At 45.4% G+C, this 72,089-nt stretch overlaps 1 protein-coding gene across 1 annotated transcript; it reads right to left on the bottom strand.

Annotated features, from left to right (window-relative positions):
- Positions 1-18,843: 18,843 nt before the first annotated feature.
- On the bottom strand, positions 18,844-50,857 carry LOC146812888 (gamma-aminobutyric acid receptor-associated protein-like 1). Its single transcript, XM_085619959.1, has 4 exons — positions 50,587-50,857; positions 31,274-31,352; positions 25,787-25,905; positions 18,844-23,546 (listed from the first exon to the last, which is right to left on the bottom strand). The coding sequence occupies exons 1-4, from the start codon at positions 50,674-50,676 to the stop codon at positions 23,481-23,483; spliced, it is 354 nt and encodes a 117-aa protein (XP_085476085.1). The 5' UTR covers positions 50,677-50,857; the 3' UTR covers positions 18,844-23,480.
- Positions 50,858-72,089: the final 21,232 nt, after the last annotated feature.

Below are 72,089 nucleotides of genomic sequence, written 5' to 3' on the forward strand. Positions count from 1 at the left end.
GAGGTGCGTGCACCCTGCGCGCCTGGTGCGCTTCAAGCACCGTGCGCGCTCTGTGGGCGCTCGGTACGCTTCGCGCACCGAGCACCCACGGTTCGCCATTCGTGCCGTGCACGCAGGGTGCGCGCACCTTGCGATTTTTGTATAAATAAAAATGTGTTTTTTTCTCCCTTGGGAGTCCTTCTGTGACCCCCTGACCAAGGCTAGGGGGTCAGGAACAGTCCACTCTGCCCCCTTTTCACGTTCTCTACCTTTGTTTTTCACCCCCTCAGACTGCGAGAGATAAAATGGCGGCCGACACTTCCTGGTTTCGACCGATTCGAATGTTTACCCACATCTAACAACCAATCAGAATTGCGCTCGCGCACGGCAGGGTGCGCGCACAGTGCGCGCACGGTGCGTGCGTATAGATATTGATATGCTTTTAAATGCTATTTTCTCAGGAAATACTGAACAGATTTACACCAGACCTGCAAAAGGCACTTCCTTGACCTTATGGCTACCTCTCTGCCAAATTTCAAGTAATTCTGTTCATCCGTTCGGGCTGTAGCTGTGTCTAAAGGTCCTATGGAAAAATGCATGGGGAAAACGCGTTTTGGGACCCCCCTTTTTTCTCGGCCCCTACTTGACGAATCACCCCGAGACTTTCAGGGTAGGAGCTGAACGATGCGCCCCATTAGTTTTGAAAATTTCGAGAGGATTCGTCAACCGGCGCCAAAGTTATTCAAAATAGAATTTTGAGGTTTCCTATGGAAACTAGGTTGTAACTATAACTATCTACATATATATATACATACATACATACATGTACACCATATCAATATTCTAGTGGCATGAGGGCCTAGGGCCCAAGCCACCACATTGAGGACCACTGTTTTTTCTATAATTAACTTTTTTAGACTTTTTCTTTTTCAATTTAACACTCCAAGATTGTCATCTGCCTCTTGCAGACAATAAAAGTATAAAATATGGCTGTCGCAGCATCAGTTGCGTATGTGAGCATGCATGCAACTCACGCATGCGTATGGATCATCACGTTGAAATTCGTTGCCGAGAATCAGAATCGCAATAAACATTTTTTTTCTTTTAGCTCATGCTGTCCACTGGATAAGGTAAAAGGTCGACTAACACTTTTCTGGTCGAAATCCATTGACAACAACGCTGGATTTCTGTGGATTGTATAAATGAGACCTATCTAAAGCTTACTCACCTTGTTTAATACAACATTGCCACCTTGCGGCCACACGCGGAACTGATAATACATATTTTACTTTTCTGAGCATGTTATGAATATGATCATATGGTATGGCGGAGGCAGAACAATATAAATGGTATTTAAAACAAGCATTTTCAATGCAATAGGTCTCGCATTTACTAGAGTTTGAGCTATTGGCATTGTAAATGACAATGCCTTTTATTTACTTGTTGATTTTTAACACATAAATAAAATGCATTGTTATTTACAATGCCAATAGCTCAAACTCTAGTAAATGCGAAACCTATTGCATTGAAAATGCTTGTTGTTGTAAGGCGGGGGAAAGGGGGCAAAAAAAGGACGTGAGTGGGGGTGGGAGGGACAACAACAATGAAGAAGGAGGAGGGAAGGATAGTGAAAACAACAAGGATGGGAGAGGGGGTGGGAGGGATTAACAGAAGTAGCTGGAGCCTGCAAACACATACACCCTTTCGGAGTGCCTGATTTAAAGAGAATAACAAGATGACGCAACATTACGCACAAAGCTGTCCACTTTGTAACTGGGGACCAGGTTCTAGTCTCGGCGAAGGCGCTATATCCTGTGAATCTGGGTACATCACCTCATCTTCCTGTGCGTAAAAAAATAGGGGGAAAATGTATGTGACCTTGTGTAATGTAACCAGCGCTCAAGTAAAGCATTCCAATACATTAGGGTCGAGCTTATGGTATTAAAAAAAATGCAAAAGAGGCAGGCGAAAAGACCCCTTGGGCGATGACAGCCATACCTACATTCAATCTAAAATGAAAGTTACATAATCACTGGTTATCCCGAAAATCTTGAATGGATTCAGAAACTAAGAACCGTTGTGATTATATTCAGTGGTGTTCCTTTCGTGCTCTCTGTGCACTGCGAGGTTGGTGCGCGAGCTGGAAATTGAAAAGGACTCCTCTGGCTCGCCCTCAGCCGAGTCTGAATAAACAGTGTGGGTGGTGACCATTCTGTGAGGCCCTGTTAAGGATGCAATCACTTTCTTACCCTGTGCAGAGCAGTAAATCATGTGATGCACGCCTGATTGCTGCGCGCGGAGCCCATCTGTAATGGCGGCTCGCGCTGCGCCGAAGAAATCACTTTCTGGGCTTTCTCAAGCAGAAAGCGCCGGAAAAAACACAAGCGGGATATTGACTACCAGATTGAATTACAAACCATGCGCATTTTGTAAGCTAACTGTTCATTTCTCATTGCTGCTGCCAGTAGAATGTAAACAGCCAAGCCAGCAGCACGCTTGGCAACATTATCCAGCCCAGCAGAAACAAAACGAAAGCATTTAGCCATTCCTCAAAAAGTAAAAAAACAAGCCCGGCGGAGCGTGGCGCGCGCGCGCTTGGGGGCGGGGGAGCGAACCCATTGAAGTGCTCCCAAAAAGCGGAGTGCATGGCGGCACCAAGCGCGTGATTGTGCGCGTGTTAACAATGCAATCCGCTTTTTGGGAGCACTTTGAAATGCCCTTTTACAATAGTCTCGCTTTGCGATCGCTTACCTTACGCGATAGCAAGGAGAGACCTAAAAAAAAACACACGACTTCATATCGACGTAGTACAGCATATTAACTGCCACTCTCAAAGACATAACTTTTGAGCCCAGGGACCTTCGCCCATGTGTGTCGGAGGAGCTCAGTGCGGCAAATTTGACTAAACATGAATATATTGTCCTCTCCAGGGTATCCTCCTCTTCCTTCCAAGACCAAAGGGAGATTGGAAGGGGGCGGGTCAGCGCCGCTCAGGAAGCAGGGCGGCCGAATCCTGCCGGGGTTGAGGCCAGACATGGGCCACGCTGTCCTACACCAGAAGCGCTAGAAGGAACACGTAAGCAAGCGTTCATAAAAATAGTAGAGATATGAAGGTAACGATAAATATTTTTTTTTAACCACCTTTTGGTATTAACGTGGGTCTTCTTTCCAGATTTTCGCTTCTATATTATCACATCTGTCGCGTCGCGTCACTGCAATGATCACCACACAGCAAGGTCAGGTTCTATGTTTTATTATATGTATAGTTGGCAGCCAGCATGCTGCTCGTCTTGTCTCGGTCCCTGCTTCCTGTGTTCTGCCCCTCACCCTCTCTGACCGGAACTGGTGTCCGGTGATCTCTCCTGCCCTCTGCCCTCGTCTGGGTCCTAGTGCCCCATCTCCCAGGACACTACATCTCCCCCCTTTGTCACAAAGACATTACGACAGTAGCATTAGTTAGTAATCAAAATGGGACAGTTTCTTTTTTACAGTCTGTTGCAAGATGTGAAAATGTCGATCGATGTGACCCGTGAGATGCTGCCTAGAGCGGCATCTCACATTTCTTCTATTAGTCTCTTTGGTCTCACAATGCCTCTTCTTGGTCTCTCCACATGTCCTTGGCCCTCCTTTGGCCTGGTCGCTTCTGCGGCACCTGCTCCGTTGCACTCCCTTGTTGTTGTTGTCCCTTCGATGCCTGTCACGTGCTCTTCGTCTTTTTCTTCTTTCAAGCCTTTGAAATGTGAGCTGTTCCTTGTTATTCGCCTGCTGTCTGATTCTGCTGTTATCATTGTTCCTTTCACTTGTGTTCTCGTCAATGGTTCTTGGGCGAATGCACTGTCCGACTTCCGTTGTTGTCTCTGTCGTACTATTACAGTATCTCCTTCATGGAGGTGTGATTTGATGGCATGTCGTCTTCCATCAGCATATTCTTTCATTTTCTTCTTGGCCGCCTCATCTTTTGCTGCCACGCTCTCGTGCCCTGGCGCGGCCAGTCCTTCTACCTGCGGCAGCCTTGTTCTCCTTGTCCTCCCTAGTACTAACTCCACCGGGCATTTCCCTGTAGACCCATGAGGCGTGTTTCTGTAGTCCCTCAGTATTTGGCATAGTGCTTGGCCTAGGGAAATCTGTGACAGCTTCGCCCTCTGAACTGCCTTCTTGATGGTTCCCATGAACCTTTCGACCATGCCGTTTGCTTGCGGCCATAGTGGTGTTACCTTTCTGTGCTGTATTCCGAGGTAGGCCATGAACCTTCGGAATTCCTCTCCTAAGAACGGAAGACCATTATCCGTTTTCAATGTCTCTGGCGAGCCCCAGGCTGCGAATATGTTGTCCAGAACAGGTAATGTTGCGGCTGCTGACGTTGAGGAGACTGATCTCACAATGGGGAATCTGGAGTATTCATCTATTATGACCAGTAGGTAAGTTCCCGCGTCTAGAGGTCCAAAAAAATCGGCAGCCATTGTTGTCCATACAGCTCTTGGCAGTTCCGACATTTGTAGTGGTTCTTGTCTTGCAGGCGAACCTGTTGTTTGACAGAGGTGACAGGCCGCAATCGTATCTTCGACTAGACGATCTAACCCCGGGAACCAAACCTTTTCTCTCAGCAGTTTTTTTGTTGCCACAATGCCCCTGTGTGACTCGTGTGCAATGCTGACCACTTGGCGTCGTAGTGAGCTTGGAATGACTATCCTGGTGCCCCTATTTGTCTCCGAGAGCTCCCCGCTTATTTTCTGTAGAGCCAGCATCTCCTCCTTTTTTACTCCTCCCTTCCATGTGCAGTTGTTGTTTATATGTCTCCATCTTTGCTGTCTCGTCGTTTCTCTGGCCGCTTGGAGCGTGTAATCTTTTTCCGTTTCTCTCTCTATCTCTGTTAGAGTTACTGGTGCAGGCGTGCTTTGCTTTAGCACGAAATTTAAGTATTCTTCTGCTATTGAGGCCTTTTTTTCTGCATGCGGTAGCGGATGCCGTGACATGTAGTCTGTTGGATTATGCTCTTTCCCAGGTTTGTGGACAATTTTGAAGTCGTAATCCATTAGTCTGATGCCCCAGCGCTCGATGCAGGGCGGCATCTTTGCTGCTGGGTTGCCGTAGATTGTTACTAGTGCGTGGTGATCTGTGATGATGGTGAACGGCGTCCCATACACAAACATGTGGTAATGCTCGCATGCCCATACCACCGCCAAGCTTTCTTTCTCCGGCTGGGAGTACGCCTTCTCAATGTCTGTCAAGCTTTTGCTGGCGTATGAGACAATCTTCCTTGGTGACTCCTTTCCCGGCAGGTGTTGTGCTAATATTACACCTAACCCCACTGGGCTGGCATCGACCGTCAGCTCAGTGCAGAGCAGAGGGTCGAAGTATGCGAGGTGCTCCACAGTCTTCACGGCCTTCCTGATCTCTTCGAACGATTCATTGCATTGTTGAGACCAGACAAAATTCTGGCCTTGTTTCGTTAATTCTCTCAGCGGCGTGCTCACCGTGGCAAAGTCTTGTATGTATCTGGCACAGTAGCTTGCCAGGCCTAGGAATGATCTTATTTCTGCCACATCTGACGGTGGCTTTGTATTCTTCAGCGTCTCCAGGCCTCATCCCTTTTTCCGAGAATATGTGCTCGAAGAAGATCAGTTCTGTTCTCCCTAGCTCGCACTTTTCTCCATTTAGTGTTAGTCCAGCCTGCTTTAGTTGTTTGCACACTTGACTTAAGGCGCTGTCATGTTCTCCGATAGATTTCCCAAACACTAGGATGTCGTCACTGTAGTTGAAGCTGTTGTGCACTGGTCGTATCACCTGTCTTATTGTCTCCTGAAATATTTCGGCCGCTGACGAGATACCAAAACTGAGCCGTTTGTATCTGAATAGTCCTAGGTGTGTGGAGAATGTCGTTATGTACCTCGACTGTGGGTCCAGCTCTAGTTGGTGATACCCTTTGCACAGATCTAGCTTTGAGAATCGGCACGCCCCTGTCAGCCGGCTGATCATGTCGTTCAGATGAGGTCATTGATGACGTTCCCTCGATATTGCAGTGGTCGGTATTCTCATGTCCACACAGATCCGTATTTTGGACGTATTTTTCTTCGGGACTGCCACAATCGGTGATACCCACGGTGTCGGCCCGTCTGCAGGCTTAATTATGTCTTGCTGCAGTAAGTTGTTTATTTCTTCTTCCACTTGCGGTTGTAGGTGAATCGGCACTCTCCTGTGATGCTGTGCCACTGGTCTCACCGCTTCATTTATGTGTAGGGTAACCTGTTTGTCTTTTAGCTTCCCCAGTCCCTGCAGTATTTCTTGATATTCTTGCAGTATGTTCTCTTTTTCTGTCATGTGATATGTCATCGCCAACAGCCCCATGACTTGTGCCGTGACGTTGCTCAGCAGGCAGGGTGCTGCCCCTTTCAGCACGTGTATCTCTTCTTGACATGTCATGTCCTGATATGTTAAAGTTTCAGTGAACTTGCCCATGTTTTCGACTGGTGTCTTTGATCCCCACGTGAACACATCTACTTTTGATGGCAATAACGTTGGCTTTATCCTCATCTTCATGTACTCTGACATGCACATTATGTGGCACCACTGTCTAACACAAATTTTGTTCTGTGGCGCCCGACATCGATGTCTACTGTGGCCGTCTTTTTTATTTGCTGTTTCTCCACCAGCTGGATGTGTTCCTGCTGTCTTCCTTCTTTTGGTGTGTCGGACATGAGGTATAGCCGTGCTTCTCTCCCAGCCGTCGTCTGTTCATCCGACTCTTCCGACGAGCCTCTCTCTGCTGTCTCCATGTGTCTGGCGTGTCTGGTGCCTGTTGTCCCTGGTCTTGCTGTTCGTCCCCTTTCGTTCCTGAATTGCCGGCTCATGCAGGTGCTTGCAAAGTGGTTGTCCCTGTTGCATTTTCTGCATTTCTGGCCCATTGCTGGGCAGGTGCCAACGTGTGGGAAATCAAAGCCGCATCTGTAGCATGTGACCGCTTGTTTCCTGGGATGTTGTTGCTCCCTGTTGTCGTTCCTTTTGAAATGTTCCGTCATCCGGTGTGCCATCGCTTCTCCCTTTGCTTTGCCGATTTGTATTTGTTTGGCATGTTCCGTGGCCCGTGCTTCTGTGCGGGCCATCGTCAGTATTTTCTCAAGTGTTGTTGGTTCTTTTAGGATGCGTGCTCTGAACTCTACTGACAAACACCCTACGATGAGGCGCGTTCGTATTGCTTCTTCATTGTCAAATTTATCGAATTCGCAGTATGTCACCAACTTCCGCAACCTTGTCGCGAAGTCATCCATGCTCTCTTCTGGTTGCTGGCATGCTGTTTGGAATGTGTATCTTTCAAAGTCGATGTTGCGTTGGGGGTTGAATTTCTCTGTGAGGCACGCTTTCGCGCCTTTGTAATCTGTCGTTTTTTCACTTGGTAGTGTCATCATTAAATCTTCTATTTCGTCTCCCGCAAGGTTGACCAGCAAATCTAATTGTTTGCTCTCTGTGACGTCCGTTGCGCGCATGTATCGTTCAAATTGTCGTAGCCATCTCTCCCATCTGATGCCTGCTTGCGGTTCCGATGTGTTAAATGGCAGTGGCCTGCGGAACACAGCTTGTGTGCTCCTTGTTTCTTCGTCACCCATATCCTTCCTTTCTTTTTGTTTATTTATTTATTTATTTCCTTCTTTCCTCTTCCTTCTTGTTCCTCTGGTGCTATTTTCTTCCTTTGGCACCTTTTTCTTGTCGTTTTCCTTTTATTTAGACCTTTTTTGGTCTATTTTCCTTTTTGCCTGACTTTAAAATGGCCTCCTGGCCTTCCTGTGCTGCTATTGGCCCAATTTGCCTGACTCCAAGATGGCCGCTGCACTCTCGCGTGATTTCGCGCTGTTCGGGACTTTGCCTGACCCTTCAAAATGGCCGCCGTATATCTTGAACGCTGATTGGCTCAATTCGCCTGACTTTAAAATGGCCGCCTCCTCTCGCGAGAGTTCGTTGAAACTCACGCGCGGGAGGGATCTTAATCTTTCCTTCGGTTGCCTCATCAGTTTCAGCATTGCGCTGCTCTTACTTCTGTTAGCAGCGCCGGGGTGGGCTCCCGCAACGATGTTTTTTCTGCTGGGCACTTCGGACCAGGGTGGGCTCCTGGCTCCGAATTTCTTTCTGTGACCGGGTGGGCTCTGACAGTCGCCGCGACGCGTGGATTTCTATCCCACCTCGTCGCCAGTTGTCGCGTCGCGTCGCTGCAATGATCACCACACAGCCAGGTCAGGTTCTATGTTTTATTATATATATAGTTGGCAGCCAGCATGCTGCACGTCTTGTCTCGGTCCCTGCTTCCTCACCCTCTCTGACCGGAACTGGTGTCCGGTGACCTCTCCTGCCCTCTGCCCTCGTCTGGGTCCTTGTGCCCCATCTCTCAGGACACTACAACATCTTTGGGGATTTACAAAGTGTGCATCGTTAATTCTCCCCTTCCCATAAATGCCGACCATATGTTGCCTGAGGGTGAAAGGGAAGGAGGGGGTCTCCTGCACTGTAAAGGGAGACAAGAGACAGACAAAAGAGACAAACAGCCTGAGGAAGCAGCACTGCTCCCCGAGGTGCTGCAACGTGAAAAAATGTAAATGTGTGCAATTGGTTAATGAACACATTCAAAGGCTACTTGTGAGCAAGCATCAGTTTTAAATGATTGAGCCGTCTGAAACTTCCTGGTGACAAAGAGTTATGATTATCAGGAGGTACTGTGGGTGTGGCCAGATCTGGAAGGCCTCCTCTTATAGGACACCTATTAAGAATGGTGGCACTAGGTACAGTCTGTGTATGGCTAAAAATATAAATGTTAAAGCTCTGTTAGAACTTCAACACTGGGGCCCAAATTTACTACGATTTTGCATTGGGTTTGTCTTATTTTTTTAATGCAGTTCCAAATCAAAATCTTCCAAAATCCTGTGCGTCCCTGAGGCTAGTATAACAAGGAGAAATATTTTTTATTTCTCCCTGTGTTTTACTCTTTGCCTTTGTGGTGAGTTGTGCAGCACACATACAAAGAGGAAACGGCCTTTCAGCAAAGTTGTGGTGCAAGAAGGAACACCATCGTGCATCCAAACTATGCTGACCACGGTGCAGCCACCCTTTCACTATGGCACAAGGATGCCTGCGTTGGTGCATGGCTGCTTGAGATGTTCCAGTGAAGGGAGAGATCAGAACTGTGACTCTTCTTTGTAGATATGATGCAGTCCTGGTCTCCCTTGTTGACTCAATGCAATGAAGCAACTTTTCTTGCTGCCGTGATTAGCCTTCAAGCTTATAAACCTGGCCTTGTGATTGGCAGCCTAACTGATACTGTGAGTGATATATTTAGAAAAAAAAATGTAGCTTACATATTCAGAGTACTTTCTGTCACAGGCTGTCACCTTATATCATTACAGATAGACATCTCTAATCCCCAGTGCACAGCTAGGATTCAAAACAGTGACACCCTGGTTACACAAACACAGACATCTGAAGTGATTGCTTTAACAATCTGTGCTTTCCTACCAGGTTACTACATTTCCCATAGATTAGTTTAACTTGCATTTATTTTTCAGCTAAAGTGTGGGCGTTATTTTAAGTGCAGTTACCTGTAGGTGAAGGGCCAATAAATACTTACTGAATATTTGGTACTTTTTAGCTACGCGTCTGCCCCTGCCCCACATTCACTGACTCTGCCCCCATTGCATGCAGTATCACAGATTCCATACATTTTTTGTGCAGCTCGACCTCTGATGTTAGTGGAAGTCCAAAGTACTTCAGCATTGGTCCGTGTGTCTTCTATGTAACTCCATAGAGTGTAACTCTAGAGTACCTCACGCTGGACGGTATCTCTGAACGGCACTCCAGAGTACTTCTGCACCGGACAGTGTGCTTCTAGCGTAGCTCTAGAGTACTTCAGTACTGGACAGTGTGCCTCTAGCGTAGCTCTGGAGTACTTCAGTACTGCACAGTGTGCCTCTAGCGTAGCTCTAGAGTACTTCACTACTGGACAGTGTGTCTCTACCGTAGCTCTAGAGTACTTCAGTACTGGACAGTGTGCCTCTAGCGTAGCTCTAGAGTACTTCAGCACTGGACAGTGTGCTTCTAGTGTAGCTCTAGAGTACTTCTGTACTGAACAGTGTGATTCTAGTGTAGTTCTAGAGTACTTCCGCACTATGCAGTATGCTCCTAGCATAGCTCTAGAGTACTTCAGTACTAGACAGTGTGCTTCTAGTGTAGCTCTACAGTACCTGTGTGCTGGACAGTATGTCTGAACGGCACTCCAGAGTACATCTGCACCGGACAGTGTGCCTCTAGCGTAGCTCTAGAGTACCTCTGTACTGGACAATGTGCCTCTAGTGTAGCTCTAGAGTACCTCTGCACTGGACAGTGTGCTTCTAGCGTAGCTCTAGAGTACTTCAGTACCGGACAGTGTGCCTCTAGCGTAGCTGGACAGTGTGCTTCTAGCGTAGCTCTAGAGTACTTCAGTACTGGACAGTTTGCTTCTAGCGTAGCTCTAGAGTACTTCAGTACTGGACAGTGTGCCTCTAGCGTAGCTCTAGAGTACTTCAGTACTGGACAGTGTGCTTCTAGCGTAGCTCTAGAGTACTTCAGTACTGGACAGTGTGCTTCTAGCGTAGCTCTAGAGTACTTCGGTACTGGACAGTGTGCCTCTAGCGTAGCTCTAGAGTACTTTGGCACTGGACAGTGTGCTTCTAGCATAGCTCTAGAGTACTTCAGTACTGGACAGTGTGCTTCTAGCGTAGCTCTAGAGTACTTCGGTACTGGACAGTGTGCCTCTAGCGTAGCTCTAGAGTACTTCCGCACTAGGCAGTATGCTTCTAATGTAGCTTTGGAGTACTTCGGTACTAGACAGTGTGCTTCTAGCATAGCTCTAGAGTACTTCAGTACTGGACAGTGTGCTTCTAGCGTAGCTCTAGAGTACTTCAGTACTGGACAGTGTGCTTCTAGTGTAGCTCTAGAGTACTTCAGAACTGCACAGTGTGCTTGTAGTGTAGCTCTAGAGTACCTGCGTGCTGGACAGTATGTCTGAACGGCACTCGAGAGTACGTCTGCGCTGGACAGTGCATCAGCAGGCTATGACCAGAGCTCTTCATAATTTTATAGGGTGCCTTTAGTTCAAATCTAGAGTACCTCAGCAGTATCTCAACATTAAAGAGAAGGTCACAGCACCCAACGCAGCTTTAATACGTACCAAAACGTTAATCTAGCACCGGTGCAATTAGATGCTCTGCTCCAATTCTCATGAGCTACTGTGGTCAGTGCTATCATCCTGGGAAGGGTTGTGAAAACCTCAATGGGCTTCAGATCTCCTTTGTTCCTTCTGCGTTACTGCGTTACGGGACCTCTACTCTAGGCTGCAAAGCTGAGGTGTCTGACGTGGGCTACAACGCATCGCTAAGGGCTGTGATCACCCTCCTTATGTCCATGTATGTCCAAAGTTTATGGTTCTCGTTATGTAACTCAGTGGACTTGAGATGATGCTGTCAGGCCAAAGTCAAGGCCAACAAAACCACCACCAAGTGTTTATAGTCAATGAGAGTCCAGTATGCGAGGCCCTGCAGGCTCGAAGAAAGAACCAGAGAGGTACCGAGCACAATTCTGGGCTCCTAGACACTGAGAAATGGACTCAAACACGTATAGGGCCCCTAGGGATAGTGGGAATAGGTTTACACCTAGAGGTTGGCACCCATTGGTGTTCAATAACATTAGGGCTTGGACCTTCAATCTGGATGGCTGTTGTCAGGATTGTCAGCACTGCCGGGCACCCTTGAGATAAGAGCCACAGTCTCACAAAGTGGCATCCGCTGGATGCATGGACAACCTATATTATGACTAAATGGGCAACAAAGGCTATAAATGTGGGAATAGGGGGAACTGCATGCCATAGGATGACGGTTTCAACAATTCTGTGGTCAGTATAAGCAGACCCACAGAATGAAAGTCGCCCCAGGGTCTTAAAGAGGCAAAAACCCTCCTCTTGTGTTTGACTCTCAACAAAGGAGACAACAATCAACAAAAAGTCAGGTTGTAGTGACTTCTTAAAGCCCCATTACCTGTCCACCACTGGGGCACGTGTCACACATTCATTACTAGGGGTGAGTGAAACTTTCTGACGAAAACCAGAAGAAGCAAAATGTGATTTTTTTGCCTGTGAAGCTAAATCAAAGTTGCTCCATGGGTGAAAAAAGTTACTCAAAGCCCAGCACAGTTGTTTTCACTGTCAGAGACTGCATCATGCAACAAACGTATTGGTAATTCCATCAAGGTAATGACGTTATACAATTGCCTTCAAGGTGATGACATTGTCCAACCCCGGACAGTGCTTCTGAAATGCATGTGTGTATGCTTGTGGTATGTATGTGGAGTGAACCTGGCCAACAGCACTGCCTACTGGACCTAAAACACTGCCTTTCGTTCTGCATAGGGTCCAAGGCAAAGACACAGTCAACGTGTGATAGGAGGGGTAGCTGGTTTGTCCACTGTTACTACGTCATCATGTAGTGTTCTTTAAAGAGGTGCATCTTCAGCTATTTCTTAAAACAGAGCAGAACTGGGGTGGTCGTGATGCATACGTGGGTGTAGTTCCAGATCATAGGTGCACAGATGGAGATGGTCTGTTGCCTTGTTTTTTCAGTTTTTAGGCTTTTTTCGCCTCCAGTTTGATGTTGTCCTGGTTCACAGTGAGCCAAGAGCCACTGGAGATGGAGGGCTTGTCAGCTAGATAGTTGGGGGTGTCATTCATGATGGCTTTGTAGATCATGCAGCTAGTTTTGAAGATGGAGTTCTTCAGCTCCTGGGAGAGGCATGCTGCCGCATGCATGAGGCCTTTAATGGGGCGAGGGGGCAGTGTGGAGTCTGGAAGGCCATGGAGCAGGGCATTGCCACCAACCAGATGTGAGAGCATGAGGGCTTGAACATCAGTTCTGAAGTCGCTTTCTGGGAGGAATGGTTTCACTTTCGTTGGTAGAGAGAGCTGCTAACAGACGTCTCAGTTTTTGTGACAATGTGTTACTTTAGCGTGAGATCGATGTTTAGAGTGAATGCAACTGCTCCGGCCTTCGCACCACTCACGCAGTTTTTTCAGTGAGAGCTGCACACACAGGGGCAGATTTACAAGCCTCTTGCACCATTTTTGCGTCACTTTTAACATGGGGAAAGTGACGCAAAATTGGCGCAAGGGGCTTGTAAATCTGCACACACAGTGCACACTCGGAGCACTGAAAACTACAGGGCACTGTCCCTACATCTCACTGTTTTTAAGCTTTGGCAAGAGAATGTGGATCCTGCGAAAAGAATTAAACTGTCACAGATTATGAATCCGCTTTACACAGATTAAACATGAACTTGCCCACCCACATTCATTCCTATGTTAATTGGCAGGTGTACAGTATAATCTTGCCAGCAGGAAGAGTGCTTCAACTTTAATTTGAGCCAGTGGTTTCCGGTGCTCAGCACTTAGTCACCAACACCGGCGCTTTTCATGAGCACTAGTTAAGGACACAGTCAGTTACGGGCGATAAGTGATTTGCCCAAAATCACAGGATGTTGAGCAGATACCGAGACTCGTACCTGGGTCCGCAGCTCCGAAGTCAACAGCTCTGGCCATTATGCTACATCCTCTCTCCAATTTCATTGTTAGTAGTTGGTTCTGTTTTTAGGCATCGCTAACAGGAAAAATGGGCTGGTAAAGCTGCCTCCTGACGAGAGTCCGGGCACTTATTATTATTATTTTTTTTTAATTAACAAATGCTTTCATTTTAAAGTCTAAAACGAGTACCAAGTACTGGCACCAGTGGGCTATCACAATTAGGAAACTGTGAGAAGTGGTGGGAATCAAGTGCAACGTCATAGGACATAAGCTAGATTTTAATTTAAGTCCCCGGCAAAATAGAACAGGGACGGTCACTGGCTGTTTCCCATTCTGGAGGACTGGTTAGAGGTGGCAGACCCGGAAGCAGAGGTCGGCCTGGGACCAGGGTTCGATTCCCGACGCGGCAGGGTCTTGGGCCAAGGTCAGCGGACTCGATAATTCTCGCCTCGGTGCCCACTCTAACCATGGATCCCACTCAGCAACTCTGGGCAATAGCTTGCTTAATCTCCACTTACATCCCCATCAGTGCCGGGGATGCTTGTCTTCACCTTGGAGATGCCCAGTAGGGACCATCTCACAGGGAAAGCCAGGATGGGTTCCCCAGCGGTATACAGCGCCGGGACGCCCCGTTGCTGGGGCAGCTGTGCGCTTTACAAGTATACAACACTCACTCACTGAATAGATTCCAAAAAACACATGTAAAGTGAAGAGCTAAAGCATAAAAGTCCCAAAAAGATCACGAATGAACAACAATCAAAACAGCTCTGCATTCACCTCTCACACTCTATCAGTACAGGAGCCTGGAGCATGCCCTGTGGCTTGAAGAACATCAATGGAACTTTTCTATGTCAAATGATCTTGATGCTGACTCGGGGGAAGTGATTTCCCATGAAATGTTTTAATTATATATTCATCTTCATCCAGGTTTTTAAGTCACAAGTACAGCCCAAGAGAACCCTGCTAGAAGGAACCATGGACTATGAAAGGAAGCAGCCCTGTATTTCTCAGAATCTGGGTTTTCGCATTCTCACAGAAACAATGGGGTTCCTAAGGATTTTGTAGATTTTTAACATGATCTATGGACACCGGTGGGTCACTAGTCAGCATCGTTTGAGTTCGGGACTACTACCGGCCTTTGCAGATAGATTTCTTGAAATGCTCGCAAGGTCAGATGAACGTTCTCATCTAGCAGTCTAATGCTGTAACTACTACTGCTCTCACCCAAGGAACCTCAGAGCTCTCCTACCATCGTGATGCAATGCTGCACAAAGACAATAAAGAAGGGGGAGTAAATGGTGAGAAGCAGGCCCATTCGTATGCGAAGAGCAAAAATAGACAGACTGAAAGCGAATAGCTGGTGGTGCTTGGGGCCCAAAGAAGCTGTAGCCGTATTGCTATGGGACAGCCTTCATAGATGCGAGTGAACCAGGGGCTTCAGCAAACTTTCTTCGAGAAGCAGTTAACTCTTTTGCAACAGTGGTGCAAGTTCTTGTTAGATCACTGCCCATCTTCCAAGAATGCCAATGCTGGTGGTCTGTCCAGAATGCTGATGGAGGAATTAGTAAGATAGGTCTTCTCGGCTCCCCCACATCTGGGGAATGCATAATGGTTGACCTGCATTGGCAATGTGCATTTCCTTTGCCACATTTGGACCGGCATTGCCCCTTTGGCGATGGGGAGGCACTGCTCTGGAACAGATGGGTTTATTATCCAAGCAACATTCTGACCTACTCACATTAAACATCTAGAACCAAAGCCTCCCAGTTCTCTGATGAGTCCAACAGATTTCTCTTTTGCAGTTCAATGTCAATTCTCTAACTTTTAGCTGTAGTGGAATTTGGGGCCATATGTACATAGCCCATATGCGGTCACAAACCCTGGGAATAAAAAAAATCACAGTGTCTATGACCGCAAAAGCGGTCCTGATTTGCAAAATGGTTTTGCAGTCCATTCTGAACCTCAGTTAGGAGGGGGCATCACAGGGACATTGCCTGGTAAATGTGAGTTTCAATGTATCGCAATGGTATGTCTGAATTGAATTAGCAACCCCAGGGAGGAAGAGGCAGTGGTCCAGGGGCCTGCTCCCACTCTTGTTTTCCCAGAAGGAAGCTTTTTAAAGAAAAGCAGCACTTGTTCCTTTAAAAAGCATTGGCAACTCTTAAAAAGTGTTTGCAATTTAGGAATGCAAAAACAGTGCTGGTGTTCTACTGTTCCTTGCAGGCCTCCATCCCTTTGTTTGCAGCTTTTCATAAGAAGTCACAAATAGCTACCTTCCTAATTAACATTCATTAGGCAGTTCATTCTGCAACTCCCTGTGACTGGACACTTTGCAATGTGACCTATAAGTGCATATGTCGCATCACAAATGAAAGACTAGTAGCAAACAGTCAGTGCTCAACTTGACACCACTTTTTGCAATCATTCTTTTGGTAACCTGGTCTCTAGTTGTCATCATAGGTTTTCAGCTAGGGAAGCCACCTTATGATGACCCTATATCATGGATTCTTTCTCAAATAACCATCATTGTTCTGTCGATGTCGTCACCCTTCCCTTCCTGCTTGTCTTCCTCTTCCAACACTTACCGATTGCTCTTTTCCATCAGTTTCTAATGCAAGATGCTTCCGCAGGCGGTCTCCTGTGCCGGGACTTATATAGGGAAAAAGTGTGCAGTGTGCAGACTTCGGTCTTTTATGATTCACAATATCACGCTATTTGTTGGGACTCCACAACAACAACAAACGTTCAGGGCCAGATTCATCGACGCTCTGCGCTGGTGCAAAGTCATCAAAAGTGCTGGTTTGCATTACTTTGCATCAAGGGGGTGTCCCATGGGTGGGACAGGGGCATTCCCATGCAACCACCCACGGGTTTTGAAGCAAACACTGGTCTAACATTTGCAGACAGAGCTTTGCACCCAAAAAATATGTCTCATCAAGACTGATGTAACATTTGAGAAACTTTTTCTTTCCTCAAAACTTTTCAAACTTTGTATGTGTGCTGTACGCTGCTGCACACATACAGAGTTAGAATAGTTTTTACTATGTCTGAGCACAGTATTTTATACATGACGGATATCTTTCCAGTCCAAAAGCTATGCTACACATCACTCACTATGGTGCAAGGGTGTGTGTGTGTGTGTGTGGTGCAAGGCGGCCTAAAGAGCTCCACCACTGGGGATTAACGCAGCAGCTCCAGCCTCTCTGTAGATCTTGCGCTGCCCTCCTGTCTCCCCTGCAGGCAACGCAGCCTTGTAGCCTCTGCGGCTGCTCTGTGTTCCACCATTTGTAAGTAAATCTGGCCCTCAGATGACCCAGAAGGGCGTTGCTACTCACGCACGCTTTAGTTAATCAGCTCCAGCAGAACCTGACCAGGAAGAACACATTTTCTAATTGATATTGCATTTGCGCCCTGATGACCCTTACTGAACTAAAACAGCTGCTTGTAGTAATATTTTTGTTATGCCTAGTCCCAGACAAGCGTGATTTGCCTTGTTTCATACTTAAATTCATGGGGGCAGATTTATGTTGCACTTGCGCCTCATTTACGCCGCCGTTGCGTCACTTTTGTGACGCAGCAGCGGCGCAAATCCTGCGCCATGGTGCGGGGTATTTACAAACGTGACGCATCTCCCAGATGCGTCACGTTGTAAAGCCCTGCGCCACATGTAGGCGTTCCAGGGCAGGTGGGGGCGTTCCGGCGCAGGAACGCCTCCTAAAAGTGGCTGAGTGAAATCTACAAGATTTCACTCAGTCACTTTTAGGCCCATGCTGCGTCAAAACCCTGCGCCTGCTTGAAGCAGGCGTAAGGATTGACGCAGCATTGTATAGATAGGGCCCCCCAGATCATTGCTGGAGCTGCGTCGCGCTTGCGACGCAACTCCAGCAATGCGCCACTTTTCGGCACAGATGCGTCACGCATCTGTGCCGTTTTTGCCCCATGGTGCGCCGCATTATGAATGCGGCGCATCCATGGTGGCGCAGCTGTGGGGCATAATAACTGGCGCATCCCTGCTGATATGCAGGGATGCGCCAGTCGTCATAAATCTGCCCCATGAAGTCTAAGTTCCATATTGGATCAAACTTGCTTGCAAATCAAACTTCATTTCCAAATGAGAGTTGCAATTTCCAAAATAAATTTGGATGATCAGTAATATGTAATATTACAAGTGGCGGCTAGTCGGGAATGGGGGTGAGGGCGAGGAAGACGACAACAGGTGGGCAGGGGGTTTGAAAATATATATTTTTTTAAACTGCACTTACCTTTTCTCCACAGGCTGCATCGCTTCTCTGCTCTTCCTGACTCCAGTCCGGAAAACGTTGCGATTGGTCTGAGCGCCGTGGATCGGCGCTCAGATCAGGACAGGACAGGGAGCCTTGAGAATTCCCATAGAATCCCATGTTCTGGTGTCAACATGGGCTTCTATTGGAATTCTCTGCGGCATATTATCAAGCCCATTATCGCCGCTTTAGCGGTAGGTTTCTGCCGCTAAAGCGGCGATAATTGTAACGCCGTGCTTGATAATATGTCCCCAAGTGTGTACAGTCCACTCCTCCTCCCACCCTGAGCCACCAGCCACGCCTCGCCCTAACCCAGCCCACAGAAACCAAAAATAAAACGATAATAACCTTGTTATTATTGTTTTATTTTACCCCTTTTCACTGCTCTAAAAGCAGTGGGGCAACGCTTCTCCCCCTTAGTGGAGGAGCTGCCACCGTTAGCAGGACAACTTGATGTTCCCGATACATTGATATAACACAGTTTTATTATGGAATATATTTAAAAGGAACAACTTACTATTATTAATGTTACATTAAAATACATTTATGTGCCATTGTTGAAGCTTCCTCAGTCATCACCTGAGAAAGACTGACAAGTAACCTGTCCCAGGTTACGCGCCTGCTGTAGACGCACACATTTTAGCTGCTAATGATCAAATTACTTGCTAGCTTCTACATGCCTCATTCTTGTCTTTTACACATTTATCCATTGATATTTATGCTATGCTATTCAGCTTTATTTTCTTAAAATAACACATACATTCATTTTGACCCGCACAATGATTTTGGAGTCTTTCTCCCATTTGTGCGCCATGAATACATAAGCATGGTGTTTGCCCATTCTAATAGGGCCTCCTCGCATTCTATCACCTTATACAGTTCACTTACACACATATGCAACATTGCTGTGAAACATATATGTTGAGTTGACATATCCAGCCAGGACCTGATCTCCATTGTAGCTCCAATGCAAATGAAATGAAGACGAGCAAGGCAAAGTAGTCAGATTTCAGGATCCGCGAGACCCTTCAATGTCTTTATTTATTTCACATGAAAAATTGTATTTACAACAAAATGCCTGCTCACACACTGGCATATTGACATATAGAAAGAAGCTGAAGAAAAACAAAATGGCTGCCGTGTGTATCTTGACACTTGACCTCCAGCTGGGCTTAGATACACAGGATTGTGGTCCTTGCTTCTGCCTTGCCTCTGCCAACTGGATCTTTATTTAGCAAGTAGGTGCAAAGCGTCAGGACACAGTCAGTATTTTGAATACACATTCTGAGTGGGAAGGACATTTTTTGAATTGTATGTGAAAACATTGCAAATTATAAATTATGTTTGAGAGATTTAAGAATTGTGAAAGTTGGTAAAAGTGGCACTACTGGGAACAATTTCTCACTATTTCGTGACAAGTCGGGGATGGTAGTGAGCATTCATGCACACTTGATATTGGGAGGAAAACCAAATAGGGGTGGGCAAAGGTACAACCTTCACCAGCGAAGTTGCACAAATTGGGAACCTTCACGCTCCATCAGTGAACAAAGTTAACCTACCTCGGGTTTCACAACAGGCGGGTATGATGCTCTCCAACTGGAGACAAGCTAGAGACATTAAAGTATGGGCGTGAGAGCGTGGCGCTGGATCTGGGCCAAAAACGTAACTTCCTGGATGGTGTGCATGGTCTGCGGGGGGGCTTGTGTACAAGGACTTTGGCAGGAAGGGAGGAGGAATAATGTCACGTGGCAGGAAATGATTCCAGAGTAGGAAATTATGGAAGGAGATGTGCCAGAGATGTGTGGTCTCTTTCCAGGGACTACCACCGAGTAGCAGCCGCCCCTGCGCTGCCTCTTGCAGCCTATCAGGCAAGTGGAAACAATTTACAACAAATTTTAAAACAAAACTTGCAAAGTTGCAAATTTACTAACTATGCCTGCAGTGGATACCTAACGTGTTCTTGCCTTTGACATGCTGTTAGCTCTAGCAACTCTTTGGTTCCTACTTTGATGCCTGGTGCCCTGAATCAAATTAGACCTTTCAGTAGGAGTAAAGGCTCTTTCCTTGCAGAGCCAGAGTGGTTGCTTGATGGCTTCACTCTTGAATCCCTCAAACATCGGTGTAACAACGAGTGAGCCACAACAAATGTCTCTCACCTAGAGTGGCAAAATACTTTGAGAATGCCATGCAAGAGCTCTCTTTCTGGAAGTTTGTAAAAAGAATGACTAGAAAATCAAACAATATAAACAAAGAAGAAATGGTAAAACATAAAAACAATACACAAAAATAAAATTACGAAGTCCCTTGAGAAATAGTAACTTACCATGACCAGTGAAGAACTACTAAGTCAAGATAGACTGGATTATCTTTAAAAAAGACACAGACACTGTTACGCATTAGAATCTTGGGAAGTGGAATAAGTGCACGGCCCATTTGGACCATAAAATGGCTAAAAGCGCCACAGGAATGTACTACAAGTCTGGTGTGGTCTGATGATAATTCTGTGAACCTGTGGACATCTACTCCCTATCATCCGCTCGTCAACCCTCCAGAGGATGTTGGTCTTTACAAAGTCATTCCTGAAGACAGTGCTGCCCTGCAGACCCTACAATTCTTTTTTGGGACTCTCATCTTCCTTCACTCTCACTCTCTCTCCAGTAGCACTATGCAGCATGCTGGATCAAATCCCGCAGACCAGTACCATCAACTCTTCCCAATTTGCCAACTCTATATGTGGGGTCGCGTTATAAGGAGAACATATAGGGCAGTCAAAAAGGTGGACCCATGGCTCTGGCAATATCTGACAGGGGAGACTAGTCTCCCACTTTCTATTTCCCTTTACTCCCGTTCCTTCTGTCGAGTTTCCCTGAAGCTTCACCACTCATTAGGCCATGCAAAGTGAGGGATGAGTACGAGGCATGAGGCACATCTTGGGGCTTGATGCCCCGTCATGACAAATACTGACTCCTCTATTAGGCCTTATTGCCCCTTGAAGTGTTCGCCTGTGCTTCTCTTTCGCGCTGCACATGGTGCCATTGTTGAGCCAAGAATGACCCAAGGTGCGTCAAGTAGGATCGGTCCTTACATGGGAACAGTCACAACTGCGGTTGGGCTCTAAAAAGAATTCCCCAACAATTCATTGGCTAATTTGATGGTAAAAGTCTTTGGAATGTCACAGACGCCCAATGGCTTACCACATTTGTCTCTTAAACAGTGGATCATTTTGGTAGATGGAAGATGGGCCGGGACCAAGCAGACCCAATCTGCTTATTTCTGAACATGGTCAATTTTACAGCAAGGCTAGCTTGGCCTCCGATTCCGGGCTTTTCTTTAGTCCCACGTACAGCCAAATTCAGAGATTGAAAGGGCTGGCTGGCACCCTGCAGAGGAACTGAGATTGGACAGTGGAAACCCCAGACACTTGTGTGACATCTTTCATTATCAATATTATGGCTCTCTGGTACCTGGGAGCACACCATGGCAGATGCTCATTGATCACTGTACCATCAACCTTTGAAATAACCCCATTAGGAACGTAAAGGTGTATAGAGTAGTGGGGGGGGGGGCTGTACTGGCTGGGGCACTGCAAGGAAGAGAAATGCACCACGTAAAGTGGCTCCTGTGATTGGTCAGTCCATTAAAGAGATTCCCTTAGTAAGGCTTCGGACATCAGCGCCACCAATCGCAGATCCTCGCAAGATATCACCCTTGGGAAGCTGATAGGAGAAATGTAACTGATTACAATAATGGAACATGAAACTTCTCATTCAGAGGTATTTCAATGAAAGCACATAACGTAAGGAAAAGGTTTCTTACCGAAGCCAAAAACAATGAATTTGGAGATAGAATTCGGTACAAGTTTACATGTCTATAGGTTTCTGAATTTTATAGAATTCACAAAGTTTTCCTAGGGTACACCTGGGAACCTGCAACATTTGCAAGTTTCCATGCATTCTGCTGTGACACTCAAATGTGGAGGCAAATATACTCAGTGCGTGTTAATGCATATTATTCTCCACATTAAAAAATATTTTGCCCATGGTGAAACCGCTTCCCCTCACACCACCACCAATATTGGGGTGCTCAGTTCCTATTCACAACTCTTTCACTTTTTCAAAGGAGCGAAACAATCAGAAAGAAGTCTGTCAATACTAGCAACGTGTACCTTTGGAGGTCTTTGAAAACGTTTGCGGTGTTGCGACCCTGTAACAGCCATGTCCCACCCCAGTATGTAGATATCCATGTGTAAATCTTTTTGAAGTGTAAAACTTCCATTATATGAACTTTAAACGTTGTTAGACTCCGTAAAAAGAAAAACCGTTTGTAGCAAATGGGACCCAGTGATTTTCAAGAAGTTAGTTGGACTATTCCGGACTAACACTATATGGCAGGTAAATGCATAGCATAGAAATGCGCAATAGACACGTGCACAAATGCAACAGATAATCATCAACGTGTTTAGCTTGCAAACATCTGAATGAGGCATAAAGCTACATATAAAAGCTCAGGCTGCATTTAAGTAAATGCCCAATCATGCTCAAAGTGAGACCAAAAATGCATGTGCAGTTTGACTACCTAAAACACATAACATAAATAATTATTAGAATCACTTTCTGATCTAGTTAGTGCATCAAGAAGCTGCAGCTGACAAATCACTTATGAAGTCTGCCTAGTTACAGCCGGTGGTGACCAGTGATGACCGGTGGGGATGAATAATCAGCAATACCTAACCCTGACAAAAAAGGGCAGCAAGCTCTGATTTAGAAATAAGAACTTTGGTTCCCATTTCAAATTTTTGGTGTTTGTTTTAATTTCAGTGTATTCCATAATCTTTGATTGTGCTCTTAATATTTGGGCATGACTGTGGTGAAGAGATCAGTTGGGGGTCAGAGCCAATAGGCACAACCTTGACAACGCGTGTTTTATTCCTGCAGAATGCTGGCAAGTCCTCTAAAGAATTCACCTAAACAACAGAACACTGATGGACCTAGTTGCTTTACACTAGATAAAGAACCAAATACATTGTGTAATTTCTGTTGGGGGAGACAGGACCAGTACAGGAAATGGGCTATGGAACCTTAAATATTATACAATCGTGGCAGAGGTCTTGCCAAGAGCTTCTGCATGCAATGCTTGGACAGAATCTGATACATGATGCGTGGAGGTGGGGTGGTGAAGTGGTGTGGATGGACATCTGATCCTTACCCCTGCACATCATTCCTGTATCATTTAGTGTGCTTATCAGCATCCTGGTACACCATCTGTGATGCTGTGTCTTAATAAAAAGGTACCAACCGGTCAGTGATACCTTCCAAAGTGAACATAGATGCCACATGTACTGTGATTGCAGGCAATCTTCAGAGAATGTGATGAGGTGTGCAGCTGATGGGCCCTCACTATTAGCTCAGCTGGCTAAGGGCAAAGGTCGGGGATGGATCTCTACCAAAGCTATGAATGTCAACATCACTTCACTGAAGTTAGCAATGACAATGTCATATTTGCAAGAATGGGCTTGGTGTCCAGTGGTCTCCTTGCCAACCCTTGTATACACCTCCCCATCCCACCTCCTCTTCTCCCACCCACTCTCAGTCTTTCAGATGTCTTCTTAAATGGTCCATCGGGTGTGCTGGGGTTTGGTCTCATTTTCCGTACACACTCTCATCACTATAGGCCACATACAGGAAACAGTCTTCCTCGTGGTTATCCTGGAAAGGCAGAAAATAAAAGTAAAATGGCTGGGTCAGGTGATCCAAATAATTTGGAACAGTTCCTCTTCAAAGTAGGCCGCATGAACAATGCAGATCAGTGTCCTCACAAAATTAAACCAACTAGTGCCAACACAAATGCAATTATGACCTAATGCACCTTCAATATGGTAATAAACAGAAGCACCCCCAAGCAATACAGTAATCCTCCAACTGGTGTCCTATTTCTAACATGATTGAAAGCCAAAACGTTTTAGTACCATGGAAAAATTGGCTCATGTAAACTCAAAGAAACTGCCCCAACGTTTGTAAAAGCAACAAAACCATGAATCCGAATGAAGTTGGGTTGTGCGTCCAAGATGCGAAACTGGAATACGCACACACACAAATGTGAGTAACAAGGACCCCCTGACAAATTGGTAAAACAATTCCTACTACAGGGTAAATATACAGTAGAAAATAAATTCTTAGGCAACTTGCATCTATTCAAACATAACAGCTTATAACAATTGTAATACACTCAGTGTAAAAATAAAAATGCACAGATATATTTGAATGAAAATATTTAATCTCAAATTCGCAAATTCAATGTTGATATGAAAACGATCATTATTTTAAAATGCAGATTTAGTGACATTAAAAACTATTTTTTAATAACTGTTCAAAACATAATTGATATTCATAAAATTGCAATAAAAAAATAAGTGGCAGAGATTAAGTCTTCGACACTCTATCTTATGTATAGACTTTCTTTAGTATTTTCCTTTTGGAACTGTTTTTGTCAAAGTGAAGGCACAAAATATAGTTGAAACAATTTATGAATAAGAATGTTTATCTAGTGTAATCTCCTATTAGTAATAATATAAAATCATTTGGCTGTAATTTTAATACAACATTTTTTCTCAGTGTATTTTTATTGTTTTCAGATAATTTTGTCGCAATTCCTGACGGAGGCGCACATTGCGCCGAAATGCGCGAAGACTTAATCTCTGCCACTTTTGATTTTTGTTATTGTAATTTTATGAATATCAATTATGTATTGAATAATAATTAAAAAACTGTTTTTAATGTCACTAAATCTGCATTTTAAAATAGTGATCGTTTTCATATCAACATTGAATTTGCGAATTTATTACATTTTTTCATTCAAATATATCTGTGCATTTTTATTTTTACACTGAGTTTATTACAATTGTTATAAGCTGTTATGTTTGAATAGATGCAAGCTGACTAGGAATTTATTTTCTACTATACACACACACACACAAACACACACACACATACACCTGCACGTGCACACACCAAAGTTGAAAAATTCGGAAAGTGAAACTATGACTTCATTGTAAAATAAAAATTAGCATGCACAAATGCAGAATTGTTGTATTTGTTAATAGAAATCGATTAAAATGTCATGCCATAATAATAAGCTCAAAAAATTTAACATTCCCCAAAAACACTCAATAGTTTTCATAACTAATTAATGATTACTAATATTTTCACTATGCTCAGTAGCATTGGCAAAGTCAATAGGTGAGGTTTGAATATATATACTAAACCTAGCAACCGCACTTGCGAATGTCAGTGTTACCATGTGTTTGTACATTTATGCCTATGTTACTGTGATAACAAAAGCATTTAAACAATGCCTGCTGCTGTAAAAACATAAGAAAAAGTTTCATATATTTCTATAGAAATCATGTAAAAGAGAAAAAATTGAAACTGACAAAAATGTAATGATTCAGTTAACTTTTTTGGATGTAAAACAGTCCCTCATTCAAGCCAATAAAACCACTTCCTAGAATGCTCACATTGATACACAAAGCATCCAAAAATGTTAGGTAAGAGATGTTTACTCTTCTGGGGTGATTCAAGATGTGGCTAACAGTCTCAAAGAAATGGCTAAACGGGGTTGGCCCAAACAAGTCAATGGCTGTAAGCGCTGGCACAAAGACCTCTCTCTTGTAAATTGGAAATATGAGGTTAATAATTAAATGGGCTGTCAAGCTAGACCCAAAAACACCTATTCGTTGGGGTCCATTATTTTTACATAAGGCTATGTACACATAATTGCAAAGCTTTCCAATCTGATTTTTTTTATTTCCAGTTTATCAAAGAGTACTTTTCCAAAAGACTACAAAGTAAAGAAATCTATTAAAAAGACAAAACATTTTTATAATGAAAACAAACTGTTGTGAATAGAAATTAGGCTAACTGCCAGAAAGACTGTGGGAGGGTCTTACCTCATATAACTGCCCCATGGTGGCACTAGTCGGGGGAATGGTGTTATTCACAAAGAAAAACAGGGCGTCCTCCGGCCGCAGGTGTATACGCTTTCTGATCAGGAAGTAGAACTGTCCGACTGTGGGAAGAGAAGGAAGGAGAAATGGTTGAACACTACAAGCACATGTATCAAAGCCCTTGCTGCTGTTGGTGTAAGATGTCCTAACTCTTTGAGAGCATACAGGAGTTTCTGTCTAAAAGCAGAAACATCGACGACTCTCCCCATCTTTAACATATATCAAATAAATGGTGCGGCATAGACTTAAACAACAAGGCATTACTCAAGAATCAGTTTACTTTCCGATGGCATTAACATTGCATTTTCTGACTTTCAGGCTTCTACCATTAAGAAGGATATTCATATTGAGAAAGGCAAGAAACTGAAGCTCACGATTCAGTCAAGTTTATCTTTTACTGTATTACGAAACATCATCTATTCACAGCGCACTTGTCTTTTGGCCTACGTATTTACTTAGGGCCATATGTACAGAGAACTACTGGTCACAAAATATGGATTGCAATTTGAAAACAGTATTTTTGTGGCCAGTGTGGTATAATGCAAAGTCACCTATGTAGAAATAGGTCAGTTCTTAAAATACTGAATCTTAATGGGTCGCCATTCGACACACCTGATGAATGTTAATGAAGTAGTTTGCAAATTGTGACCCACCACGATTCATAACGATCACATTACAGGGACGGGGGCCTACTCTCAAAAAGGTTTTGTCAACATTCACAAAGAGAGATTGGTCTCTTTTAGACCTTTTTCAGTTTGCAAATGGGTTACCACTACCTTTGTGTAGTCTGTGATGTATTAATGTTTAGCAACCGGATTTCGGTCAATTAGTAATTAATTTTGTTCCGAATCGGTATTTGGAAGGGGCACCCTAAACACACCCGATTGTACTGGCAAACACAAATTGCAATTCGGTATTGTGTTGCCAAATCACAATTTGTGTTTGTTAAATACCAAAAGGACTTACTGTGTTCACAAATGGCCCGATTTTGCGAATGAAACCCTTCGCGATTGCAAAAGGCCTTGATAAATCTGGCCTACAATATGTAAACTACGAAAAGCAGCTGTAAATTGTGGATGGCAATTGCGCACCAACGTTCAGCAAGCTGCCTTTCATTTTGCGATGCGACGTACGTACTAATAAGGCACATCCAAAAATGTCCGTTCACTGGTGTTGTAAAACGGGCTACTTAAGGAACATTAATTAGAAAGGTTGCGCTATATAAACCTATGTCATTGGCTTTAAACTAAGGGATGTTAGCCTGGAAGGAAAAGTAGACGACCATTCTTGTGTTTGCATTCCTGAATGGGAAACCTTTTTTTTAAAGCAGCACATGTTCAAGGAACACGTGCTGCTTCCAAAAAACAAAAATGCTTCCATATATGGGAAGACATCTGGAGAGCAGGCAGAGGTCCTTTGGCCACATAACACCATTTCCAAAGGGGAAGCTGACTAATGAGGACAGCTTCCCCTTTGTGAATGGGCTACCACCTTCTTTGAGGTGGCAGAAAATATTCACTGGTTAGCAACCACAATTGAGGTCACACACCACTCATGCATCTCATTGCGATTCCCTACTGGGGGGTAGGGGTACCCCCTTCATGTTGCTTTGTAATTTGAAATGAGTTGTAAACCCTCCTTTTGTGATTCAGAAAGGTTTTTTACACATCAGGCTCTTTCTTCTCTATCCATACATCTACTTTCCTTTCTAATTCTGTGTTCTGTCTATCCTTATCTCTTTTTCCTGTTTGAATTTTGCTTCTGTACTTTTGTGTGGGTCTGTGCTATCTATCTATCTATCTATCTATCTATCTATCTATCTATCTATCTATCTATCTATCTATCTATCTATCTATCTATCTATCTATGTCCCTATTGCTTTATCTATATATCTGTGCTTGTTTCTTTTCCCTCGGTTTATGTATTTAGATATATTTGCATGTATCTAGCTACCTCTCTACGTACTCTTAGCTCTCCTATTCTGTGTAATCATTGATCTATTTATTTGTGTGTCTTCTTTTTTGTGTTGTAATATTCAGTCATTTCTTTATTTATGTGTGGGCTAATATTTTTGTTGCATATTAATCTATTATTACACTGTTGGCATTACCATGAAGCCACATGTCTAATATTTCTGTTGAGTTACCTATTTAGATAGAGCACTCCAACCATCTGCTAACCCATCCTCTGTTCTTTCTAGTTTTTGGTTTTTGCATGTCTATTTAATTGTGTCTCTCATGACTAGATTTTGGAAATTAGAACAAGGAACTATCTACTATTGGAATTGTTATACAATTGTTTCTACTTAGTATTGGTGAGTTTCGGATATACATAGGCACCATCTTGGTGGTGGTTTCTGCTTTTAAACTGATAATGACACTTCACAAATGTTACCTTTTTCCACAACGGTAGGGACCATTTAATCTTTAGACTTAGCCTATCCTTTTTCAGTGGCACAAGTAAATTACAATTTCTTCGCTTATACTGTCTCTTTTCCCACCCACTCCTTTCTTTCTTACTTCCTAAATACCATTTTCTAAAGAACAACTTAAACGCATGGTATCCAACTCTCAAGGGTTTTCTTGACACCCTAACTAGACTAACCCTTGAAAATCATGGCATCATAGATAGTTACGCATTTTATTCTGCTCTTGTTGTTGTAGCCCTGAGGAAGTCGAAGGGTGATGACCCAATGATGAAACGGCTAGATCTATCACCTGGCTGTGACTGTATCAACCATTGATCAGGCTTATCTGATTTGGTTTACGACGGGAGCCCCGTTCCCCGCACACCGCTGGATGGCTATGGCCGCCATGGTATCTGACACTCTGCTGATGTATCTTGAACCCTGCTGAATACGCGCTATTGAGTGCTGGCTCCCCGGAGTTTGGATTAATTCCATTTCCTCGCATCTCAACCTACTAACATGTGGATCCATATGACCTGTTTTGCCTGACCACACTACAGCTGTGTCTATTTAAGTACCCTGATTTGCGCTTTTCATCTTTTTATCTTGTTACCGCCTGTGTTCTTCTCAGATGCTTTATATCCAGGCGCATCTGTTCTTGTGTCCCACACTTGATCTGACTGCCCTGATGAAGGTGTGACCCATATCCGGGTTAGACACAGAAACGCGTGTTGGCGCTGGAGAACCACGTGCCTCCGTTTGTTTCCACCTTCCACAATAAAAAGATACCTGAATGATTACTAATTACTTGATCTCCATTATGTACCCTTTGTCATGAGTTCTAATCAGCTTTAGTATTGAAATGATTATGTATTTTGTGTTTGTGTAATGTCTCATATGTTGAACTCATTTTGAGTTTTCAGAGTGCATGAGTATGTTTGGGTTTGTGGTTGTTAGTGTGTATTGAGAGTGTGTAAGTGTGGGACCACCTATATATCTATTTATGTTAGAATCCTATCATGTCATATGTCATTTTTTTAAAATTTTGATAAAATGTTATAAATAAATACCATATATTTTCTTTATTCCTTTTTCCTACCTTTTTGGGGGAATTTCTCTGTTTGTATGGCGATGACTTAATATATCAGTGACTTTTGAGCGCTTTATAAATTGTATTCAGGCAGTTTGGGTCCTTCATATCATGAGATATGGAATGAATACATTGAATTAAAGAAGGTCTTCAACCGCCATACACTCTCGAACTCTTGGGCATTATTGTTTTTGCTCAGGATAAACACTGATTGTTACTTATAATTTTGGGACTTCTTAGCCCACAGAATTCTTTGGAACATGGGTGGCCATTTCCCCTTTATCCTTGGGAGCATTTAGAGGAATTTAGGGAACCTTACTTACTTTATGGTTGTGTGCAGAAATTAACCCAGCCACGCTCAGCACTGAGGTGGTCTATTTAATTTGTTTGCTTGATGTATATAAATTATCTATAAATGTAACTGGTATCACAATATTATTGGCATAACATAAATATTGTGCAACAAATATAATCAACAAAAATATTGCCCCATTAGAGGTAGTGGGATGATATTTTAGTAAACAAAATTTAGGGCAAGATATCTAGGTCACAACATGTTACTGTATATGGTAGTCTGAGATACAGTGTATTTATTTGTGGCGTTGTCTAGTAACTACTTTTGAATCTGCCTAATGATCTGGTAATTAATGGGCCCTTGTATTCAAATTCCAGTTTTTCGACTGGACACACCCAGGCTAATGTGCCTTACTCATTAGAAGACCGAGAAGTTACACTTAGTGAGACCCAGGTCAGAGCAATGATTAAATTCTAAAGCTCTTTTCTCGTCCCCTTCAGCTCGTTTAGGTCTCACTGCATCACCATACCCCCTACCACCGAACCTCAGTCCAGGCTCACAGCTGTCGGGACATGTTTATGAGAGACCGGCATTCTGCCCCATGCACCCTGCCTGCTACTGCCATGTCACACGTTTTGTCCACTCATATCCCAATACTGTCCAGCCTGATACTTAACACTTGCTCCGTGAGACCTAACTTTGTTACCCACTCCAAAGATACAAGTGCAGTCCAGCTAGCAGTAAGACACTGGCCACCCAAGCCCAATACTACTCCAAACCAAACACCTGACTCTGGTCAACTAAGACATACGATTACTCCAACCACAAAACCTAACACCAACCACGTATGACCTAACGTTGTTCCCCTAGTCCAAAGATATAAGTGCAGTCCATCCAAAAACTAATGCTGGCCACCCCCCAAGAACTAACACTATTCCAACCAACATGCCTAACTCTGGCCACTCATAAACAAACATTGTCCACCCATCACAAGGAAATAACCACAGTTTGCTCAAAACAAAACATTGATTCATACAAATTATACCACTACCACCTAACATTTTTCCAAACTCAAATACCTAACACTGGTCCTATAAGCCCTTACATTGCTCGCCCATCCCACAGATATAACAGCAGGTAAGCCCAAAACAAAGCACTGGTTACTGCAAGCACTAACACTGGACCACAAGATACTCTTTTCTTCCTGTACCAAACACTGCCCATGCCATACACAACAATGCCAAACTACACAGAAACATATGACAGCAGTCTAGCCCAACATACAAAACTAGTCCCTCCAAGAACTAACATGGAACCCTACAACTCAACAGTGGATATTGCCACAAGTACAATACTGATGCCTCCAAGCCAAAACTCGTATCCTGGAAAATCAACACAGGTTCAGATGATGAACAAACTTTTGTTTCCTCGAAAACACTAATTCTTTAAGAACTTACTCTAGTTTACCCAAAAGCTAACACCACCTACCCAAGGGCCTGCACCACTGCATATATAACACTACCATTGCTCCTCTTCCATATGCCTCCCTCTCCAAAATCTATCACTGCTGCCTGTGCAGAAAGTGCAGCCTGTCTAGGCGTGCCCACAAATACAGGAAGCAACACACAGGAAGCCTACCTGTGAGGTCAGAGGGCACCAGGTACTTCCTCTTGTCCAGGTCTGGAACCCTGGCTTTGGGGGCCTTCTCTACGATGACCTAAGATGGGTAAGAAAGGCAACAGTGTTTGTCAGAATAAGTCATAAGAGGAATATGTCAGATCAAAGGCAACCGTGATCTAGATATATTATGTGATGTAATAGTAACAGACATCAATATCAATGAATATAATGCTTAACATTAGTAATAGGAGCAATATGGTAACAATAATATACACTAATACAATGGTAAACAGAGATATTAATTCTAATAAAAATACAAATTGCTATGATTTTGAGAAGACAATTAATGACAATATTATGAAACCAACAAAGAAACATTTGATAAGGATTAAGGATATTAATAATATAGTCGATTCAATCAATAATAGTAATGAAAATTATATCTTACTTATACTTTTTTTAGAAACAATAATAATGACAGTTTTTGGTGTACCCTACTAACTGCCACACTTACACTGCAGCCACAGTAAACAAAAGTTTAGCCAACAAAAGCCTTTCACCTAAATTAGCACACCGTAGAGCGTTTATGTGCTAATTAAAACACAAATGTTGACTGGAGTGTTGCATAGTGGAAATGCACTTTGGGTAGAGGCCTCTGAATGCCTCACACCTTCTTTGCTTCAGCGAAAAGCTACAAACTATTTGTTTCAAAGAGATTTTAATTCAATCTTACTTTAACTTCTTTAATCTCCTTATTTTTTTATTTTTGATGAACTCAGAAGCATTTGGATATTGGTTATGCTTGAAAATATTTCCAAGTAATAAAATAAATATAAATATTAATCTTCCAAAAGAGCTTAATCCCCATCTAGCATATTTACTTTCTGGTATATTTCCTTCAACGCATTAGGTATACTAAACCAAATTGGTGATACCGCTGTGGGTGAAGCGGGTGACTCTTCTCTTTCATCTCCAACGCTACAAACGTTGGCTCATAAGATGATCTAACACCTTGCATAGGTGCAGTCATTGTTCAAGATCGCCCGGTTCATTTCTTTGAAAAGCAACAAAAAGCTTGAGTGATGCTACTGATCTGACACTCACAGGTGATATTTAGTCCTTTTCTAAGGACAGGTGAAGTATCACTCACCTTGATCCCTGGGATTCTGACCTTGTTACATGAAAACTTATTCTAGATCAGTGGGACCTGAGGATTCCCATCCCACTTTGATTTGTCTAGTATATAAAATGAGATTCATGGGGGCGGGTGCATGGCTGTACTGGATCAAGCCCAGGTGGAATGGAGTCTGGTCTGTCCACTGGCCATACTGTACATTGACCCTCTGACGCAAGTGCATTTGGTGTCCCCCTATTGGACTGGCTTACATTTTTGTTTTCAGACGAGGGAGGGGGGATGTCAAGTTAACTCCTTGTCTGGGAGAATGTAACTTTCTAGAGATGTACCCCCTGGCTGTTCACATTCAGAGATTTGTTACAATATCTAAATTCACCCTCTGACTTTGTTGCTCTGCTTCTTGACTCCCTCCACTTCCTGTGAAATCCAGATCCTCCTCCGATGTGAAGATCAGGATTGTTCAGTGCTAGGATTCAAGGATCAACTCAGACCTACCAGTCTACAGAAGCGCCTTTTGGTACGATCAACCACTGTCTTGTTTCCTGTAAAACGTTTTCGATGTCTGACCTGGTTACCGACACCATATGCCTTCATATTTCTGTGATAGAATTCGGAAGGTGTTGCCTGGCTGCTGTTTTGGAAAGTGAAAGCAGGTGCAGATGACCTGCTATCACTGGCTCAATAACACTTCCGGTTCATTGCAGTAGGAAGAGGGTTGTGGGCAATGGGATTTATAAAGGTATCTGGTTGATTTCAGGGCTGAATCTTTCTTACAGGTTTTCCCAGGATAAAGGCCTATTATTTGAAAGTAACCAAATCCTTTTTCCCTGGCCCAGGGGTGAATGCACTCATGGAAGAGGAGGCAATTGAAGGAGCCAACATTACCCCTCAGCAAGCAACTGGTACAAGTTATTTTTATTAGAAAGATGGTGTCAGGTGATGGGTGGGGAGAGCCCGGAGGCACATAGTGGACTAAAAACCAAAAGCATCCCTGGCAAAGATGTCCAAACCAGCCCTACTCCCTTCCTCTCTTTTCAATGATGCTCATTCTCTCTCTCTTTCTCTTGCCTGCTTTCACTATCTCTGTGTCTTGACTCTCTCTCCCACCACAGCACTCTCCCTTTCTTGCTCCTCTTATACGCCTGCTGCGACTGCTGCTGTAAACCCTGGGGAACTGTAAAGAACGACAGTGTTGGAATTCTCTGACCCTCAAAAACCCCAATGGTACTAGCCTGCAGAGAAATACCCATGGGACAAATGGCCAGTCCGGCCTTGCCGACGTGCGCTTTTGAGTAAAGCACTAGCCTCCTGCTGCAACTTAGGACGCACTATTCTGCATCGATTGACTAGTCTTAGCTACCCCAGATATCCTGCGGAAGTCCTGGCCTCCCTCCAGGAATTCGTTCGATGCTTCCAGAAGCATACACTGTAGGCCAGCATCATTAATACAAAAAGAACTGATGATGCCCAGAATGCTGAACAAATAAAACATTCACCCCCAGTCACAGATTTCGGTTAAATCCATCATTTTGTTGCACGCCACGCAATTCCAGTTTAGACCCAGCAATATGCAAATCAGTTTTGAACCTGCTCCTCATGGGAACAGTCCAGCCCGAACTGCCAAGCCCGGTCTTCCCTGGACCAGAACTGCCAAGCCCGGTCTTCCCTGGACCTGAAACAAGCATTCTGGGACCGGTTTTGGGGTGCAGCATCAGTAAAGGCTGTACCTGTCCCTTCCTGCACATAACGTTCACTGTGTTTTAACAATCATTGCATGTTGTTTTTGTTCTGAGAGCAGGATCTTTTTGTCTTTACTCCTCCACCCCACCTCCTCTGTGACCACCATAATCTGCAGTCTTTGATCTCTGTCTTCCTTGTTGCCAGCTTGCAGGCTGGGACCAACGCAGGGGACTTTCGATTTCCGTGTGACTGAGTATTTCTAGTTAAGTCTGGTTACAATACCATGATTATGTTGATAGCTACACTTCCCCTCTGTGTCTCGCCCCATACCATATGTTCAATCACCCTCACTGTGTTGTCCCGGTGCTGTACTCCAAGGTGAGTGAGGAAGGGAATGTCCACTGCATGATATACAGGCATATATCCATGTCCTGAGTGACCCAGCTGCAGGTGAAACTGATTTTTATGGGCCCAACTAACATGCTAACCTAGTGTGCACGCAGTGGCCTTGGCCTGCCCATGGCGATGCAAAGAACCAGAAATGGTTCCGAAATGACACATGAAGAATTCTCTCTTTTTCGACTTGGGACTACTGCCCATGTCCTGGGTCATTAACTTGAGGCGTGGTGGCAATACACCGATCGATGCAATGCAATAGTCCTGACTAGACCTTTTTCTGAGTCAAAAAGGAGCGTGGCCTCCTGGCCACACTCGAGTGAAAATGTCACTTGAATGTTGCAACCTGATCCTTGTGCTGACATACAGTGAGCGAGAGTACATTGTGTATGTCAGTCTCTGGAATGTATCTTTGCTGGGCCCAGTGGGCTCCATTTTGGATGACCCCTTGGTTAGTATGGCACAAGATGGAGGATGAATAGAGCTTCTATCTTGCAGTATTGCTTGTATGTCTGAAGCACGAGGGTTGAGACCAAGGCCCTGTGGTAAGGAAGGGAACCTTTAGAGATTCTATGGGAACCTTTTAGCAAGGGATTGCTGATCAGATTTTCCTGATCAGTGCCATTTTGTGGATGGCAGGGGAGAGGACGTGAGTCACCAGACTCTGTAGTCAAAGGTAGGAAGGTTTTGAGGCAGGGCCTGTCTTTTTGCCTGCCTTTGACTGCTACTTTAGGGTGGCTGATGACAGCCAGATGCAGAGGCTTCACAACTGATTGTCCTCATGTTTGGGATAGGCCTCCATTGTACGAGTATTGTGACTATCTGCGGTGAGAGCCATCACCTTGAACAAAGGTCGTGCCTACACTACAGCTTGAAAAAGACATTTAAAAGTGAACCCCAAGTGAAGGAGACTGCAGTCTCCCTCTCTTGGTGTGAGGCCTGGCACTAGAGGGTAAGGCATGTCCTCCCTCATCTCTCTGTGCTGTTACACTGGAGGTGAAGGCCTGTCCCTCCCTGTCTCCAAGCGTCTGTCACTGGAGGTGAAGGCATGTGTCTCCCTGTCTCCCAGAGTCTGTCACAGGAGGTGAAGGCCTGTCCCTCCTCGTCCCCTGGTGTCTGTCACTGGTGGAGAAGGCCTGTCCCTCCTCATCTCCCAGAGTCTGTCACTGCAGGTGAAGGCATGTCCCTCCACGTGCCCTTGTGTCTGTCACAGGAGGTGAAGCCTGTCCCTCCACTTACCCTTGTGTTTGTCACAGAGATATCTTAAGGATTTTGGGGACCATGGACCAAACATATTTTGGGGGATTCCTGTTCAGAACAGCTTTGAATTTATGATCCAATTTTAGCCCCTGTTTCCCACGCCGTTTCCGCTTCCTCAGCTGCGTTAGCGATCCAGTTTGCATCATAGGCATTAGCCTATATATTCCCAATATAAACGAACGTGCGCAGCCGACAGCAGTAGGATTTAGTGTTTCCTGCCCTGCTACTAGGTTTTTAATACTTTTTAAATTGTATATGTGTGGCTGGATTACTCTGTGCTATTTAACAATTTCACCTACCTACGCGCACTTGCACTTTACTTGATTTTGCTTGCACCTCCTTAGCTGCTCCGATTCGCATCTCGCTTTTCCTCCAGTCCTGGCACGCCGCGGCTGATACATGGATTGTGCGGAGGGCTGGGGCTACTATCGGGCTCCTCACTTCCGCCCAAGCAGTTTCCGCCTCCTCAGCTGCGTTAGCGATCCATTTTGCACCTTGACATATTGTGTGTCCGTTCTCTGTTTCGAGACCCGTTAGGAGTCTGTGCTGGCGAAGAAAGCATTGTTGGACTCAGCTTTCAATATTCTCACGTACATTTAATCTAAGATGTTGCCCTAATGGATTGGCGAAATATACGAATGTAGGATACAGAGATCCTACTGAAGTGCTCATATAAGGACCCACTTCTCTGTTTTTTCGACAACATACTTGTATTTATATCTTACCCAATACACAGCGCATACGAGAAATTTAGAGAGCGGCAATAATACTCAGGAAAAGGGTCGCAATTGCAATTTAAATAATTGTTGGTGGAGAAATATTGATAGTATCCCCTGGGTGTAGCGATATTGGTCTGATATCTGACAGGTCCTGAGGAAGGTGGTGCTCATCTATTCTTCAAGCCACCGAAACGCGTCGACCAATGCTATTCAGATCCTGCTATATGCAGTTGCTTTAAGTGATCATGGAGACTAAAAAACAACTTTATGTCTCCCACTTTCCAGATATATGCAGTTATGAATGTGGTATGAGTGCAGTTGAAGAGGTATGATGTGTGGTAGTTTGTTGGAATGTTTTTCCTTGTTGTCTCTTTACCTGGGGGTCTATGATGTTGACACATGAAAATGTCATTATTGTTAGATGGCGACCTCAGAGGAGCCTGGAAGGGGTTCTGACTACCCTGAGACCCACCCTCGAAGTATCGTAGCCGGGCACTGGCGGGAGACTCCCCAGGGGGAAGAATCTCGTATCTAGGATCGTACTTCTGGCACCACACGACACAGAGTGACCACACCGGGTATTCTTAGAAATCAATCTTTATCAAGTAGGTTATCACTGCAAATATGTACAAGGTGAGCACGGGCTCAATGAGTCTCGGAAGGGGTAGGGGGTAGCGGGACAGTCTCTGGTAAAGGTTCAAGGCAGGGACGTATCCGGCGCACAGCTCACAATCCTCGAGCTGGGGGATACGTTGTGGTGGTCGGGGTCCGGCGGGACCGTGAGAGTCTGTTGGAGCCGCGAGTCACTCAGCGGGCTCAGGTACAGGTTCGGAGGTCTTACGAGCTTCAAGGAGCCGCGAGTCACTCAGCAGGCTCAGGCACAAGTTCGGAGGTCTTACGATCTTCAGGGAGCCGCGAGTCACTCAGCAGGCTCAGGTACAAGTTCGGAGGTCTTACGATCTTCAGGGAGCCGCGAGTCACTCAGCAGGCTCAGGTACAAGTTCGGAGGTCTTACGATCTTCAGGGAGCCGCGAGTCACTCAGCAGGGCTCAGGAGGGTCCAAGTTTCAGGAGCCGCGACCACGTCGGCAGGCTCTTGTTGTTCCAGCGTCGAATCTGCCGGACAGACCCAGAGCACCCCTTGTTATAGGTCGACCCCTCTTTGATGTCCGGAGTCTGTGCAGGCAGGGGTCTTGTCACCTGGGGGTCGCTTGTCGGGATTTCCTGCTATTGTCTTTTGATCCTTTCAGGGCCGGGTCGGGAGGAGTCCCAGACACCCAGCAGGCACGGAGCCAGCCCTCAGGGAGGCCGGAGGGCCGATCGAAACCCATCGTCCCAGGGGAGTTCAGAGGTGCGATAGAAACTGCTCCTCCCTCTCTCACCCCCTGGAAGCGTGATGTCCTCCAGCCGGAGTGGCGCCTCTAGGCCCGGGTCGCGCTGGGGCCGGGCGGCCATCTTGGTGCATGAAGTGGGCACGCGGGCCCGGGGTGGCCGAAAGGGGAGAGGCCATGGACGGGGATGTCCGGGTCGGTGCGTGTGTCCTGGTGGGGAGGGTCGGCGGGGCCGTGTGCTTGGGCTGCAGGTACCAGGTTTCGGTGGTGCGGGGGCACGTCGGGCCTTTCTACGAGGCCGGGTCCAACACGCGTCCCCCCCAGCTGAAAGCCGGAGAGAACTGCCCATCATCTTGGGGGGTTCTCTTCGCGGAGGCGGAAGAACCGGGAGAGGCCGTCAGCGTTGGCGTGGCCCATACCAGGGCGGTGTTCTACGGTGAAATCCATCCCCTGGAGGGAGATTGACCACCGCAGTAGCTTGGGGTTTTCTCCTCGCATCTGCATGAGCCATCGCAAGGGCCGATGGTCAGTTTGGACTCTGAAATGGGTGCCGAACAGGTAGGGTCGTAGCTTTTTGAGTGCCCAGACCACGGCAAAGGCTTCGCGCTCTATGGTGCTCCATCTCTGTTCTCGGGGCAACAGCCGCCGACTGAGGAAGGAGACGGGCTGGTCTAGGCCTTGGTCATTCACTTGGGACAGGACGGCCCCAATGCCATGCTCGGAGGCATCGGTCTGGACTATGAACTCCTTGGCGTAGTCGGGAGCCTGGAGGACGGGGGCAGTACACATGGCCTTTTTTAGGGCATCGAAAGCTTCCTGGCAGGCAGCCGTCCACTGCACTTTCTTTGGCTGTCTTTTAGACGTGAGTTCTGTGAGAGGGCCGACAAGGCTGCCATACCCCCGAATGAATCTTCGGTAGTAGCCAGTGAGTCCCAGAAAGGCTCGGACCTCCGTTTGGGTGTTGGGTGGTTCCCAGGCCAGGATGGCGTCGATCTTTGGCTGTAGAGGGGCGACCTGGCCGCTCCCGACCTGGTGCCCCAGGTAGACTACGGATCCTTGCCCGATCTGGCACTTGCTGGCTTTTACTGGGAGGCCTGCCTGGCGCAGGGCGGTTAGCACCCTCCGGAGGTGCTGGAGGTGCTCACTCCATTCTGAACTGAAAACAGCGATGTCGTCCAGATATGCCGCGCTGAACGGCTCTAGCCCGGCCAGGACCCTATTCACCAGTCGCTGGAAAGTGGCCGGGGCATTTTTCATCCCGAAGGGCATTACGCGGAAGCGGTAGTGCCCATCGGGGGTGGAGAAAGCGGACCGCTCCTTGGCCCCTTCGGTGAGTGCAATCTGCCAGTATCCGCAGGTGAGGTCGAATGTGCTGAGGAACCGAGCTGCCCCTAGTCGGTCAATGAGTTCGTCGGCTCGTGGAATGGGGTGGGCATCGGCTCGGGTAACGTCATTGAGCCCCCGGTAGTCTACGCAGAATCGGAGCTCGGGGGCGACACCGGGGGCCGCTGCCTTCGGGACCAGGACCACGGGGCTGGCCCAGGGACTGTCAGAGGGCTCGATCACCCCCAGGGTCAACATCTTCGAGACTTCAGCTTGAATGCAGGACCGGACCTGGTCAGGGACCCGGTAGGCTCGGTGTCTCACCGGCGGGCTGTCCCCGGTGTCCACGTCATGAACACACCAGTTGGTGACCCGGGGGGTCAGGGAGAAGAGGTCGGAAAATTGTCTTAGGAGCTGGCGGCAGTCCGCTTGTTGCTGGGCAGTGAGGGCTGGGGAGAGGTTCACTCCTTCCACGGAGCCATCCTGTTCCTTGACACACAGGAGGTCCGGGAGGGGATCCGACTCATCTTCGGCCCCGTCATCGGTGGCCAGCAGGAGGCTCAGTTCTGTCCGCACGAAGTGAGGCTTGAGGCGGTTCACGTGCAGGACCCGGAGGGGATCCCGAGGCGACTGGACGTCCACCAAGTATGTGACTTGACTCTTCCGCTCAACCACTTTGTAGGGCCCAGTCCATCGGTCCTGGAGGGCGCCAGGCTTCACGGGGGCCATGACCCACACCTGCTGGCCCGGCTGGAACTCGACCAGAGTGGCATTCTGGTCGTACCAGCGCTTCATCTCTTCTTGACTCGCCTCCAGGTTGGCCTCGGCCAGTTCTCGGAACTTCCTGGTCTGGTTCCGGAGGGCCAGGACGTACTGGAACACATCTCGGGGGGTGGTCTGGGGTGCTGCCTCCCACCCTTCCTTAACCAAACTGAGGGGACCTCGGACGGGGTGCCCATAGAGTAATTCAAACGGGCTAAACCCTAAGGACTTCTGGGGGACCTCCCGGTAAGCGAACAAGAGGCAGGGGAGCAGGACGTCCCACTTACGCCGGAGGGGCTCTTCTAGGCCAGCGATCATCCCTTTCAAAGTCCTATTAAACCTTTCTACTAGGCCGTTCCCTTGGGGATGGTACGGGGTGGTGAACTTATAGGACACCCCACATTGTTGCCACAGGGACGTCATATATTTCGAGATAAAATTAGTGCCCCGATCGCTCACGACCTCGCGGGGAAAACCCACCCTGGAAAAGATCCCCATCAGGGCCCGGTCCACCACGGGGGCCGTAATGGTGCGTAGGGGAATAGCCTCAGGATAGCGGGTGGCGTGGTCCACTAGGACCAAGATGAAACGGTGACCTTGGGAGGTGGGGGGGTCCAGTGGTCCCACGACGTCGATTCCGACTCGTTCAAAAGGGGTACTGACGACCGGGAAGGGTTGGAGGGGAGCCTTGCGCTTCCCCCCACTCTTCCCACTAGCCTGGCACGTGGGGCAGGACTTGCAGTGGGCTTCTACCGCTGCTCTCATTCTAGGCCAGTAAAAATGGGTCACAAGACGGCTGTAGATCTTGTCCTGACCCAGGTGGCCGGCGAGGGGGACGTCATGGGCTAGGCCCAGGAGGAAGTCTCGGAAGCGGAGGGGTACCACCAGTACCCGTCCGGATCCCAGCTCCACCGACTTCTGCTCACTGTACAAGATGTTATTTTCCCAATAGATTCGGTGCGTCCCGGTCTGGTCACCTGCGGCTTGGCCCTCGGCCTTGCGCCGCAGCCCGACCAGGGAAGGACAAGTGGCTTGCTCCCGGCAAAATTCTTCCCGGGTGGGCCCGCCCTCGTGGCGCCAATGGGCCAACTCGGGTAGATCTCCCAACTCGGGGACCGGGGCGGGGTCGGATGGTACGGGTTCGTTGCGGGCGACGGACCCTTCTGATGGGGGGACGGGAGGACCCTCGGCGGGGACTGTTCTGATCTCTTCACTCGGGGTGCTTTCGACTTCTCTCCGGGGAGTGAGTCGGGCTGACATAGATCGGGTGGTGGCGCACACCCACTCGGGGAGTCCCATCATTCCTAGGTGGGCCTTGCGCTCGACGTGCTTCCAGGGAGAACTCTCCAGGTCGTTCCCCAAGAGGCAGTCGACCGGCTGGGAGGTTCTTACGGCCACCTTAAGTTTACCTATCACCCCTCCCCACTCAAACGGCACCAGGGCTACCTGACACATACTTTCTCTATTGTCTGCGGATATTACGGGGCAAAAGACGTTGGGGAGGATCTGCTCCTCGGGGACTAGGTGCCTGAGGACACCGGTGATACTGGCCCCGGTGTCCCGCAGGGCCCCTACTTGGTGGCCATTGATTTTGACGAGCTGCCCGTATTTCTGTGTGTTGGAGGGTAGGAGGCTACCAGGGATCATCTCCCTATCTCCCAGGGATACTAGGGCCATCGCTGCGGGTTCCCACTCCTCGGCTTCCTCAACCTCCTCCCCCAGGGCTACGTTGGCTATCTGTCTCGCAGGGGTGGTAGGGGAGACTTGGGTGGCCATGGGGCACTCTGGGTCATTGGCGTAGTGCCCGGGTTTCTGGCAGCGGAAACATGTGACGGTCACCCGGTGTCCCCGTCTCCCAGGGGGCCCTGTCACTGGTGGGGGGGGGGGGCGCCGGGAAAGGTGGAGGTTGTGTCTTCGGAGGGCTAGGCTGGGACTCTCTCGGCCCTCCCTGGTTCCCTCCCCCTCTCTGGCGGGGTGGTCCCTGACTGGCTCGGGGGTACTCTCCTACCATGCCCCGGGAGACCCGGGTGTTGGTCCAGCGGTCGGCCTCCACAGCTAGCTTCCGGGGATCTGTGAGCTTGCTGTCAAGCAGATGCTGACGTAGTTCTATGAAGCAGTTCGCAGCCAGGTGTTCCCACAACATGAGGTCAGTGAGTTCGGCAAGGGTGGTGACTTTGCTGCCCTTGATCCACCCATCGAAGGCCCGACTGAAAAAGTTTACATACTCCACCCAGGTGGTGCCCGGGATCTTCCTGCAGTCCCGGAATCGCTGACGGTACATTTCTGGGGTGAGGTCGTATCTTGTGAGTAGAGCCTCTTTCATGTGGCTGTAGGAGGTCTGCAGGGAGAGGGGTAGGTCGAGCAGGGTGTCCCTTCCTTCGCTCAGAAACCGCCCCCACAACCCCGCCCCCCAGTCCTTCTGCGGGATCCGATGGGAGGTCATGGCGACCTCGTAGGCCCTGAACCATTGCTGAATGTCATCGTTTTTATAATATTCCTTGACCACATCCTTGGGGATGTGGACCTTCTGTTCCGCTGGGGAGGCCGTCTCTCGGTTTCCCGGGGGCCTCCCTTCCTCGTTTCTGGCCTTGAGCTCGAGTTCCTTCAAGCTGCGTTCGTGCTCCAGTTGGAGCTTCCTTCCTTCGTGCTCCCGTTGGAGCTTCTTTTCTTCTAGTTCGCCTTGTACACGCATTTGCACTACTGCTAGCTTTTTTTCCGCTAACTTCAATTCGCCCTCGATTTTGAGTTTGGCTAACTCGAGTTCATGATTGCGACTTCTCTCTCTGTCCGCGAGCTCTTCCGGGGATAGGCCCCCGTCTGGTACGATGCCTCGCACCTGATTGCTGCTGCTTTCACTTTGGGGGGGGTTCGGCTTCGTCGGGGCGCTCCCCCGTGCCTTCTGGGCGGGAGGCCCCGGTCTCCACCCAAGTTTTCAGTGCTTTCTGCAAATCTTCTTTAGTGTTGAGACCAGTGGTAGCGATTTTAAGTTCTTTGCAAAATTGCTTTAGCTCTTTGTGTGTGTATTCTTCTAGATGCTCCACCTGGAACACCCTGTTGGCGTTGGTTTCTGCGGGGCTCACGGCGCTTCCTTCTGCCATGTTTGTCGGTAGTGCTTCCGTCGTTCACGGTACGATCTCTAGGTGATGGGCCCAAATCCCGTCGCTTGCCACCAATGTTAGATGGCGACCTCAGAGGAGCCTGGAAGGGGTTCTGACTACCCTGAGACCCACCCTCGAAGTATCGTAGCCGGGCACTGGCGGGAGACTCCCCAGGGGGAAGAATCTCGTATCTAGGATCGTACTTCTGGCACCACACGACACAGAGTGACCACACCGGGTATTCTTAGAAATCAATCTTTATCAAGTAGGTTATCACTGCAAATATGTACAAGGTGAGCACGGGCTCAATGAGTCTCGGAAGGGGTAGGGGGTAGCGGGACAGTCTCTGGTAAAGGTTCAAAGCAGGGACGTATCCGGCGCACAGCTCACAATCCTCGAGCTGGGGGATACGTTGTGGTGGTCTGGGTCCGGCGGGACCGTGAGAGTCTGTTGGAGCCGCGAGTCACTCAGCGGGCTCAGGTACAGGTTCGGAGGTCTTACGAGCTTCAAGGAGCCGCGAGTCACTCAGCAGGCTCAGGCACAAGTTCGGAGGTCTTACGATCTTCAGGGAGCCGCGAGTCACTCAGCAGGCTCAGGTACAAGTTCGGAGGTCTTACGATCTTCAGGGAGCCGCGAGTCACTCAGCAGGGCTCAGGAGGGTCCAAGTTTCAGGAGCCGCGACCACGTCGGCAGGCTCTTGTTGTTCCAGCGTCGAATCTGCCGGACAGACCCAGAGCACCCCTTGTTATAGGTCGACCCCTCTTTGATGTCCGGAGTCTGTGCAGGCAGGGGTCTTGTCACCTGGGGGTCGCTTGTCGGGATTTCCTGCTATTGTCTTTTGATCCTTTCAGGGCCGGGTCGGGAGGAGTCCCAGACACCCAGCAGGCACGGAGCCAGCCCTCAGGGAGGCCGGAGGGCCGATCGAAACCCATCGTCCCAGGGGAGTTCAGAGGTGCGATAGAAACTGCTCCTCCCTCTCTCACCCCCTGGAAGCGTGATGTCCTCCAGCCGGAGTGGCGCCTCTAGGCCCGGGTCGCGCTGGGGCCGGGCGGCCATCTTGGTGCATGAAGTGGGCACGCGGGCCCAGGGTGGCCGAAAGGGGAGAGGCCATGGACGGGGATGTCCGGGTCGGTGCGTGTGTCCTGGTGGGGAGGGTCGGCTGGGCCGTGTGCTTGGGCTGCAGGTACCAGGTTTCGGTGGTGCGGGGGCACGTCGGGCCTTTCTACGAGGCCGGGTCCAACAATTATATTGTAAAATTATGTGTATATGTCTACAATATCAATTTTATATGTAAAATTGGCGAAAGATAGCATAAAAATATTTTTGATAAAACAAAGAAAATGAATAAATAATGTCAAGATTTATAAATATGTTTTATGTTTTTGGATTTTGTGATTGTCTAATGATATTTTTAGCCCATGTCGGATTCATGTTGAATCAGATAAAAGAAACATAGGTTATGAGGGAGTACTCTTAGATTGTATTGCATCATAGGCATTAGCCTATATATTCCTGATGCAAACGAATGCGGGCAGCGAGCGCACCGCTGGCACGCAAAAGGCAAGCCTGTCTGTGCCCGTCAGCGTCCCGGAGGCGTCCGGCACTGCCCTTGCTGCCCAGTTCCCCTCCAGTGAGTTTCTTCCACTATATTACAATAGCGAAAAACTGCTTAGCCTTAGGCGGCTACCATTATGTCAGTGTACAGTGGCTGATCCAAGCTTGGACTTAGATTTTCGATGCAATAAGTACAACATGTCTCTCCTCCAGCCCAGGAAACTCGCACCCAAGATCCTCCCACATAACAATAAGTGTAAAAACCATAAAAAAAGGACTTAAAGGCCACCCTTTTAAATTGTCGCTCTATGCAAAAGTATGAACCACACATTTATGACCTACTTTTAGACGGCCAGCCTGATCTTTTATTTCTCACTGAGACCTGGCTGTCTGAAGCCTCCAACCCTACTATCACCTCGGCCATCCCTACGGGTTATAAAATCCTTAGGAGGGACCGACCGAGTGGGAAGGGGGGTGGTGTCGCAATGATTTAGAATCAAAAACTAGACTGCTCTACCATCCCGATGGAAAACATCGAGGGCGCAGAGTCCTTAGACTTCCGCTGTACCTTATCCCCCCATCATAGCATAGCTGTTTTTCTGATTTACAGACCTCCCGGTGCAATTGGAAATTGTATTACTACGCTTAATACAGCCACCACCTCCCTGGACTTAAAATACAACAACTGCCTTATTCTGGGAGATTTCAATATACATATGGACAATGGAAAAGACCCTCAAACAATTTCCTTGTTGGAGACGCGGCATGCCTGCAACATGTTTCTATCTACTTCTTCTGCCACCCATGAGAATGACCACATCTTTCACAACTTTGACATATCAGTAACACTACCTCTTCCCATTACCTGGTCTGACCACCTCCTATTAAAATTCATTCATCATTCCCAACTCTGCTACAGACCCTTGGGCTAACGCAGGGCAGAGGGTCCCTAATTACAGGACGTTCCATAAAATATCCATCCCGGTGTTAGTAGGCGCCCTCGGTCGTTTCTCACCGGACCTGTCTGACTGCCCTGACTCAGACGCCCTCTCAATAGATTAATGGCTCCGAACCAACATTGGTGCAGCGGTACCGGTTGTATCCTGCTCCTCAAAGAGGTCGGCCCCACCAGCTTCATGGTTTAACGATTGCCTCAGGTCTAGCAAGACAAATTATAGAAAAATGGAACGGAAATGGTGTAAATTCTATCTACCTGAGGACAGGAAGGTGTATAAAGACACCTTAAAAGCTCATTACATTTTCGTGAAGGCAGCCAAGAAAAACTTCTTTCAATCCAAGATAGAAAATGACCAAAATAAGAGTAAGGAAATCTTTAGCATATTTAAATCCTTTAGCGCCCCGAAAGCTGGCACAAAGGAAGGGCCATGCATGGAAAAATTGTCTAATGAAATAGCTCAATTCTTCCACAAAAAGATCTCCGTGATCCAACAAGCGTTCACTAACATCTCATGGGAAGAACTGACCTTCTACCTTACTTCTAATAGCAAATTTCACCTCTTGGATCCTCCATCTTTATTAGCTTTCCCTGAGTTTCAGCTTGAAGAGTCATTGACCCTTCTCCAAAGCATTAAGACTGGCTCTCCTACCGACCCATGTCCAGCAAATATCCTGAACCTATTAGCTCCCACCATAAACTTCACTGTAAACCAGCTCTTTAGTGCTTCCCTCTCCTCAGGCAACATGCCGAAATTATGGAAGAATGCGAAACGCCAAACCAAAGGACACTGCCCACTAAAGGCAAATCGCCCTTCTTCCAGCCCTCTCCAAAGTATTAGAGAAGCATGTAAACAAGGCCCTCCAAAAACACATTGAAGATGGGAAGCTCCTTCATGAGTCCCAATCTGGTTTTAGGGCTAACTACAGTAGGAGTCCGCTCTGCTGGAAGTGACTGAATTTCTCAAGGGTAAGCTGGACCAGGGAGGCAAGGCTGTTCTGATACTGCTCGATCTGTCGGCGGCCTTCGATATGGTCCCACATGAGAGGCTCCTGGAGAGACTTGCTAACATCGGCGTGGGGGGGGACCGCCTTAACATGGATGTCATCCTTCTTGGCAAATAGATCTCAGGACATCTGCCCCCCTCCCCCTTCTCATCCCCGGTTTTGGCCATGAATGTAGGTGTCCCTCCGGGCTCCATTCTCAGTCCTACCCTTTTTAATATATATCTATCCCCCTTGCATTTCTGGTAGAGGAAGAGGGCGCCAAAATTGTTTCCTATGCCGATGACACTCAGCTGATTTTTACATGCGAAAAAGGAACCGGCTTTGATGGGGCAATTATTAGGTCTTGCCTCACAAAGGTTTTTAACTGGCTTAAGATCAATAAGCTGAAGTGCAATCCTGACAAAACTAAAGTTGTTTTGTTTGGTAATCCTGAAACGGCTGACTGAAGCTCTTGGTGGCCAAAAGATCTGCCGCCCCTGCCCGCGGAAAAGGAGAAAGTAAAAAACTTAGGAATTGTCATAGACAAAACAAACTCCATGCGCTTTCAAATCCTAAATCTAACTGGCTCTTGCTTTGGCATACCCCGGATGCTAAAGAAATTCCTGCCACTGTTACCGCTTGAGAGCAGAAAGATCTTGGTGCAGGCTCTGGTGACATCAGAACTTGACTACGTCAACAGCTTGTACCTCGGTCTTCTCAAATCCCGTATCCAGCGCTGCAAGTGGTACAAAACACGTCAGCCAGAGCCATCCTGAGACCTAAACCCAGATCTAGTATGACCCCTATTCTTAAGTCTCTACACTGGCTCCGCATAAAAGAACGGATCTACTTCAAAGGGATGACCATCTTCTTTAAAGCTTTCCATGGCTTAGGAGCCGGCTACCTAAATAAGTGCGTTAATCGCTACACAACATCTAGACTCCTAAAATCTTCCAATGCCAACCTGGCCATCATGCCTAAAATATCCAGTGCCCGCACTGGAGGCTGATCCCTCTGCTTTCTAGGCGCAAAATTGTGGAATAGACTCCCTGAGTCTCTGAGACTAACCACAGACCTACTCTCTTTCAGGAAGAACTTAAAAACCTGGCTTTTCCATAAATGATGGGTCTTTTACGCACGTTTTCCTCCCGCTGTCACGTGCCAGGACACTTTAGTCTGAGTAGCTGCGTGCTTTATTAAATACACTATTTCATTTCATTAGGTCCCTGACAGTGCAAAGGAACACTCGTCCAAATTCTAAGGGCCTTATTTATAAGGCCTTACTTCACTTTTATGCCGCCGGTGCGTCACTTTTTCTGACGCACCGGCAGCGTAAAAAATGTGCCATGTTGTGCCCTATTTACAAACTGATGCGTCACTTTGTAAACCCCTGCACCACATTATACCTGCGCCAGGTATAATGTATGCAGGGTGGGTGTTCCACCGCAAAAAGCCTTGTAGAAGTAGCGCATTGAAATCTATGAGAACTCAGTGCGCCACTTCTAGGACGCCATTGCGTCAATATCTTACACCTGCCTCACAGCAGGCGTAAGACTGATGCAGGAATTTCACATGGGGCTTGCCCCATGTGAAAGGACACATTGCTGGAGTTACGTCTATTTTCAGACATACCCCAGCAATGCATCACTTTTGCGCCTACAGATATGTCAGAAATACTGAAGTATCTGTAACTCCTTGCGACATGATGCGCCATACAGTAAATATGACGCATTGATCATGTCGCAAGGAGGGCGCACTAAGAAGTTACGCATCCCTGTTTTCACACAGCGATGCATCACTTCTCATAAATAAGGCCCTAAATGTGTTTACATCTAATATTCAGGGGTAGGTATGTGTGTTTTCAATATTGTAACACAGCAGCAGCTCAGCAATATTACTGCAAATAATCTCTGTGACGCCCTCCCAGTTCTTATACGTTAGGCCTTGTTTTGATCTAAAAGAAACTTTTTTAAATGTATAATGCATGAAACATAAAACACAACATTTCTCTGCAAAATGGCTATACTAGACTCACAAATAAGGTACATAAAAAATAAATTAAAGGAAAACATTATTTAAATAAATCTGTTTAAGAAATATTCAAGGTCATTAGGGCAAAACTCTGGAGAATGGAGCTGACTCTGTCAGGGGGCCCCCTGAAAGGCTGGGGCCCTGAGCCAGAGCCCACTTTGCCCATGCATTAAAACGTCTCTGGTCTGTCACTGGGGGTGAAGGTCTGTCCCTTCTTCTTCTCCCAGAGTCCTTCACTGGAGGTGAAGTGCTGTCTCTCACCCTGGCCCTTGCACATTCACAACAGCGCCTGGTTTGCACCAAATCACTCTGATGAAGACGGGAGACACTGCGTGGTCATTCTTGCTGACCCAAGCTCTCGTGGGACTGAATATAGATTCCTTTCTGCAGTAACAGCTGAGCACGGGAGGTGCGGGGGGCAGGACTGTTGCAGGGCCAGTGTGCTCGGCTGCAGTTCAGACGTATATCCCATGGAGACCAGTAAACATTAGCAATATTTGCTGAGAGGACTGGATTTAGGCTGACCTTTAAGGCCTGGAAGAGGCCGGTCTCTCTAAAGACTAGTAGTTCTGTGGAAAGCTATGCAAGTGACTTACCTCCAACCCTCCTGGTGTTCATGAAAAAGGAAAGGGTAACATGATCTCATAGGCAGGATACAAGTCCTATAAAAAGAAGTGGGGGGACTGACCAGGTAAGACAACAGGCAATTGACCTCATGACGTAGCGCTATATTAGAAATAAAATAGTGCTTTTTAAATTATTTGTGTAAATACTGGGACAGACTAACCCATCTGACAGTCTTACAGTGTACGCATTAATATACAGGGACAGAATAAAGGTGAAAGCATGCCTCTCAAGTACCTGTGCCTTTGTTTCCCTCTGTGGCATTTACATTTAAATGTAAGGTTCCAGGCGGCCCCCAGTCAGCATTTACAAACAAAAGGAGGCCTGATGGCCCCTTAAGTTCGGTCCCTCTGGAGGTGAAAAAAGGCTCCCTCGCTGCCTGCACGTTGCTGCTGGGAATGGAAAGCAGGCAATGTGCAGGCGCTGCTGAACGTGTCCTGGTGTCTGAAAATTACACGAGACAAGTTCAGCATATTTCTGTGGGGCCCAACTTCTTGGCAGTGGGGACGGCGTCCACCCTGTGAAAAGACTGGGGGTACGCTGTGTACCCTCAGACTCGAGCCCTGCTCATAGGCCATTCCAGAGCGGGCCCTCTGCGGTCTCAGGGCAAATTATGAGGGTGAGGTGGGGGCATTGTACACCTGGAAAGGGGGGGGGGTAAGCTCTATTTCCCGATCCCCATTCACACTAGGAGGTTTGTTTGTGCGCAACTCCCACACCGAAGCACTGGCTGCTTTACTGCAACAACACAGCTGTCAGGATCACGTGACGAGATGGGGGAGGTGCAGGATATCAGGGCAGCTGTTCATGTAAACAATGAGGTCACAAATTATACAGGTGCGGTGCACGTGCAGCGGGAGCACACAACCTGCGCACTGAAGCTGCACACAGGCGCTAGCCGTTCCACACTCTCTGGTCACGACCCTTACCTGCTGCTTTCTCTCCTAGGGCCCTCTCGCTCCGCTGTCCACCTTCCTCCATTGCGCTCCTCTTTTCTCCCTGGTTCCTTTTATGTCCCCTCTTTTCCTTGCCCCCCAGCTCTTTCTTCAACCTTCATTCCCCCCCCCCCCTCTGATGGACGGCTCACATTACGTAGAATGTCGACGCTCGTATTAACATTGGTAAAATCTGCGAATATCTTCCGTCGCATTAGACAGGTGAATATTATCCGAAGCCGTACCTACGAGGCCCTGCACCCGCAGCGGAGCGCCCTCCGAGACGCGTACAGCCAAGGCCGCCTTCTCTTCTCCATCTCTATCACCCCCGTGCGCTCTCTGCCTTCCTGCCCCGAGCTCCCTGCTTCGTATATTAAACTGCCCGAAGCCCCCAGCATACATCTACGCCACAATGGCGCGCGTGACCCCCGTCCTCACCGACAAAGACTGCACAGGTACCCTTGAAAGCCATCACCAGACTGCAGCAAACATTTGCTTTTTTGTGATATACATAACAAATAAAGATATTTCGTCGCCACTCACAGGGACCCTGTCAGGATATTTCTTCCTGATTTTCTCTCCTTCCTTCTTCCTATATTCAAAGGGGTGATCTTCCTTGTATTGGAACTTCATCGCGGCCGACTGCCTGTGGCTCCCTTCTGTGCTCGCAGACGGCGCCCGTCACGAAGGAGGAGATTGTGTCCTTTGTGTGCAGGGGACAAGGAGAGCTGCTGCGTCTGGCCCTTTAAGGATCGCGTCTGTCAGGCTCAGCTGATCCCCAGCTGGAGCTTCTAGGGACAGCAGGACAGGGAACGGGCTGTGTGACGTCACACCGAGACACGCCCCTCGCCGAGCCTAGAAAGGGGCGGCATGACTGACGTCACAAAAAGAGCATCCTCTCCTCTACTTGGACGCTTAAAGACCCTGCGTGACGAAACAAACAGGGTGCCCCCCCCGCTCCCTGACTGGTTGATGGAGTCAAATATATCATTAATGTGTCATCGATGTCGTACCATGCCCCGCCCAACGGGATGTTAATAACAAAATGATTATTATAGAGTCCCTTCAAAGAACTAGAATGCTAACTGTAAACACAGATGTTTGAGAACATGAAAGAAATCCATGTACGCCATGCTCCTGGATAGGACCCATTGAATTCACATGATCTTATAACGAACAGAATGCGGAAAAACACCATGCCATTTAGCAAAAAATGCAGATAACATGTTTTCGTTATCAAAAATGAGAAGAGAACGAATTTTATAGCAGGGGTACTCACAAACTTTCTCTCGGGGGCCAAATTTACAGTGTGGTTTGTGGCAGAGGGCCGCACCGGTGGGGGCGGGGTCAGTGGGGGAGGGGGCAGGGCTAGAGCAAAAAAAAAAAACTGTGACCATGAGGTTGAACACAGGCCCCTGCAGCAGACGCCTTCGCAATGCAATAGGTCTCGCATTTACGAGAGTTTAAGCTATTGGCACTGTAAACGACAATGCCTTTTATTTCTGTTTTAAAAACTAAAACAAAAATAAAAGGCTTTGTTATTTGCAATGTCAATAGCTCAAACTTGCGTAAATGCGAGACCTATTGCCTTGCAAATGCTTGTTATATCATATCTCCTCCCAAAACCTTCCTCAGCCCATCCCAATTGTGTTTCTCCATCTTCCGCTCTCCTTATCCTCTTCTTTCCCTCTCCTTTCCCCTCTCCCTTTCTCCACCATCTTACCTCTCACGCCACTCTCTTTCTGCTAGCTATGCATTTTCTTCTTCTTTTCATGCCTTAACTGTGTGTTTCTGCTTTCCCTGTTTCATGACACTGACCCTTGCCAGGTTCATGTTCATCCTGTGCCCCCAGGATTCAGAGTCCATGCATGTGCAGCTCATCGCCCAGAGACAGCTCTTTGAATGCTGCGACCATCTCTGAAGTAACGCAGCTTGGCGAGTTTATCTACTAACGTGTGGACCCCGTGAGACCTTGAAGCGAGGCATGGGGGAGTGAAAAGTATATGTTTATGGTGTAAATCGTGGCAATAGGTGCTTGCTGTCTGAGCCCCGCAATAAGTATAGGGCGGGCCAGGCATGTTCCGGAGCAGAAGTAGTGGGCTTATAATTGCGCATGTGTGTTTGGCCGACAGTCCTAGGCCGGCCAAACACACATGCGCACTTATGTTTCTCCAACCGAGCTGTGTTATACAGCTGTTGGGAGAAAAGCCACAGGCTCCAATTCACTGTCTGAGCAGCAAACGAGGCCGCTAAGACCAATCTTGGTGCTGCTCTCATGCTCTGAGAGCAGCGTCTGGATTGGGTGTGGAGCCTATGGTCTGAGGGCTCATCCCCTCCCAGCCCAAAGAGAGGAGCAGCGAGCCGTCTGTCAGCGGAAGCGAGTGGCGTGGCAGGTATGTTTTTTATTTTTTTACTTTTATATTATTTCTCCCCCCTCCCCATCGCCTGGCCCTTCCCCCCCAGCGACGGCCCTACCACTTTTGATAGGTGGCCGCCGCCACTGCAGTTCACGCCACAAATTGTGTTGTGCCTGTTCCTTCGGTAATCTACTGGTACTCTCAGAAGCATCCTTCTTTAATTCAGTGGTGGAGCTTCCATTTGTGCAGCAGGTTCAGCCGCACCAGCTTCAAAGGTCGACGGAACCATGAATATTGCTGTATTTTACAGTTCAAACAGAGAACAGAGGGGGCCCACCGCCTTCCTTGCAATAGGGGTCATGATACACTGGCTATGACACTGCTTTAATGACCACAATCCGAGCATTACAGACTCCCTCATCCTAGCGCCCCTCCTCCTTCAGTAGGTAGTGTCACTTTTAGGTACACAGGAATCTGCAGACTGGCAGCACCTGGCAGGGGCTGCATGCACGGGCCTCACAGCCAGGCACAGATCTCAGCGCATTACTTGGGCTGTGTGCACACATCTCAGTCAGGCACAGATATCAGCGTGTTGCTGGGGCTGTGTGCACACATCTCACAGGCAGGCACAGATATCAGAGCATTCCTGGGGGTGTGTGCACACATCTCAAAGTCAGGCACAGATATCAGCGAATTCCTGGGCTGTGTGCACACATCTCACAGTCAGGCACCGATATCAGCGCATTCCTGGGGCTTTGTGCACACATCTCACAGTCAGGCACGGATGCCCCCGCATGGCTGGGGCTGCATACACGGGCTTCACAAACAGGCACAGATTTCACCGCATGGCTGGGCTGCATACACATGCCTCAGAGTCAGGAACATATCTCAGTGCATTGCTGGATGTGTGCACACATCTCACAGCCAGGCACAGATCTCAAAGCATAGGTGGGACTGTGTGCACACAACTCACGGTCAGGCACAGTTCGCAGAATCTGGTAAGGGTGTGTAGTGTACATAAATCTAACAGTCTGATAGGGACTGGCGACATACATCTCACAGCCAGTCACAGATCTCAGGGCTTGCATGCTGTGTACGTAGATTTCACATTTTGGAAGGGGTTGTGTGCACACACCTACAGATCTCACATACTGGCAGAGGCAGCGTGCCCAGATCCCAAAGCCAGGGAGGGGCTGGTGCCCATGTGAGTCTGACAATCGCTGTGTGATAGTCGGTCTCAGATATCACAGCAGTTCTACGGCGCGCGCTGAGTCAGCTTCCCTGGAATCCAAACCGCCGCCACGCCCAAGTACTTCACAGGTCTTTTAAAGGCCAAGTCACTTATTAATGAGGCTTTGTTGTATTTCATCTCTTCTTAGCGCCCCTGCATCTCCCCTCATTCAGCTCATTCAGAGGGGAGATGCAGGGGCGCTAAGAAGAGGTGAAATACAACAAAGCCTCATTAACAAGTAACTTGGCTTTTAAAAGAATCGCCCGCCTGGTCCGCGCTGCTGCAACCGGCGGTGCTTGCACAGGTACGATGTCTGCAAGGTCCGCGGGCCGCCATGGAAGGCTTGCCGGGCCGCTGGCGGCCCGCGGGCGGCCCGCGGGCCGTACTATGAGTACCCGTGGGTTATAGCATCGCGTAGTTTTTACATAGGCAACATGTAGAGATATTTTCCCCATGTGTATACAATATTCCCTTTAAGCAATTTATTGCATTTTATTTTTGTTTGCTGTGTTTATATCGCTTAAAATTTACCATCCAAATGTGACAAGCATGGGGAAAACCTAGTTATGGCTTTCATTTTGAGTTCTAACATATATATATATATATATATATATATATATATATATATATATATATATATATATATATATATATATATATATATATATATATATATATATATAATCTACTGGCGGTTGCCAGTAGATAGTTATAGTTAGGACCGTGTTTCCATAGGAAATCCGCAACATTCTATTTGGAATAACTTTGGCGCCGATTGATGAATCCTCGCGAAATTTTTAAAATAGGTGGGGCGCTCCGCTCCGCTCCTACCCTGAAAGTCTCGGGGGGATTCGTCAAGCGGGGGCTGAGAAAAAAGGGGGGTCCCAAAACGCATTTTCCCATGCAATTTTCCATAGGGACCTTTAGTACAAGGTACAGCCCAAACGGCTGAACAGAATTACTTTAAATTTGGCAAAGAGGTAGTCCTCAGGTCAGGGATGTGCCTTTTGCATATCTGGAGTCAATCTGTTCATTAGTTCCTGAGAAAATTGCAGTTAAAAGTACATAAATATCTATAGGCGCGCACCGTGCGCATACGGTAAGCATACCGTACGCGCACGCTGCCGTGCGCGAGCGCAATTCTGATTGGTTGTTAGATGTCAGTAAACATTCGAATCGGTCGAAATCAGGAAGTGTCGGCCGCCATTTTGTCTCTCGCAGTCTGAGGCAGTGAAAAACAAAGGTGGAGAACGTGAAAAGGGGGCAGGGTGGACAGTTCCTGACCCCCTAGCCTTTGTCAGGGGGTCACTTAAGGACCCCCCAGGGTGAAAAAAACATTTTTTTTTTTTAAAACGCGCGAGTTGCGTGCACCGTACGTGCACGGCACGCACAACGCATCGTGGGCGTTCGGTGCGCTAAGCACGGTGAAAAACCTGAAAAAAAAAATATTAATAAATACATAACTTAGCATTTAAAAAACCGTACAAATTCACTTAAAAAACCATAGGTTTCACACACGTTATAGTTAGGAATTAGCATTTAAAAAACCTTGCAAATTCACTTAAAAAACCATAGGTTTCACACATGTTATAGTTAGCTGGACATTTCCCTCGTAAAAAAACAATGAAATTCCCCCGTTATAGTTAGTGCAGGCAACTATAACTCACGCGACCTCAATCCTCTGCTGATGACGTCAGATATTACATCACTGATGACATATGTGTCTTTCTGAAAAATAAATATTTGTAATATATGTATAGCTAAAGATTAATGGAAGAAGACATGGGTAAATAAGTGTCTAAATACAGTGATGTAATATCTGACGTCATCAGCAGAGGATTGCGGTTGCGTGATTTATAGTTGCCTGCACTAACTATAACGGGGGAATTTCATTGGTTTTTTACGAGGGAAATGTCCAGCTAACTATAACATGTGTGAAACCTATGGTTTTTTAAGTGAATATATATATATATATATATATACATATATATATATATATATATATATATATATATATATATATATATTCACTTAAAAAACCATAGGTTTCACACACGTTATAGTTAGGAATTAGCATTTAAAAAACCTTGCAAATTCACTTAAAAAACCATAGGTTTCACGCATGTTATGGTTAGGTGGACATTTCACTCGTAAAAAACCAATGAAATTCCCCCGTTATAGTTAGTTCAGATAACTATAACTCTTGCGACCGCCACTCTATCACAAGGATGATGTCATCAGTGATGTTATGAGTGATGCCACTGACCATGTCATGAGTGATGTAATATGTGATGTCATGAGCAGTGGATAGCGGGCGCGCGAGTTATAGTTATCTGAACTAACTATAACGGGGGAATTTCATTGGTTTTTTACGAGTGAAATGTCCACCTAACTATAACATGCGTGAAACCTATGGTTTTTTAAGTGAATATATATATATATATATATATATATATATATATATATATATATATATATATATATATATATATATATATTATTATTATTTTTAAAGCATGCTGCATTGCGAAAAAAACAAACCGATTGCTTTAAGTATGAAATAGATCCATGAGCTAAAGAAAATAGTGTGCTATGGTTCAGTGTAATAGCTCCTCACTCCGTGAAATGCAAGTACTCGGTGGGAGGTATAATGATACACGCAACAGCTCCTAGGACAGTGGTCGTCAAACCTTTAAATGCCGCGCCCCAGTGAAAAACATAAAATTCATCAGGACCCCCAGAGAATTTTTTACAATTGTTTTATCGAATTGGTTAAATATGTCTCAACTTATTTAAACACAAGACATATTTAAACATTGCAGTTAAATTCTGTTACATTTTTAAAAAGGCAACCAAATACATGATTGCCAACCATACTATTCTGGTCAGGCAGGCCTTACTAACGTGTAAAGGTGAGGGGTTTGAAAGGTGGGTTTTTTTTGTGAATATTCTTTCACACATACTCCCAGCCAGGAGAAAAATGACAAATGATGTTAGTGATGGCCCATTATAGAGCAGCTTATTGCTGTTATGTTTTCCCCGTTTTAAACAAAGCTCTGCTATTAGCATAATGCTTCTTTTGGCCAGAGCTTGGCGCTTCTAACACCCCCCCTCCACACCCGGGATCATTTGAGGCCCCCTATAGGGGCACGCCCCCCAGTTTGAAGACCCCTGCCCTAGGATGAGGTGACTGAGTTTAATCCTCCGTGCAGAGCAGAAACCCACCCTATAGAGAACTGGTAACTGTAAGTCAACAACACTATTCTAGACACAAAACTTCCCAGAAGACAACCGTATGGCTATTTAGCCATGAATTGTGACTAATTAGAGTATCATTTCAAAGGGCTAGCATATTTAAAATCAACAGTTTAGGGAATATTTCCGAGCATGCCCGTATTTAGGTCTGACATAAGCCTAGATCTTTTGATTTTACTGAAATTATATGTAAAGTATGCTTATTTATAGGGTCTTTCAGCCGGTCCTCTTCATCCATTGATCTGTTGTTATGTCATTTGCATTGTTCTTCCGATCACTTCTGCATACTGCATGGCACAATCGGTCAGCCCAGTTCAGCTATCGGCTACCTTCACTATGTGTGACGACATTCTGCCTTTTCACAAAAGCACGACTACATACAAAGTAGCTCCTGCAGGTCAGTGTTTACTACTGCAATGAGAGCTTTATGCAATAACAAAAATTGCTTTTAGCCAATGTTTTTCTGTTTGGGCTGGCAAAGGCCTGGCAGCTCCCCCCAAAATAAAGTCTTACAAAAGCCATAACATAACAAAACAGGCACTGACAAAGCCAAAAATCTGGCACCCAACACATGATCTATTGGGTTTGCCAAAGCTTGTTTATGAATAACACCCAATATTGCCACACTGCCTTTTTATAAGTGTCCCCGACTTTGGCCAAAAAGAGTTCGGAGGCTCAGGCAGATGTGTCCGAATGCCTGTCCCCCCTTTTAATTGTGGGTATCAGCAGTGGAGAACATTTGTATTGGAGTCCAGCATTTCTTGTCTATGCTGGTTCCATCCCTAACCTACAGGAAGGGTGGCTGAGAAGAAACGTCTGATGCGAGAGGAACAGAAATGCTTGAGATCCAAATGTTTAGATTAAACGTTACAACCACAGCTCACCAAGGGGCTCGAAGTGTTGTCTCCTTGTCTTTTGTCTGGAGTAGTGTTTGCACTGAGGATTGCACTGGACCTGTCGTGGTACCATTAGAAAAATGTTCATTGTTTTACCTACTATTGTGGTGTTGTGTAGTTCACAGTACAGTGCGGTGTAATGTGGAGCTGCATACTCATGAACGGTGAATCGTCTGGAATGTGCTTGTTTTGGCTGCTAAGCATACATGGTGATTCTGTGTTTGTTTTCGTTAGTTTGTTTGCCACCTTGCTAAGCTTTCAATTTCTTTGGTATCACTGCGGTTGTAAAACTTTCCAACCAGCAGGGGTGTTGGTTGCACAATAATAGACAGGCAACGCTCCACTTCTCAACACCACCACCTGCTTCTGAATGCAAACCTAGTGAAAGAAACAATAGTGGCAATACGCAGAATTTACATTAGTTAAAAAGATAATACAAGTTTGAATGGATTCCGCAGTATTCAACGGTATGTCTAACTTGAAAAACACTTGCAATGGTTCTGACTACGTTTTAAGTGAATCTGCATGGATGTAAAGCACTATACAAATAAAAAAGTTGTAGTGATGTAAAGCACTATACAAATAACCAACGTGTAGTGGTGCAAAGCACTATACAAATAAAAAAGTTGTAGTGGTGTAAAGCACTGTACAAATAACCAACTTGTAGTGGTGCAAAGCACTGTACAAATAAACAGGTTGCAGTGGTGCAAAGCACTGTACAAATAAACACATTGTAGTGGTGTAAAGCACTGTACAAATAAACAAATTGCAGTGATGTAAAGCACTACACAAATAAACAAGCTGTAGTGATGTAAAACACTGTACAAATAAACAAGTTGTAGTGGTGTAAAGCACTCTACACATAAACAAATTGTAGTGGTGTAAAGCACTGTACAAATAAACAAGTTGTAGTGGTGTAAAGCACTGTACAAATAAACAAATTGTAGTGGTGTAAAGCACTGTACAAATAAACAAATTGTAGTGGTGTAAAGCACTGTACAAATAAACAAGTTGTAGTGGTGTAAAGCACTGTACACATAAACACATTGTACTGATGTAAAACAAAATACAAATAAACAAGTTCTGGTGGTGTAAAGCACTATACAAATAAGGAAGTTGTAGGAGACCCTGCAGTGGTGTAAAGCACTATACAAATAAGGAAGTTGTTGGTGACCCTGCAGTGGTGTAAAGACTATACAAATAAGGAAGTTGTGGGTGACACTACAGTCGTGTAAAGCACTGTACAAATAAACAAGTTGTAGGTGACCCTTCAGTGGTGTAAAGACTAAACAAATAAAGAAGTTGTAGGTGACACTGCAGTGGTGTAAACACTATACAAATAAGGAGGTTGTAGGTGACCATGCAGTGGTGTAAAGTCTATACAAATAAGCACGTTATAGGTGACACTACAGTGGTGCAAAGACGGTACACATAAGTAGGTTGTAGGTGACACTACAGTGGTGCACAGATTGTACAAATAAGGAGGTTGTAGGTGACACTGCAATGGTGTAAAGCACTATACAAATAAGGAGGTTGTAGGTTACCCTGCAGTGGTGTAAAGACTATACAAATAAGCAAGTTGTAGGTGACACTACAGTGGTGCAAAGACTATACAAATAAGCAAGTTGTAGTTGGCACTACAGTGGTGCAAAGACTGTACACATAAGTAGGTTGTAGGTGACACTGCATTAGTGTAAGGACTATGCAAATAAGAAAGTTGTAGGTGGCACTACAGTGGTGTTAAACACTATACAAATAAGGGAGTTGTATGTGACACTACAGTAGTGTAAAGACTATGCAAATAAGGAAGTTGTAGGTGACACTACAGTGGTGAAAAGACTTTGGGGCCGATTCACAGAACTAATCTGAGACAAAATTCTAAACGTACTACTTTTGGTATTCACAGAAGGCATTTAGTAGTAGTAAAGTTAGGATTCTGTCTTAAAATAGGATTTTGTCTTAAGTTAAACTTAAGTTTGTCTAAAGTTTTGCTCTTAAGACAACATCCTAACTTAAGACAAAATTGTAACTTAATACAAAATCCTAACTTAAGACAAAATCCTAACTTTGCTACTACTAAATGCCTTCTGTGAATACCAAAAGTAGTAAGTTCAGGATTTTGTCTCAGATTAGTTCTGTGAATCAGCCCCTATACAAATAAGCAAGTTGTAGGTGACACTACAGTGTAGCAAAAACTGTACAAATAAGGAGGCTGTAGGTGACACTGCAGTGGTGTAAGACACTGTGCAAATAAGGAAGTTGTAAGTGACACTACAGTGGTGTTAAATACTATACAAATAAGGAAGTTGTAGGTGACCCTGCACTGGTGCAAAACACTATGCAAATAAGGAAGTTGTAGGTGACACTACAGTGGTGCACAGACTATACAAATAAACAAGTTGTAGGTGACACTACAGTAGTGCAAAGATTGTACAAATAAGGAGGTTGTAGGTGACACTACAATGGTGTAAAGCACTATGCAAATAAGAAAGTTGTAGGTGGCACTACAGTGGTGTTAAACACTATACAAATAAGGAAGTTGTATGTGACACTACAGTAGTGTAAAGACTATGCAAATAAGGAAGTTGTAGGTGACACTACAGTGGTGAAAAGACTTTGGGGCCGATTCACAGAACTAATCTGAGACAAAATTCTAAACGTACTACTTTTGGTATTCACAGAAGGCATTTAGTAGTAGTAAAGTTAGGATTCTGTCTTAAAATAGGATTTTGTCTTAAGTTAAACTTAAGTTAAACTTAAGTTTGTCTAAAGTTTTGCTCTTAAGACAAAATCCTAACTTAAGACAAAATTGTAACTTAATACAAAATCCTAACTTAAGACAAAATCCTAACTTTGCTACTACTAAATGCCTTCTGTGAATACCAAAAGTAGTAAGTTCAGGATTTTGTCTCAGATTAGTTCTGTGAATCAGCCCCTATACAAATAAGCAAGTTGTAGGTGACACTACAGTGTAGCAAAAACTGTACAAATAAGGAGGCTGTAGGTGACACTGCAGTGGTGTAAGACACTGTGCAAATAAGGAAGTTGTAAGTGACACTACAGTGGTGTTAAATACTATACAAATAAGGAAGTTGTAGGTGACCCTGCACTGGTGCAAAACACTATGCAAATAAGGAAGTTGTAGGTGACACTACAGTGGAGCACAGACTATTCAAATAAACAAGTTGTAGGTGACACTACAGTAGTGCAAAGATTGTACAAATAAGGAGGTTGTAGGTGACACTACAATGGTGTAAAGCACTATGCAAATAAGGAAGTTGTAGGTGACACTACAGTGGCGAAAAGACTATACAAATAAGCAAGTTGTAGGTGATACTACAGTGGTGCAAAGACTGTACCAATAAGGAGTTGGTAGGTGACACCGCAGTGGTGTAAGGACTATGCAAATAAGAAAGTTGTAGGTGGCACTACAGTGGTGTTAAACACTATACAAATAAGGAAATTGTAGGTGACACTACAGTGGCATACAGAGTATACAAATAAGGAAGTTGTAGGTGACACTGCAGTGGTGTAAAACACTATGCAAATAAGGACGTTGTAGGTGACACTACAGTGGTGTTAAACACTATACAAATAAGGAAGGTGTAGGTGACACTACAGTGAGGCAAAGACTATACAAATAAGCAAGTTGTAGGTGACACTACAGTGGAGTAAAACACTATGCAAATAAGACAGTTGTAGGTAGCACTACAGTGGTATTAAACACTATACAAATAAGGAAGTTGTAGGTGACACTGCAGTAGTGCAAAGACTATACAAATAAGCAAGTTCAGTGAAGACAAGAGGTAAGAGTGGTTTAGCAATTGCGCCTCGTACGAAGATATGATTTCTGTTGGTAGAGGACAATGATGTCAGATGTCAAAATTATTTAGGATGGTGCTTTTTGGCTATCCCACGCTTCACTACCAGAGGTGTGAGCTCAAGTTGAAGCAATAGATCGAATGTATACACATTTCAAAAAAGGAAATCATAGCGCTCATAGTCAAAAGATAGCATAATGTCCAAACAGTAAGGACTTGTGTTAAACAAAAGATTTTCATTACAGATATTGAGGATTTTGTGACCTTCAGTACATTCGATTCACATATTCATTCTGCGGACTGGGCAACCCCCGACACGTATTTCATCACACAGTGACTTTTTTAAGGCTTTAATTAAGATATGGATGTGGACATAGAATCCATGTACGAAGACCCATATGGAGTGATGGGTATATATTGTGATGCTCTCTGGAGCGGCACCCCTGCAAGATGTGACCTTATACTGTAAATGACGCAGATTCAAACTGTGGAGGTTAGTTTAATGTCCACATAGGAGGCCATTTTCTGTAGTAAGAACTGCACACTGTTGCTGAAGTGTAGGTCAGGTCATTGAATAGTAGAAGTGGATGTAGCTGTCATGTCTGATAATAGTGGTTGCAGGTAGATAAAGTGCGCCTTCCAGATGATTGTCCTTAGAGTTGGAGCACAGCCCTGTGCCAATGATACATCAGAACTAGTAGAAAAGGAGCAAAGTCGATACTGCCTCTGAAAATGTATAGACTTTGGAAAGTGTCCCTAGTCCTGGCGTAAGGCCATGGTCGACCTACGTGCCATCCCAGACGAGATGTCAGAGAGCAACACTCTGTCAGATAGGAGCTTATTATAGACCTTTTTTTTGTTACATGGTCTTTTAGGGTCAACAAGTAGTGTATAGCACTGTACAAATAAGTACGTTGTAGGTGACACTGCAATGGTGTAAAGACTATACAAATAAGGAAGTTGTAGGTGACACTACAGTGGTGCAAAGACTATATAAATAAACAAGTTGTAGGTGGCACTACAGTGGTGCAAAGACTGTACACATAAGTAGGTTGTAGGTGACACTGCATTGATGTAAGGACTATGCAAATAAGAAAGTTGTAGGTGGCACTACAGTGGTGTTAAACACTATACAAATTAGGAAGTCGTAGGTGACACTATAGTAGTGTAAAGACCATGCAAATAAGGAGGTTGTAGGTAACACTACAATGGTGTAAAGCACTATGCAAATAAGGAAGATGAAGGTGACACTACAGTGGTGAAAAGACTTTGGGGCCAATTCACAGAACTAATCTGACACAAAATCCTAAACTTACTACTTTTGGTATTCCCAGAAGGCATTTAGTTTAGTAGTAGTAAAGTTAGGATTTTGTCTAAGTTAGGATTTTTTCTTAAATTAAACTTAAGTTTGTCTGAAGTTTTGGTTTTAAGTCAAAATCCTAATTTAAGACAAAATCCTAACTTTACTACTACTAAATGCCTTCTGTGAATACCAAAAGTAGTACATTCAGGATTTTGTCTCAGATTAGTTCTGTGAATCAGCCCCTATACAAATAAGCAAGTTGTAGGTGACACTACAGTGGAGCAAAGACTGTACAAATAAGGAGGTTGTAGGTGACACTGCAGTGGTGTAAAACACTATGCGAATAAGGAAGTTGTAGGTGACACTACAGTGGTGTTAAACACTATACAAATAAGGAAGTTGTAGGTGACCCTGCACTGGTGCAAAACACTTTGCAAATAAGGAAGTTGTCGGTGACACATCAGTGGTGCAAAGACTATACAAATAAACAAGTTGTAGGTGAACTACAGTAGTGCAAAGATTGTACAAATAAGGAGGTTGTAGGTGACACTACAATGGTGTAAAGCACTATGCAAATAAGCAAGTTGTAGGTGACACTACAGTGGTGCAAAGACCGTACAAATAAGGAGGTTGCAGGTGACACCACAGTGGTTTAAGGACTATGCAAATAAGAAAGTTGTAGGTGGCACTACCGTGGTGTTAAACACTATACAAATAAGGAAGTTGTAGGTGACACTACAGTGGCGTAAAAAGTATACAAATAAGGAAGATGTAGGTGACACTATAGTGGTGTTAAACACTATACAAAAAGGAAATTGTAGGTGACACTGCAGTGGTGTAAAACACTATGCAAATAAGGAAGTTGTAGATGACACTACAGTGATGCAAAGACCATACAAATAAGCAAGTTGTAGGTGACACTACAGTGGTGCAAGGATTGTACAAATAAGGAGGTTGTAGGTGACACCACAGTGGTGTAAGGACTATGCAAATAAGAAAGTTGTAGGTGGCACTACAGTGGTGTTAAACACTATACAAATGAGGAAGTTTTAGGTGACACTACAGTGGCGTAAAGTGTATACAATTAATGAAGTTGTAGGTGACACTATAGTGGTGTTAATCACTATACAAAAAGGAAGATGTAGGTGACACTGCAGTGTTGTAAAACACTATACAAATAAGGAAGGTGTAGGTGACACTACAGTGATGCAAAGACCATACAAATAAGCAAGTTGTAGGTGACACTACAGTGGTGCAAGGATTGTACAAATAAGAAGGTTGTAGGTGACACTGCAGTGGGGTAAGAACTATACAAATAAAGAAGTTGTAGGTGACTCTACAGTGGAGTAAAACACTATGCAAATAAGACCGTTGTAGGTGGCTCTACAGTAGTATTGAACACTATACAAATAAGGAAGTTGTAGCTGACACTGCAGTAGTGCAAAGACTATACAAATAAGCAAGTTCAGTAAAGACAACAGGTAGTAGTGGTTTAGCAATTGTGCCTCGTACAAACATATGATTTCTGTGGGTAGAGTAGAATGATGTCAAAATTATTTGGGATGGCGCTTTTTGGCTATCCCACACCTTACTACCAGAGGTGTGAGCTCAAGTTGAAGCAATAGATCGAATGTATACACATTTCAAAAAAGGAAATCATAGCACTCATGGTCAAAAGATAGCATAAGGTCCAAACAGCATGGACTTGTGTTAAACAAAAGATTTTTATGACAGATATTGAGGAGTTTGTGACCTTCAGTACATTCGATTCACATATTAATTCTTCGGATTGGACAACCACCGACACGTGTTTCATCACACAGTGACTTTTTTAAGGCTTTAATTAAGATATAGATGTGACCATAGATTCCATTTACGAAGACCCATATGGAGTGATGGTTATATATTGTGATGCTCTCGGGAGCGGCACCCCTGCAAGACCTTATACTGTAAATTACGCAGATTCAAACTGTGGAGGTAAGTTTAATGTCCACACAGAAGGCCGTTTTCTGTAGTAAGAATTGCACACTGTTGCTCGAGTGTAGGTCAGGTCACTGAATAGTAGAAGTGGATGTAGCTGTCATGTCTGATAATAGTGGTTGCGGAAGATAAAGTGCACCTTCCAGATGATTGTCCTTAGAGTCGGAGCACAGCCCTGTGCCAATGATTCATCTGAACTAGTAGAAAAGGAGCAAAGTCGATACTGCCTCTGATAATGTATAGACTTTGGAAAGTGTTCCTAGTCCTGGCGTAAGGCCATGCTCGACCTACGTGCCATCCCAGATGAGATGTTGGAGAGCAGCACTCCATCAGATAGGAGCTTATTATGGACCTTTTTTTTGTTACATGGTCTTTTAGGTACCAACACGTAGTGTAAAGCACTGTACAAATAAGTAAGTTGTTGGTGACACTGCAGTGGTGTAAAGACTATACAAATAAGGAAGTTGTAGGTGACACTACAGTGGTGTAAAGACTATACAAATAAGCAAGTTGTAGGTGACACTACAGTCGTGTAAAACACTATGGAAATAATCAATGTGTACTTGACTCTACAGTGCTGTAGATACTATACAAATAAACATGTTGTAGGTGACACTACAGTGGTGTAAAGCACTACACAAATGCGGAACATAACACAAGCCACGGACTGATGCAGTCTGTGCTTCAGGGTCCCCTTGGGTTCCACAAGATAGATAGTGCCGGCATGTAGACGCCCTAGGCAAAGTGACATGCTGCTGCCTTTCATATACTCATGTGGAGAGGCTAGCATTTCGTACATATGTGTTATAGGTGTGCAAACTAAGTCTGCGTGGTTAGGTTGGCATCAGTTATAAATACACCCTACAGGTATTGTGATGTGATGTATGTTGGATAGAGTTGGTTTGGTGAGGTCGGCTTAAGTTTTCTATAAACCTTTTGGTTGCATCATCTGGCATAGATTGGATTGAGTTAGCATAATGCAGCTGACTTCAGTTATATATGCATCCTACAGGCACAGTGATATGACATAGGTTGCATTGAGTCAGCATGGCTAGATGGACTCAAGTTATAGATGCACTCTACAGGTAGCAGGTATGGTGATGTGACATAGATTTCCTTGAGTCAACATGGCATGGCTGGCATAAGTTTGCTATACATCCTATGGCTTTGGTCATGTGGTATTGATTGCATTGAGTCAACATAATGAGGTTGGCATATGTTGTCAATACACCCTACGGGCTAGGCCATGTGTCATTGGTTGTACTGAGTCAACATGATGAGGTTGGCATACGTTTTCAATACACTCTACAGGTTGGGTCAAGTGCCACTGGTTGCATTGATTCAACATGATGAGGTTGGCAAAAATGTTTATACACTCTATGGGTTGGATCAGGTTGGCATGAGTTCTCCATAACCTTACTGTTCTGGGAATTTGTCATTGGTAGGAATGAGTCCACATGGGGAAGTTGGCATACCTTCTCCATAACCCTACAGTTCTAGGGATTTGTCATTAGTAGCATTGAATCCATATGAGGAGGCTGGCATCTCTATAACCCTGCAGTTCTGAGGATATGTCATTGGGTGCATTGAGTCCATATGGCGAGGCTGGCATTGGTCATGCACACATTTTACAGGTTTGATGATGTGGCATTGGTTGCATTGAGTCTACATGGCGAGGCTGGCATTGGCTGTCTGCACATCATGCATGTTTGGTGATGTTACATTGGATATATTGAGTTTGCATGGTGAGGTTGACCGATCAAATGTACATTGTACAGGCATGGCATTGAAAAAGTAGTTGCATTGATTTAGCATGGCAAGTTTGGCGTAAGTTATACCACCTAACAGTGTTGCAGGGGTTCTGAAACAAATTTAAAAATGACGAAGCTGGCTCACTATAATCTGTTCTTTGTTACTTCCGTGTTCACTAGAGGTCTGTTATTGATAACACTCAGTCGAATAAAGCTTGCTTGAACCTGGATAACACCCAGACTCATTCACAGCCTTTTCTGGATATCCCTGAGCCACTGAGACTTCTGCTCTTGATAATACTAGATACTCTAGGAGCTGTGCTCTTGGTGACTCCATCACCAGTTGGATCTCTGCTACATAGAGAGATCCAATTCCTCAAAGTCTTGTTCTTGATAACGCCAGACTCACTATCAACCTAATGCTAGACTCACTTTGACCTCTGCTTTTGATGATGCGCAGTCACTCAGAGCTCGCTTCTTGATCATAGCAGACCCAGTAGGAGCCGTGCTCTTGGTAACTCTAATCATCAGACAGATCTCTGCTATATAGAGAGTTGTTACTCCGCAAAGCCTTGTCCTAGCTAAGGCTTGATGCACTTAGCAAGTGTTTGATCCTATGCGCTTGATGATGCGCAGTCAGTCGGAGCTCTGCTCTTGATAATGCCAGACTGACTAGAAGCTATGTTCTTAGTATCCTTCACACCCACTCAGATCTCTGCTCTTGATACAGCAGTTACTCAAAGTGCTGGTCTTGAAAACAACCAGCTTCAATTAAAGCTTGGCTCTTAATAACACCCCATCTCAAAGCTCAATTCTTGATAACACCCCGTCTCAAAGCTTGACTCTTGATAACACCCTATCTCAAAGCTCGAGTCTTGATAACACCCTATCTCAAAGCTCGACTCTTGATAACTCTCTGTCTCCAAGCTCGACTCTTTATAAAACCCAGTCTCAAACCTTGACTTTTGAAAACTCCCGTCTCAAACCTCAACTCTTGATAACACCCCGTCTCAAAGCTTGACTCTTGATAACACCATGCCTCAAAGCTTGACTCTTCGTAACACTCCTTCTTAAGGCTCGATTCTTGATAACACCCCGTCTCAACACTCGACTCTTAATAACACCCCATCTCAGAGCTCAATTCTTGATAACACCCCATCTCAAAGCTTGACTCTTGATAACACCCTATCTCAAAGCTCGACTCTTGATAACACCCTATCTCAAAGCCCGACTCTTGATAACTCCCTATCTCAAAGCTCGACTCTTTATAAAACCCCGTCTCAAAGCTTGACTCTTGAAAACTCCCCGTCTCAAACCTCAACTCTTGATAACACCCTGTCTCAAACCTCAACTCTTGATAACACCCTGTCTCAAAGCTTGACTTGATAACAACCTGTCTCGAAGCTTGCCTCTTGACAACACCCTATCTCAAAGCTCGACTCTTAATAACACCCTGCCTCAAAGCTTGACTCTTCGTAACACTCCTTCTCAAAGCTCGATTCTTGATAACACCCCGTCTCAACACTCGACTCTTGATAACACCTCATCTCGAAGCTCAGCTCTTGATAACACCCTGTCTCAAAGCTTGACTTGATAACAACCTGTCTCAAAGCTTGACTCTTGATAACACCCTATCTCAAAGCTCGACTCTTGATAACACCATGCCTCAAAGCTTGACTCTTCGTAACACTCCTTCTTAAGGCTCGATTCTTGATAACACCCCGTCTCAACACTCGACTCTTAATAACACCCCATCTCAGAGCTCAATTCTTGATAACACCCCATCTCAAAGCTTGACTCTTGATAACACCCTATCTCAAAGCTCGACTCTTGATAACAACCTATCTCAAAGCTCGACTCTTGATAACTCCCTGTCTCAAAGCTCGACTCTTTATAAAACCCCGTCTCAAAGCTTGACTTTTGAAAACTCCCCGTCTCAAACCTCAACTCTTGATAACACCCCGTCTCAAAGCTTGACTCTTGATAACACCCTATCTCAAAGCTCGACTCTTGATAACTCCCTATCTCAAAGCTCAACTCTTTAGAAAACCCCGCCTCGAAGCTTGACTCTTGAAAACTCCCCGGCTCAAACCTCAACTCTTGATAACACCACGTCTCAAACCTCAACTCTTGATAACACCCGTCTCAAAGCTTGACTTGATAACACCCTGTCTCGAAGCTTGACTCTTGACAACACCCTATCTCAAAGCTCGACTCTTGATAACACCCTGCCTCAAAGCTCGACTCTTCGTAACACTCCTTCTCAAAGCTCGACTCTTCGTAACACTCCTCAAAGCTCGATTCTTGATGACAGCCCGTCTCAACACCTAACTCTTGATAACACCCCATCTCGAAGCTCAGCTTTTGATAACACCCCGTCTCAAAGATTAACTCTTGATAACACCTCGTTTCATAGCTCGACTCTTGATAACGCCCTGTTGCTCTTGATAATACACAGCCACAGTCAAAGGATTGCTGTTAACAACACCGGACACCCTGAAAACGTTATTCTTGCTATTTTCCACATGCATTACCACTATTATATTGAAAAAATATGAACTCAATCAAAGGCTTGCTCTTGATGATATCCTGAGCCTTTTAATGCTCATTCTCTAGGTAATACCCACTTGCGCTTGATAATAGCCAGAGCATCTTACTACTTTTATCGATGCTTTAGTCATGATAATATTTGGACTCTCTCAAAGGTCTGTCTTTATTTTCAGGTCTTGCCTGACATTGTAGGTTTAGGCCATTTCAGAGGGATTTGAGGCATTGGGGCATTGCAGACATATAAAACAAAGCAGAAATTCGGAAAGGACTGAGTAGTTGCAGACAGATTGAACAGAGCGCATAACATTGTCAGTGGCATTTTTTGTGCATCAGGGTGTATGTACTGTGCTGCATTTCCTTCTGACTAAAAGTGTCTCTTGCTTCCTGGTTGACTATTTTGGCTCCAGTTCAGTCCCTGGTTAACTAGCTTGCGACAAACCCACAGTCTATAAAAATATGACTTTTTCTCTTTCTTCTTACCCCCTCCTACGGGTGGCATTCTTGCCTATTTTGCATTGCCACACTGCCCTCCGCTTTCAGATACAGCCCGGGAGAAGGTAGCGCCATTTGAGTAAATCACGTGTCCTGTGCTAACACCAGGACTCGAGTCGGGGGTACACGCAGGTACACGGCGTCCCCCCACTCTTTTCACAGAGTGGACGCCGTCCCCACTGCCAAGAAGTTGTGCCCAACAGAAATATGCTGAACTTGTCCTAGTGTAATTTTTAGACTTCGGGACACGTTCAGCAGCACCTGCATGTTGCCTGCTTACCATTCCCAGCAGCAACGTGCAGGCAGCGAAGGAGCCTTTTTTCACCTCCAGCGGGGCCGAAGTTAAGGGGCCATCGGCCTCCTTTTGTTTGTATATGCTGACTGGGGGCCGCCTGCGACCTTACATTTAAATGTAAATGCCACAGAGGGAAACAAAGGCACACAGCTTGACTTCTCTTCACAGGTACTTAAGAGAGCCATGCTTTTGCCTTTGTTCTGTCCCTGTATATAAATGCAGACACTGTAAGACTGTCAGATGGGTTAGTCTGCCCCAGTATTTACACAAATAATTTAAATAGCACTATCTTATTTCTTTTATAGCAATACGTCGTGATGTCATGAGGTCATTTGCATACTGTCCTACTTGGTCAGTTTCCCCACTTCTTTTCATAGGACTTGTGCCCTGGCTAACACCACCCCTCCTAGCTGAGCCCTATCCGAGCTCAGGCTCTTCAACCTTTCCCCCTTCCTAGGAGGCTCAGAAGTGGCGCGTGACTAAACAGTCATGAGTAGAACCAATCCGAAAGCGGTCTACTTCTGCTTTTTTTGGATTTAGCTTGGACCACCCCTTGGTTTGCAGTTTTGCTCCAATGATTCTCTCAGCTGCTAGGCGACCTCTAAAATTCATGCAAAAGAAAGAGTTTTCCAGACAGGGAAGAACTTTCTTTTGGGTGAGTAGGCTTAAAGGACTCTTTGTGCCCTGAGATTATTATCAGTGTGCACGTCCTTTATAATTCCACGTACGCATTTGCAGAATTTGCCCTTTTCGCAGCCACTGGAACTTTTTAGGTCTAGTTTGAGAGAGCAGTTGTCTGCTAGAGCTGTTATCGCTACGCTCATTTAAAATATACACTGGGTCTCTGAGAAGCGGGTATCTCTCGTCTCATCCTATTGGCTTTTTGGTGTATCATTCCACCTCCTGCGGAGTGCTTCTAGTTAAATGCACATGGTACTATTTATTTCATTTAAAAAATACAATGAATTGCCACAGTTTCTGTCACATTCAATCCTTTATGTCATACATGGATTCTAAATACAAAGCAATCTTTTTTTTCACGGCAAGCACATTTGACAAAATCATTTACTTTATGCCCCAAATTGTTAGAAGAGCGGAAAACTATATTAAAGTCTACTTTTAATGAATTGGGGGTAAGATCTTGTAGAAACGCCATCATCTTATGTCTAAATGGTGCCACTGCCCGTCTTATTTCCCAATTTGTTCAGTTCATTTTTATAGTTGAAAAGAAACTCTGTAATATTGACAATTGGAGTGAAAATATTTATTACACGAAAATTGTTTATTATGCAGTAATGTATTTTTATTAGTGGAAACGCACATCATCTTCGAGGTTTGAACAATTGTATTATATTATGATTTTTTCTATTTTGTTTCCGTTTACAATGATATAAAGCACTCTCTAGAACGATGTATGGTATATTGTAAACTAAAGTTGCCAGCACAAAGCATTTTTTTTTTGCTATAGTTTATTAGCACAAATGCACTTTATTGCTAATGTCGTTCCAAATGTAATCTTAATATGGTTGGTTCTTTCTTATGCATCTCTCACTGTTTTAAAGTTTTTAAGAGTAATAAATGGTATATTGATAATTTTAGTTTCTAGCACAAGGCACTTTAGTTTCAACTGCAAACGTTTACTTGCACAATTGCACTTTACTGTTAATATTGCTCTAAATGGAATTTTATTACGGGCATTTTTGTTTTTGCAGTTTCTATTGTTTTAAAGTTTTTCCCAGAGAAATGTGTTGTATGCTGTAAATGTTTTGCATGCTGATTATTTGTAGTCAAACAAACTATGTTGAGGCTTATTTGTAGATCCTGCTTGGATATAATTGTACACTGTAGCCGCAAAACAATTATGAAGGGAAGATTAATCTTTTATTTTTAGTTTGAATACTACATTTTTAACTTAATTTTATCTTGTATGTGTATTCTGCTGATTGTAATGATTTTAAATAATCAACAAATAAATATTACTACTACTACTGCTACATTTTTAATGTGGTTGTTTTGCTCCAGTTCGAGCTTTACCTGAAGTGGCCTTCCAATTGAATTTCCTGTTTACTCTAATGGATGGCCTGACCCCAAGATGGCCTTCTGTGAGTCTTGCAA

The sequence above is a fragment of the Triturus cristatus genome, chromosome 7, assembly GCF_964204655.1.
Source record: "Triturus cristatus chromosome 7, aTriCri1.1, whole genome shotgun sequence".
In the NCBI taxonomy this organism is placed as follows: Eukaryota; Metazoa; Chordata; class Amphibia; order Caudata; family Salamandridae; genus Triturus; species Triturus cristatus.

Coding starts and splice junctions, on each gene's coding strand:
- LOC146812888 (XM_085619959.1), bottom strand. CDS start 50,676: ATGAAGTTCCAATACAAGGAAGATCACCCCTTTGAATATAGGAAGAAG. Junction 31,353..50,586: donor AATATCCTGACAGGGTCCCT/GTGAGTGGCGAC, acceptor TACCCATCTTAG/GTCATCGTAGAGAAGGCCCC. Junction 25,906..31,273: donor GGTGCCCTCTGACCTCACAG/GTAGGCTTCCTG, acceptor CTCTTCCCACAG/TCGGACAGTTCTACTTCCTG.